At 42.0% G+C, this 67,567-nt stretch overlaps 10 protein-coding genes across 13 annotated transcripts; 4 read left to right on the top strand and 6 right to left on the bottom strand.

The window, feature by feature from the left end:
- Positions 1–1,474: 1,474 nt before the first annotated feature.
- LOC115693771 (transcription activator of gluconeogenesis HCBG_00867) lies at positions 1,475–5,895 on the bottom strand. Its single transcript, XM_030620829.2, has 5 exons — positions 5,372–5,895; positions 2,776–2,841; positions 2,414–2,476; positions 2,241–2,309; positions 1,475–1,953 (listed from the first exon to the last, which is right to left on the bottom strand). Exons 1-5 carry the CDS (start codon positions 5,741–5,743, stop codon positions 1,732–1,734), a joined length of 792 nt encoding a protein of 263 aa, XP_030476689.2. The 5' UTR covers positions 5,744–5,895; the 3' UTR covers positions 1,475–1,731.
- A 2,588-nt stretch (positions 5,896–8,483) lies between these two features.
- On the top strand, positions 8,484–12,920 carry LOC115693775 (uncharacterized). Its single transcript, XM_030620833.2, has 5 exons — positions 8,484–9,561; positions 10,143–10,225; positions 10,757–10,868; positions 11,855–11,907; positions 12,403–12,920. Exons 1-5 carry the CDS (start codon positions 8,553–8,555, stop codon positions 12,547–12,549), a joined length of 1,404 nt encoding a protein of 467 aa, XP_030476693.1. The 5' UTR covers positions 8,484–8,552; the 3' UTR covers positions 12,550–12,920.
- A 636-nt stretch (positions 12,921–13,556) lies between these two features.
- On the bottom strand, positions 13,557–16,347 carry LOC115693774 (uncharacterized). The gene is made up of 2 exons (XM_030620832.2): positions 14,533–16,347; positions 13,557–14,207 (listed from the first exon to the last, which is right to left on the bottom strand). Exon 1 carries the CDS (start codon positions 16,269–16,271, stop codon positions 14,559–14,561), a length of 1,713 nt encoding a protein of 570 aa, XP_030476692.1. The 5' UTR covers positions 16,272–16,347; the 3' UTR covers positions 13,557–14,207; positions 14,533–14,558.
- A 4,708-nt stretch (positions 16,348–21,055) lies between these two features.
- On the top strand, positions 21,056–24,523 carry LOC115693773 (probable receptor-like protein kinase At1g80640). The gene is made up of 10 exons (XM_030620831.2): positions 21,056–21,307; positions 21,995–22,168; positions 22,266–22,516; positions 22,629–22,761; positions 22,886–22,949; positions 23,046–23,142; positions 23,237–23,333; positions 23,618–23,736; positions 23,857–23,946; positions 24,039–24,523. Exons 1-10 carry the CDS (start codon positions 21,127–21,129, stop codon positions 24,198–24,200), a joined length of 1,368 nt encoding a protein of 455 aa, XP_030476691.1. The 5' UTR covers positions 21,056–21,126; the 3' UTR covers positions 24,201–24,523.
- A 53-nt stretch (positions 24,524–24,576) lies between these two features.
- On the bottom strand, positions 24,577–26,306 carry LOC130138317 (uncharacterized). The gene is made up of 2 exons (XM_056312032.1): positions 26,200–26,306; positions 24,577–26,120 (listed from the first exon to the last, which is right to left on the bottom strand). The coding sequence occupies exon 2, from the start codon at positions 25,544–25,546 to the stop codon at positions 24,911–24,913; it is 636 nt and encodes a 211-aa protein (XP_056168007.1). The 5' UTR covers positions 25,547–26,120; positions 26,200–26,306; the 3' UTR covers positions 24,577–24,910.
- A 4,318-nt stretch (positions 26,307–30,624) lies between these two features.
- Positions 30,625–31,637, bottom strand: LOC115693779 (ethylene-responsive transcription factor ERF003-like). Its single transcript, XM_030620835.2, has 2 exons — positions 31,473–31,637; positions 30,625–31,373 (listed from the first exon to the last, which is right to left on the bottom strand). The coding sequence occupies exons 1-2, from the start codon at positions 31,553–31,555 to the stop codon at positions 30,881–30,883; spliced, it is 576 nt and encodes a 191-aa protein (XP_030476695.1). The 5' UTR covers positions 31,556–31,637; the 3' UTR covers positions 30,625–30,880.
- Positions 31,638–41,651: 10,014 nt separating this feature from the next.
- Positions 41,652–48,706, top strand: LOC115693777 (nuclear pore complex protein NUP96). Of its 3 annotated transcripts, none has more exons than XM_030620834.2 (6): positions 41,652–41,867; positions 43,205–45,801; positions 45,907–46,030; positions 46,567–46,715; positions 47,729–47,826; positions 48,236–48,706. In XM_030620834.2, exons 1-6 carry the CDS (start codon positions 41,837–41,839, stop codon positions 48,429–48,431), a joined length of 3,195 nt encoding a protein of 1,064 aa, XP_030476694.1. In that variant the 5' UTR covers positions 41,652–41,836; the 3' UTR covers positions 48,432–48,706. The 3 variants fall into 3 exon arrangements, with proteins under 3 accessions (XP_030476694.1, XP_056167387.1, XP_056167386.1); XM_056311412.1 differs by lacking the exon at positions 48,236–48,706 and adding an exon at positions 47,202–47,298 and having other exon boundaries at positions 41,653–41,867; XM_056311411.1 differs by lacking the exon at positions 41,652–41,867 and adding an exon at positions 42,070–42,375.
- Positions 48,707–49,471: 765 nt separating this feature from the next.
- On the top strand, positions 49,472–54,142 carry LOC115693781 (uncharacterized). Of its 2 annotated transcripts, XM_056311962.1 has the most exons (11): positions 49,472–49,652; positions 50,031–50,115; positions 51,151–51,225; positions 51,302–51,338; positions 52,210–52,293; positions 52,417–52,477; positions 52,554–52,660; positions 53,314–53,379; positions 53,571–53,611; positions 53,703–53,791; positions 53,884–54,142. In XM_056311962.1, the coding sequence occupies exons 1-9, from the start codon at positions 49,568–49,570 to the stop codon at positions 53,589–53,591; spliced, it is 621 nt and encodes a 206-aa protein (XP_056167937.1). In that variant the 5' UTR covers positions 49,472–49,567; the 3' UTR covers positions 53,592–53,611; positions 53,703–53,791; positions 53,884–54,142. The 2 variants fall into 2 exon arrangements, with proteins under 2 accessions (XP_056167937.1, XP_030476698.1); XM_030620838.2 differs by lacking the exon at positions 53,571–53,611 and having other exon boundaries at positions 49,473–49,652; positions 53,645–53,791.
- A 1,503-nt stretch (positions 54,143–55,645) lies between these two features.
- On the bottom strand, positions 55,646–57,687 carry LOC115693783 (deSI-like protein At4g17486). The gene is made up of 3 exons (XM_030620841.2): positions 57,209–57,687; positions 56,412–56,699; positions 55,646–56,149 (listed from the first exon to the last, which is right to left on the bottom strand). The coding sequence occupies exons 1-3, from the start codon at positions 57,342–57,344 to the stop codon at positions 55,905–55,907; spliced, it is 669 nt and encodes a 222-aa protein (XP_030476701.1). The 5' UTR covers positions 57,345–57,687; the 3' UTR covers positions 55,646–55,904.
- Positions 57,688–62,019: 4,332 nt separating this feature from the next.
- On the bottom strand, positions 62,020–63,356 carry LOC115693772 (zinc finger protein 1). The gene has a single exon (XM_030620830.2). The coding sequence runs from the start codon at positions 63,011–63,013 to the stop codon at positions 62,285–62,287; it is 729 nt and encodes a 242-aa protein (XP_030476690.1). The 5' UTR covers positions 63,014–63,356; the 3' UTR covers positions 62,020–62,284.
- Between the last annotated feature and the right edge of the window lie 4,211 nt (positions 63,357–67,567).

The raw sequence follows: 67,567 nt of genomic DNA, 5'->3' as shown, positions 1-67,567 counted from the left end.
CTAAAAATTCATAAGGTGAGTCCTGCATAATTTTATCAAAAGGAAAATTGTAGGGTATTAAATCAACCATTAATTGTTATTTTTGCAACTTCTGAAAAGATCTAACTCCTCGATCTCGACAGGGAGGGGGGGTTTGATGGTGAGAAATCCATCCCTCTTCTGGAGTTTTTTTACTTAGATAAAAAGTTTGAAAAGAAGGTACTTGATTAGTAATTACTGTTAATGGGGGTGGTGGGTACTTTCAAGTTCTGAGTTCTGACCAATGTGCTCCCAGTTTTCTTGACACTGATTGAAGTGTACTCTGTCTCTCACTCTGTCACGACTAGCAGTACTACTGGGATCTTCCGCAGCTGGAACTCGTAGACCCCCACTACGCCACCTCCTGTCTCCCCACCCCTCCTCCTCCTCCTCCTCTCCTCAACGATCGACGTGCCGAAGGGAAAAGTAAAAAATGTTCGCGGTTCGAAACCCAAAGAACGCATCATTTCGGTCTTATTACCGCTGACGACTGGATGACCCAGCACTGCAAAAGCAGTAATTACTGCGACTGATGGCGATCTTCTTCTCTGCTGCCACGCTCAGGCCTGGCCCATGACAAATGGCTGTGGATTTGGAATGTTGAGACATCTCCTGCTCCTTTTCCATCATTTTTTTTTTTATATTTTCGATTCGAGTTTCATTCTCCATAGGATTACGTAGTTTTTATGTATTTGAAAGTTGGGTTTTCCTCTTTCAATTTGGTCTTTTGATTGGTAGATTTTCAATAGAGCTAGTCTCTCTCTAGTGTTTTTTGGTAAATGATTCGAACCCAAATGTCATTCCAGATTTATCACTCTTACCATTCTCGAACAATTGTTATGTCTTCTCTCGTTTCTCGGCTAGGCTAGCTAGTGGTAGTGGGTATCATCTCTTTGTGCCATGCCGATGATGTTACTTATTGCAAAGATATCTGCAAACGATGTTAGCCTTTTCAACAAAACTATAAATGATTACTTAATTAGGATGCAAATCCGCCGTCACTCATTGATGTCCTAAAAAAAATGAAATGACGACACGTGGCGCCCCCACTTTAGTTTCGCCCACATCATATCAAAACACCGAAATCTCTCTCCTCTCTGTCGCCCTCTATGCAGAAAGAGAGCCCCATCCGTGCATCTCAATTGCCCGAGCCACGGCAACCTCCATCCACTCCTACGGCAGTGAGAGCGAGTCGAGGTGCAGCAATTGGGCATGGACGTTATTTAGAGAGAGAGAGAGTTAGGTTAGGTGGGACTTGAATTGGATGCGGTAAAATTTCGAATTGAGTGGACACATGCGATATCAAAATGGAAACAGATGGGTTCAATATAGGGAATAGTCGATCCGCATCTACTTAATTAAGAAGACACGTGCAATACAACCTCGACGTGTCACGTAACATATGCATGACATTAAAGACTCTCGGTTCATACAAAGGCATTGAGAGAGAGAGAGATGCATACAAATCTAAGGATGTAACCTTGAAAAGATATGTGAAAATGCGGTAAGGCTAACTAGCTCGGTAAGTGCTATTGGTAATTACAGCAACTAATTCACTCATGATCCATCCTACCCTTGCTACTCCACAGCTAAAGCTACGAAATATTAAAAAAAAATCATCAGCCTTGATTATAGCTACTTGATCAAAAGAACTTAATCAGTCAGTTCACTCCAGTAAGAATGCAACATCATGCCGTGGCTTGATGAGCTCTCTCAAGCCACGGCACACGAAATGTCCGGGCCACCATCTTCTAGTGGCAGATTCAGGTCAGGCAGCTCGAGCATCTCGCGACTCTCGACCTTCTTCACTTCCGGAATGTCACTAAAACGCTGCTGTAGTTGCGTTGCTACTTCGGCGTGCTCCAAAGGAATACAAGAAGGTGCTTGTACTTGCTCATGCTGCTTGGGAATCGCAGCTTGAGATTGCATGCCGATCTGCTAATTCAAGAAAAAGAAAGAAGGGTTTCAAAAAACGCGCACCATTTTGTTCTTCTGTCCAAATTTGAGGTAACTTAAGATGAAACTTGCTGATCTAACACTGCTAATAGTCATGCCTAGAATCACATGCTTTATGGAACTGTCAATTTTGTCCAAGCACTGTCATGAGAACAGATGGTTATTCAGAGACTGAAAGGAAGTATAAATTCACGGCAATAGATATAATGCATATACAAAGGAGATGCTATAGGTTTATGTGTCAGATCAAGGGACATGCTTATTACCTTTATTCTCTTCAAGCTTTGGTTTATGGATCTTTCTTTCTCAAAGTTGAGCCGTAAAGTCGACAATTCCTGGACAAGAAAAAGAAAAAAACACAAATCGCCACATTCTTTGTTAAAACCAAGCATCTCTTTAAAAGGATGTACATAAAGAGATAAAGTATGATGAATCATACATGTCTCAGATTTCTCCTTTCCTTCAACAGCAAGCTTTCCTCTTCTCTGAGTTCAGCCAAGGTCTACAAGCATCAAAAACTGTTCAACTTAGTAAAGGTTGTCCCAAAATTAATCGCAAATTGTGCACACATGAACTACGCATCAAGTACATTCTTGAACACATGCGATGCTTCAGGCATACAAAATATAACGCGTACACCCTCGAAAACGACTAGCTAGCTTTTCAAAAGGCTACACTATTTTCATGAACATTGTTTATCGTATCCTAGCTTTTCAAAAGCCTAAGAATTTTACTTGATCAACATGTTCTGGTGACGGTAGAGGATTTCCACGGTCCCACGCGAATTTAATGAAATCATACCTTTTTCTTCCTCGGCCTTTTGCCGGCGATGGTAGCGGACATGGTACTTGCACTCGCTATAGAGACCTGAACATGATAAAAACAAAAATTTGAATACGCTACCGTGGCGGATTAATTAAAGGGCGGCTCCAACAAATATCGAAAGAAAATTAATCCGATATACGGGGTGTACGCATATCGCTTTTCTTTTTTTTCGCAGCAACTCAACTCCGCATTGCACAAAACGAAGACAACGAAGACAGCTTTTCGAGGAGGACTCTTTATTCAAATTAAAGTCTGTTCACCCAATAGCTCCCACAACTAAGTCTCCGTGTTCATGAGAGAATGCCAAAGTTCTCAGTACTGCGTTTACGTGGTTTCTTTCTTCCTTCTCAGTATGCAAAAGACAAGGAAAGGACCAAAAAAGAAAGAAAGAACGTGCGAACTACTTAGAAATTTCTCACGAGGTTCTTCATCACTCGGTCACGGTCCAAGTAGAGACCGTGTGGAAGTCAGAACCTGGTCCACGCACGGCACTTGTGGCGACACTCCCACGTCGTATTTTCACACGTTCAATCGTATTTTCACACGTTCAATGCTTCTAGTTTCGAACTACTTGTCCTTTTGTTCTGCGCTTTCTAGATTCAGAAGCCCGAACTCCTCGCTAGTCTACACATCTTAGAGCCCAAATAAGGGTTCTAAGAAAAGGCAAAGATGGAGCCTAAGTTGCAGCAGCCTATAAAGATAAGGTTATGGTGCGAGGTCGAGTTGGTAATTCGAATCACGAAAGAAGTCAGCCTATGCCATTAATATGGAGACAAAGTGGTGCCCACCTCCACAGCTAACTCCCCACTGGCCAAATACTGTCCACTTCCCCCAAACCCCACCTGTCTACATTCATCCTAGTGCCCCATATTTCAAAACCCCATCACCAAAGATTCATCCTTTATACTGTTCATGCGATGAAGCCTCAACTTACATAGCACAGGAGCACAGATCGATGGGTGACGAGATGAACATCTGGTCGACCAGAACTCAAACCTTCTCTGACCCACAAAACCAAACAACCAGGGCTGTGGTTTGTGAGGTGAGAATGTTGCTCAGCAGCAGCCCGAAATTCACTCAAAAAAGGTGATCGTTTCTCATTTTTCCTCCTTGTCGCGACAATTCCTCTGTGGATGACAGAGCGTAATATAGAGTCATCGGTGGCCACTGTTGCGAAAACGACAAGAGGTCAATGACGTATCGGGCACTCGTGAGTCCACATGAAAACCTTAAGCTGCAATCCACCGCAACAAGCCATTTCCCCCCACCGCGACCAAGCGCTTGCACGATATCTTGTCGATTCATATCTCTTAGAAGCGTAATATAATCATACAAGTGCACTTTTTCGTCATTAAAAATAAACTGCTAAAAAGAACAATACAAAAATTCGACTCGAGAAAGAATGTGACAAGACTCGTAATTTTAGCCGCACCCGCCACACACTTTATGTTAGCTTTCGTTGTAATTATTAATTAGCATCTAGCATCATCACGAGAGAAACAAAAAAACAAAATAAAATTATGTTGAAAACACAACATAGAGAGCCTACACAAACCACCAACGATGACGCAACCAACCCACCAAACTGCCGGCAGACCCAAGACACTTCACCGGCCGAACCGGTGGACCGCGCTGCCGTTTGACCAAACTACCCTCGCGAGGGACGATGGGGTTGACCAAAAGGAGGGGCGGTTTCCGTCCAGAGTGGGGGGGGGGGGGACGAGCCTAATCCGCGACCCGCAAGAGTTGACCGACACCCGCGACCTAGAGATTGACAACGTCACGTGTAGCGCGCGACGCGCAATGACGAGACTGCCCTTCTCAAAGGGATGTGTGGTGGGAGTGGGTGTTCTTGGAGTTTTCTTTATAGGGGCGGAGCCGGAGCGTGACAGGTGGGCGAGTAAGTTAAATGGGGTTTGGGTATGAAAAGCGGCGATGACGAAACGTGGAGATTTTGACTCTTTTCCTCCTTCCGAAATCATAAATTTATATAAATAGCACAATTTCTTCTTTTTCCGAAAATATTTTCTGGGGAAAATAGTGGGGTTTTTGCGTGTGAGAAGGGAAGGTCCATCGATGGAGGATTTAAGAAAGGAATGGCTTTTTTTAACTTTGGAAACCTTCTTTTCGTTCTTTGGCAAAAGGGGAGGCGAATCTGACAGGCTACGGCCCGACACGTCATTTATACGTGACTTCTCCTAGTCCCAATCCCCGAAATAATTTATATAAATCTTTGGCTTATGAAAAAGATGAAGAGGGTGAAGAGATTTAATCACCAAAGAAAGCAAAAAAGCGAGAGAAACGGAGCCGAAGATCCACGCGCTTCGTCGATTTTAGGATGATGTTTTTCTGCTGCGAAAATCGACGAGGATATGCAACCTTCTCCCGGGGGCGGGGAGGGGCATTTCCGTCAGGAAAATAGCCATATTATTCAACGGGCCATGCGGAAACGCAAAAAATAGGAAGGGAAAAAGAAAGGGAACGAAAGAAGAAGATGAACGACACGGTCTTTGGGAAAAGAAAAGTAGGCGAAGGTAGAGAGAGAGAGGGAGAGGGCGTCGCGTTCACAGACCTTAGATCTCGTGGCGGTGTCCAAGGGCGGCGACTCCTCGGACCCATCGGCGCCGCCGCAGCCGCTGGAGGTGGCGCCGCCGCTCCACGAGAGGGGCGTGGTGGGGCTCGCCCGGCTCGGCTGCTGGCCGCCGCCGCCGCCCTTCTCCTCCTCCTCCCCCTCCTCCTCCTGCTTCTTCTCGGCCGGGTTCCGGGGCGGCGGCTTGGACCGGCGCTGGCGGACGCTCCAGGCGAGCTCCAGGGGGGGCGGCGCGGGGGGCCGGGAGTGGCCGAGGCGGACGAGGAGCTCGGCGACCAGGGAGGCGTCGCTCATGGCGAGGTCGACCCACCCGGGTCCGTCGCCGCCGCCGCCGCCGCCGCCGCCGCCAGACATGCGTGTTCCTTGCAGGTCGTCCCTTCCCTCTTCTGGTCGTGCGTGTCGGAAGACAGAGAGGGACAGAGAGGGGCAGAGAAGAGAGGAGAGAGAGAGAGTTAGAGAGTTATGGGTGGAAGTTGTTATGAGAGAGTGTGGGAGGAGGGAGGAGGAGGGAGGGGGGGGTGGGGGTTAATGAGGGAAATGATGGTAATAAATGAGAGAGGAATGGGAGGTTTATATGTACGTGACTATGTGGTGGTGGAGTTGATGTCGTTTGTTGACAAAACTCGAGAAGAAAAAAGGGACCATTTTCTCAAGTGTGTTTTCTCTCCCTTTTCTTTTCCTGTACCTCTGAAGTTTCTCCGTGCTCGTGCTGTGTGGGTCGTGTGTGTCCAGCATGGGAATGGATCTCTTTCTTCTTGCGTTGTTGTTTTTCGCTACACGCGGCTTATGTATCGTATCGTTGTCGCTCGTGGGACGGAAGTCGGAACCCACCGGTCAACCAATGCAGTACCCCTCCCCTCCCCTCCCCTACCCCCCAACACCTTCCTTTCGGCCCTCTTTCTTTTTCTTCTCCTGCTTGCATTTTGCTGAATGTCCCCGCTTGCCTATCTAGGGTTTGCCATGCAAGCCGGTTCTCCCCTGAAGCCCTTTTTAGGCCTATCCAAGGTTGGGAATGGATCGGGTCCAACAGGCTGGGCCTTTCCATCGTTAGGGTGCGAAGTTTCGGGCTCCTGGAGTCGCCCGTTGATTTGATCGTACGCGTCGGGTAAAGATAAGGCATCGATCGAAATTTGGATTGGAAACCCGGTTCGCGCCTAGTGTCCAATGACACTGAGCACTATATGCCCGAGTTCTTCGACCACCGATTTGATGAGATACGGTTTCATCGTTGCGTACCGAAACACGTGTTGTCAATCTAAAAGGACCCCGATTCTTGGAGAAATCCTTTGGCGGGGCGGACTCAGATTAATTGAGTCGGCACTGGTGCTGATTATATGCCTTCATTTACTGTTGATATGCATCTTTGGTAGCTTAACATCAGATCAATGATCAATCAATGGGTGGACGATTTTATACGTGAAAAAAAAAATATCGATTCCCTATGTAAGATGGGTCGGGCTTGAGCGGGCTAGGCCAGAGAAGGAAATTGCTAGTTGAAACTAATTCATTTATACTTATAGCCGAACAGGGCGCCAACTCATGATCACCTAAACTCGATGCATATCAGCTATCTAGTTTTAGATTTTAAGAGTTCAAGTTCAGTCAAGTTCTCGAAAGTATCACGATGCTTGATTTATTTATCTTGTCAATACCAAATTAAAGGGCAAAACAAAAACCAACCTTTTTAATCGGACTCGAATTGGGTGGTTGTCACAACTCAGTGTTTCGCATGGCGACAATGATCCCTTTTGCGGGCCTCTCTACGATGTCATGGGCTAAAAACCATGGCAAAATTGTTGGGCCCTCGATAAATAGTCAGATCAATGAGATGGCCGTCGGCCGTTGATTGACAAAATCATCGTCGGTCATTGGAACCATCCGGTCTCGATCGACAACCATCCGGTCCCGATCGACAATCTCACCGTGGTTTTAGGCCACGGGAGAGGATAGAAATGCCCCTCGTTCATTCATCCATGGCTTTGTGTTGGTAGGGCCTTAATGGAGGTTCTCTGCTTCACAACCAACACCAGCACGTTTTCAGGAGCCCCAAAAGCCAATTCCTTCATGAATTGCCCCCATCTCCTCCATTCATTCTTTAGAGACTCGTATGGGGAACTATGTAAAGCAACATGACTTGAGAATGGAAGTCCCTCGCGGTTCCGGCAAATTTGGCAAATCTCGTTTCAGCAAATCGCTCGGATGTTTCGAAATCAAAGACCCGATCTAGCCCGAAAGCAGAGCAAACATGGAAAATTGCCGAGCGCGGCGGCCTGCATAGATCTCGCGACTGAGTTCACTTCGCCCAATTCACCCGTAAAAAGAGAGAGAGAGAGAGAGGAGGAAACCCGAGGAGGAGGAAAATAACTTAGATTTGGATTTTTCGAAATTGCCATGTTTTTCCTCCTCCATCCGATCTCCAATTAATAGGTCAGGATGCGATTCACGCGAAAGCAAATTAGCGGCGAAGATCGGACGTGCCAAGGTATGTGTTGACAAGAAAAAATGAAAATGCGCCAGGACAATTTGAATTTGAGAAGATTAAAGCGCAATCCAAAACAAAAATCGAGCACAAAGCAAGCACGATAGGGTTTGGATGGAGCAATGAATTTTTCGAGTAAGGAAATGTGAAGTGCATTGGGAAATAGAGTTACATGGAATTGAAACTAGACCAAAATGAAATCACATGAAAATGTAAACTGCAGGAATTATAGAAAAAAGTTATAGAAAGGTACGATACGATATTTATCAAAAGAAAGGGCTGAACGAAAAGAACTAAACCTTTATAAAAATTGGGCTAATTTAAAAAAAATATATCAATTTTAGCTTAAATGATAATTCTGACCATAACTCATTTTTATTTCGAAAAAAAGCATCAATTTTTACTCGATTTCCGAATTTAGCTCCCGATATAAAAAGTTTGAGATATAATTGGGATAAAGGTTAAAATTGAGGGTTTTTTAGGGAATTGGGTCAAAAATCATAGAAAAATTTCCAGGACTTTTTAGTTGGCAAAGTAAAAACAAAAAATTGAAAGACATTTTCAGAAAAAAAAAAAAACCAAAAACCAGACCCTTAAACCTCGCAGCCTCCCCTTCTTCTTCTTCTTCTTCTTCTTCACCCCCTACGTCTAGGGTTCCTCCCCCCCTGCAACGCTCCCGTTCCCATGGCGCTCCAGCTCAGAAGCCGGCGGAGATCCCTCCCCGGCCCTTCCCTCGTCCGCTTCTTCTCCGAGAAGCAAGACCCAGATGCCGAATCGCCTCCGCCGCCCAACTCCTCTCCCGACGAAACCGACTCGAAGCCGCAGTCTTCAACCCCACGCTTCTCTCTCTCTAACTACTTGAGCGACGTCAAAGCCAGGCTTCGACAGCAGCAGCAGCAGCAGCAGCAGCAGCAATACAACAGACCCACTTTCTCGTCTTCGTTTCCGGCCTCGGGTGCGCCGGAGCAGCGGCCTTCGGGGATCGCTTACGCCGAGAGAATCCGGCAGAACCTCTCCGAGTTTCGCCGCCGGTCTGAGCCGCCGGGCCCCGTGGACTCCAATGCCCGGCCCGTCACTTTCCAGGAGCTGTACAACCGCAATGTGGTGGCGAGGAGCGGGGAGGCTGGCCCGGGTGGTCCCGAGCGGGGCGTCGCGAGGCCGGGCGCGAAGGTCTCCTGGGATGGGATTCGCGAGAGCCTGAAGAAGGTGGGGTCCAGTCAGAACGCCGCTTCCGACGCCCTTCCGAAGAGCGGGGACTCGATGTCGCACTCGCGGTTTAGGGATGCTCTGAAGATGAGGCTGGGGCAGGGGGGCTCAGGGTCGGGCCCGGGCTTTGTGGCTATCGGAGGCGGCGAGAATTTGCCGCTGTCGGTGTTTGGGAAGGAGATGAGGGAGAGAAAGGAAGGGGAAGGGAAAGGGAGCGATGGCAGGTTGAATACGGAGTTGTTGAGGACGTATAGTTATGCAGATTTGGGAGGGAAGTTGAAGATGTTGAGGTCAGAGAGCGTGGCCAAAGGTAGAGATGGGAAGGGGTGGTTTTCACTGGAGGAGTTGAATGAGAGGTTGGTGAAGCTGAGGGAGATGGAGGAGAAGGAGTCCGAGTCACGGATCGGAGGGGCTTCTTTCAGGGATTTGAGGTTCAGTCTGTCCCAAATGAATGTGTCTGAGGATGAGAAGACGAAGAGGACGACGCGTGAGTGTTTGTATACATATGAACTTTGAAATGCTAGGAAGAGTCTTCGAATTAGTTATATATGAAGATTGATTTTGGGGTGATATTTTGTCATCATAGTCTCTTAGTCTCTTTTTAATGTTTACCCTTATAGTGTTCTTGACCCCAGTCCCAATTCAAGGTTTTGTTGCAAATTAGAGGAAACAAAGCAAAAAAAGAAGAAAAGAAAAGTGAAGGATTTTCTACTCTCTCAGAGAAGAAAGATTGTCCTTAGAATTTTACCTGCTCCTATGGTATTGCTATCTCTATCATTCCTTTTATGCTGTGAGGCTCTCAAATCAGCAGTTTCTTTACAGAATCCGAGGTGTCTAATTCCAGATATCTTCTACCGGGGAAAGCCTGAAGAAGTTCTTCTGTGATTTGTCCAATTTCTGCAATGTCTGGCAATTTGTTTGTCCCATTAGTCTCTTTGTAACATAGCATGGCTTCCAATTTGAAAGCTTGAGGCCTTCTTCAATTATGGAATACCATCATAAAACTACACGACGTATTTTGCTGCACCGAGAGGTGGTGATAATTTGATGATTTGATTTATTTTTCAGTCCAGAGACTAAATGCATTAGTACAGTTAGGGGGAACTCCAGACTTCATGCTGCATCCTCCAAAGGAACATCTAGTTGAAAAGGCAAGTGGCGCTTTCTTGTTTCTTTTTGAGTTTTCTTCTTTCTGGATATTGATGTCCTGCCATGTTTAAGTGTTACATTCCGGAGACCTTTACTGCCTGTAGCGTCACATAAACATAGCATGCACATGCACTAAGGTGCATACCATGCTCTTGACCTAGATTAGTCATCAGTGCACCAAAAAGACTCTGCAGTACCCCGAGATTTATAATGCAAACTCCATATCCCTTCGAAAAGTAACAAAAATTATTTTAAAATTAATATCTCAAACACAATGTGTTGATTGGCCTGTGAATTTGCTGTGATTTTAATAGCTATTTGCATTATGGACCTAGGATCAATGATTAATTGCATGACCAAATGGTGTTGTTTAACTGAAGGCATGGCCTGCTAAATGTTGGATGGTTTGTCAGCAACTACTCAAATGTGTTGCTATCTGCTTCTTTATACTTGTTTTTGAATCAAATTGTTGTTTAAACTTTTAAGTTTTTTGTGAATGATGTCAAAAGCCCTAAGATGTGCTGTTATTGCAGTACTTCCATCCAGATAACATGTCTTCAGCAGAAAAACTGAAGATTCAGCTTGCAGAAGTGAGGAACGAGTTTAAAATGTCAGAGTCAGACTGTGGATCTGCACGTGTGCAAGGTTTGCTCTCGAGCAGTAGGCTTTATTAGAATCTATATCTTTCTTCACAGAGCTTAATCAATGTATGCAGTGTCTATTATTTTGTCACGTCACTCTTCTATCTGGCTTGATAGGATGCTATCTGGACACCGTATTGTTTTGATCACGAGACACTTCATCGAATGCCATATTTCCGTCGTAGATTTGAAGCAGCAGTTAAAAGCTCGTTTTCCTGTTCAGACTATTCTGAAGTATAACCTAGTTTACTGAATGATGTGACAAGTTGTTTAATGAAGTGGGCTTATCTAAATATTCTATACAAGACCAAAACCTTATTTAGTAATCCAAAATTAATAAGCCTTCTTACTATAGTTAGCACTAATCGTTGAGATATTGGACTTTGTATTATTATATGTTGGAAGTTTTCATCATGGAATCAGGTAATTTCTGGTTTTTTTAACAATGTGGTACTTATTGAAAAGGCCATGCACAGAATGAAATCACTCAAAATGAAGTTTGTGCCTGGTGTAATGGCCTAGGAGAGTTCCGAATACCAGAGAAGCCTGATGAGGGAGGTTTTGGAGCTGTCAAGCTTGTGTTTTGTGAATTCTGTACCCTTTTTAACATGTTTGTGCCTAAAACATTTTGAACATGACTAGATTTCTAAAGATTGTCCAGAGTGTCTGACGGACTTGTGAGTGTCATGATTGTTATGTCTTATCTGTGAGGATTTTTTGGTAAAAATGAAGGGGGCATGTTGATTAACAAGTTTGCATTACAAAGTGGATGCCTAAACTTATATGCTTGAACCAATTATCTGTTTCTCTCTCTCTCTCTCTCTCTCTCTCTCTCTCTCTCTCTCTCTCTCTCTCTCTCTCTCTGCATGTGATCTAGTGATTGTGATATGGTTTACTTAAGCATGAGCTTTGCTCTTCTCCCCCTTTGCTTTCCAGTGGATCTTTTGTTCTTCATTTGGTAATAGATGTTTTCTCATTGAACTATTGCAGTGGCGCTGCTGACAACAAAGATAAAGCATTTAGCGAAAGCCTTGCACAAAAAGGTGAGAACAGATCAGTATGGTTGGAACTGTGTCAATCATTCTATAAGATTTCAGTGACAGGTCATGATGGAGTAGTTTGAACATTTCCAGTTTCCCTGAATGTTATCTTGAAATTTATTATTTGACCTCCAGGCGATTCTCTAGTTTTTGTGATTTTGTAGTTTGTCTTATTCAGAAATTTCTGCAGCTTGCTGCAAGAGCTGAGTGCTGCATTTTTTCTTCATTATCATTGCCCGTCAATCGTGTCGCTATTTTTTAATGGCTTTTCCTAGAAGAAAACTTGGATTTATGCTTAAGTGGTCTCCTGTATACTCTTCTCAAAACAAAATTGCACTACTTATCCATGTCACGTTGCTTGAGGAAGAAAAAGAAAATGCATAAATACATCTTTCACTCTTAGTGAACTGAAGGAAGCTAGTGACTGTGGCAAGTGTTATGTTCGGACAAGTTTTAATTGGTGGTGATCTGATGATCTGCGGAACTGTGATTTGGCAGGATAAGCATTCTCGAAAAGGGCTTGAGGCAATGGTGCAGCGAAGGAAGAGGCACTTGAAGTATTTGCGAAGGACAGACTGGGATTCATACAGCCTGGTTCTCTCTAAGCTTGGTCTGCGCGATAACCCGGACTACAAGAACGCATGAATGCAAGGAAGCAAACCAAGTCCCTTTCATCTTTAGCGCATCGAATGAAACTCAGGAATTCTGGTGCATCAGAGGCTTGCGCGTTCTTTTGGGTCGGAGCGATGTAGCCGGCACTCTTGTTTCTTTCGATTTTAAGTTTCCTTTCACTTTATTCTGATTATGATGGTTCTTCCTTGGAATGCATCGTGTTCTTGAACCAGACTTGGCCAAATGGGACATGCATTCTTAACATTGTGCAATAATGTTGCTCAGCCACAGGAAAGATGGCAAAGATGTAGTTTTTAGGGGATTTGCCTCAAAGTTGTTTTGATTTTTGGGGACAATATGTTGCAAAGGGTGATTGTTTGAATTGGTTTTGCAAGTTGAATTTATACCCAGTCTTTTCCATTTGATTGCTTGCTCGCAGCACTGATGAGGTTCAAACCCTTCAAGAATTATAAATCGAAATAGGCCAAATGCCATAAGAAAAATAAGAATGCACAATATTTCAACATTGACACCAACGATATTTCACACCAATTCTAGTCGTGAGCACGTTAACATCATTTGGGATAATAATAATAGTCTCTGAATTTTGGTTCAACGTGCGACGTAGTCTCTAAACTTTAATTTAATGTTTAATGTGGTCCTTCAATTTTTAATTTGTTCAATGTGGTACCTTAAATTTAGGTACATGTTCAATGTAGCTCCTAAACTATATGAAAATGTTCAATTTAGTCTTTCCATTAATTTAAGATTAGGGACAACATTGAATATTTTCATATAGTTTAGGGGCTAAATTGAACGTGTACTAAAATTCAGGGATTACATTAAACAAGTTAAAAATTCATGGACCTTATTGAACAAATAAAAAGTTCAGGGATTGCATTATATGATGGACTAAAATTTTGGGGACCATTTTGTGTCATTTTGCCATATCGTTTAGGTCTGGGGAGAATGTTCGGCCTTACAACCTTGCAATTTAACATAGAACTTCTTTTATGGGACGATTTTTCCAAGAAGTCATAAATAAATATGTTACATACATCACCTTACATTCCTCACAAGATGTGCTAATCATCATTTTAAACAACCTTAGAAATACATCGAAGCCACTCTAAAGGACTATGGAACGGTTATCTTGTTTGACATGATATTTTTATGAGACGACATCGACCTTTCTAAAAGAAGTAGAGATCATCCGAAGGAAAAGAGGGATGAATTTGAATTTAGACAAGATAGCACGGGTACCACCGATGCGATTGTCCATTCTTTCATCAGACTGGTTTTACTGAAGTATGAGATGCCTCTGCTCTTATCCCCATGATGATTTATCAATTTGTGTCCATGGCAGCGCGGCAGGCCATCCGCATGCCGTCTTGCAAACATGGCAGTCGTCGGCTCATTTGGGGGGGCGCCACTTTGCAGACTTGCAGTCGTGATCAAGCCCTTCAATCCGAATCGTGCAAACACAATCCGAATCGTGCAGACAGGCACGCTCACTTCATTTGGCGCTAGAGACTCGCATGATCATTGTGAAGAGTATCGCCTCTTTTAGAATGAATGGGAACTGCCACGCTATTATCGAAGTAGCGTGTAGAAATCAAGAAACTCTTAGCCTCATTCCGTCGAATGTAAACCTGTATATCTTGATCCGGTTTCAGCTCCAAATCGAAACCCTGGAAGCACATTGAAAAACATATTGTTGATTATGCACAATGTCCTTGCAACCTTGGACTACAATCAGTGTAAATTTCAAGCTCAAAAGCTCGTCAATGAACACAGAAAACATGAACTCGAGCCCAGCTGGAGAGATCAAAGATTGAATATATAGATTATTCACTATGTACAGTTGTCATTGACAAATTATCAAGCAACCACAGCAATCTACAGACAATTTCATTGTCCTATAAAAAAGAGGTCCCAAATTGAAAGAAGCTACAACAGCACGATTCTGCCACAGAAAAGAAACACGGGCATTCTCATTTTCTCAGACGAATTTACCTCCTCCACTGTCTCTTTTGAAGTCCCTAATCACAAACAAGACAACCGTGTCGCAAGAAGAAATCCCTCTGGCTTTTGGATAAGATGGATCCGCGTGGTGGGACTATTCTCCTCAACGACGGCCTCGCGGACACCATCCAAGCTAGAACTGCGATATCGACATTTATATTATTACACCACCTCAGATTTATCTCCCTCAGTGTCCTGCAATGGCTCACCGCCTCCTTCACCCCTACGGCCGACACATTCAAACAGTTTGGTAAGTCAAGGCGCTTGAGATGACAGCATCTCCTTCCGATTGCCGCTAGTTGCTGGTCGTTCAGTCCCGACCCTTCTGCTTGCAAGACCTCCAACTGCGGGAGTTCAAAGTCGAAGCATAGATTTGCCGTGTTCCTGCAATGACTGATCTCCAAATGCTTGATTTCACGGCAGCTCTTCAGCACGCCCATAATGCCATCCCCAGTTATCTCCGCGCAATAGCCCACGTTAAGATACCGCAAGTTGGGGCATGTACGCGCGATCTTCCCAAGGCATTCGTCGGTCATTTTCGCATTATGGGATATGTTAAGAGACCTCACCTGAGAATTCGCCGCCATATCAGTTTCATTAGCACCATACTTCTTTAGGTTGGTCCTCTCCATCTTGATATCCTTCAGCAGGGGACATCGTCTCACGAGGTCATGCAATGTAGTGATCGTGAGCCTCGAGCAGAGACTGACGTTAATGGAGGTCAGGCCGCGAAGCACCTCGCATATCGCGCCCATGTAGTGATCCGTGAGGAAACTTACCGCCTCGAAATCTAAGACCTCGATGCCCCCGTGCTTCAGCACGATCTCCTGAATCCCGTCGAATGTAAACCCCGAAGCATGCGAAAGAACGAGGCTCTTCAACGGTATATTCGCCTCGGCGACAGACATCAGCAGCCCATCCGAGATGAACGAGTGCGAGAAATCCAGGCTCCTCAAACCCCTCGCGTAACCGAACGAATCGCCCAGCTCCTCGTACAAAATCGCCAACCCGATGTCGTTCGCGGCCAGGGAGACCAACTCAGGCCTGTTCTTTATCAACGAAGCAATGCCGCTCTGAGTGATAAAGCTACAATCCCTAAAACCAATTTCCCTCAGGGACGGGCAATTCACGGACAGCGCGATCAGGGACTGATCGGAGACGAACTGATTCCCCGATACGTCGATCCGCGACAGCCTCCTCAGCTTCCGCGACAGGGCCGAGACGCCGCGATCCGTGACCCGAGCCGAAGGGCTCAGCTCCGGGTAGCTAACGTCGAGCTCCTCCAGCATGGGGAAGCACCCGGCGACGGAGACCAGGTCGCTGTCCTGCAGAAGCGCGACCCTGGACAGCACCAGCACCCTCAGGGCCCCGAACTTGGACCCCATCTCCCGCAGCCCGTCGAGGCGGAGGTACTGGTGGTTGGAGAGGTCGAGGCGCTCGAGGAGGGGCAGCCGGGAGCGGGCGATCTGGAGGAGGACGCCGGAGGGGTCGCCGCGGAAGGGGCTGAGGTCGATGGACCTGAGGGAAGGGAGGCGGGAGAGGAGGGAGGGGAGGTGAGGGGCGAGGTGGTCGGGGACGGAGAGGGAGGCGCGGAGGGCGTCGGCGATGGCGAGGAACTGCTTGCACACGGTGGAGAGGGGCTCGAGGTCCGCCTCGGAGTCCAGGGACGCGAAGACGGTCTCCCAGACCTCCCGCGGCAGCTCCCTGCTGCGCTCCGATGCGTCCGACATCGTCAGGGTTTCCGAGCTCAGTTCCGACGGAATCCAATCGAAGCGAAGCGAGCGCGACACGCAGTAAAAGGACGACGACGGTGGATTCCTCCCTCATACGAGGTTGGGGGATGCCACGTGGGCTAGGCTGGTGGCGCCCCCCACGTGGCGCCCTTGTGGGCCCGCGGGTGTTTTTGGCTCCCTTTTTTCCGTGTCGTGTCTTTTTTCGAATTTTGAATCCGTGACGTCTCTTGGGCCACACGCGAAAATGGGCCGTTTGGGTCGGGCCGAGGAGATAACGGGCCGAGAAATTCCGATTGCGGGCCCAAAGTTTCAATTGGCCCTTTCCGGATCGAAAAGGTTAACCCGTGAAATCCGAAACGTAGAACACCAAGCTTTCGCTTTCGCTTCCCAAAGCACGGCGAGAGGTTCCAGCATCGGGGATGCCGTCGCGTCCCGATCGGATCGGTCGAGTGCTTCGAGAGGCTCGAGTCATGTCTTTCGTGAGGTGCCTCGCAACGGCATCTTGCGGTTATCCTTTTTTGCGGTAGCAGAACAAATAGCCGACGAAATGGTCTGGTTTCATATCATGTGCGACGTGATACTTCATTATTGTTTTTATGTGTGATGTAGTTTGGTCGCCTCGAAAATGCTCTCTTATTGTCTTCTCGAAGCCAAAGTTGGTAATATGTGAACGTGAGAATCAATGTGGACACAAGTGCATGTTCGGGCATTTCTAAGTGCCTTTGTCGAAATTTAATGCTGGAGTACGACCGATACGGGAAGTTTAATGCTGTCTTAACAATAGAGACCCCTCTTTACCTTCATTGTTATAGGAACAAGTGAGAAGTTATGCTTGAGGACAAGGGGCTCTTTGACGCCCTTTTTTTTTTTTTATGTAGTAATTGGAGCGAAAATTATAAAAAAAAAAGTCATAAACCTATTGCACTCGTACCAATTCAATCTTAAATCATTCAATTATATTTCGATAATTTGCTAATATAGTCATTCCGGCCAATTTTCACACGAGAACGCTGGCATGGCGGTTTAGTCAGTGTCGATTATCCTGTGTGGCTAACTAGTGCTGACATGGATAATTTTAAAGAAAATTCTATTTTTTTCTGAAGTTTTTCATTTTTCTGTTTTTTTTCTTTCTATTTCGCCGATGACCGGTCTCAGGCGATGGCTAGCCACCGGCAATGCCTGGAGAAGGCTACGAAGACCTCGCCCTAGCCTCGCCTGGGTAGGGCGAGGGTCACCTTGTCCAAGTGAGGCCATACCTCACCTGTGGTCGGCGAGGGTGCCCTTACTCAACCCTCTCAAGGCATCGCAGGTGGCCAACCATCGCTTGAGATCGGCTACCGACGAAAAGGAAAGAAAAAAAATAGATAAATGAAAAAAGAAAGAAAAAAAGGAACAAAACTTTTAAAAAATTATTCACGTCAGCGCCGGTATGCTACACAGGAGGGCCGGTACTAATTGGACAGTCGCGTTAGTGTTTTTTTGATGAAAATTGGCCGGAATGACTATATTAACAAATTATCAAAATGTTTAGAATTGAATTAGCATAATTATAATATGCTTATGACCTTTTTTTGGTAATTTTCTCAGTGATTGGGTTATGTTCGGAGCTAATATCCGCAACGAACCGAGAACATTACAAAAGAAAATCAATAATGCGTAGGTGTAAAACGAAGACAACCCTATACAAAGAGGCGTGAACACGACAAAATTACGTACTTAAATAGGACAATTAATCATGGAGATCACGTGGGAACTAAAAAACTATGATTTCTTCCGAAAACTAAATCAATTCCCTTTGGAAGAACAAAGAGAAACATGTCCCATATCATATTTGTCTTTTTATGCCATTTTTGGGGGCAATCCTTGTAGTACAGTTACCAAAATTCGTTTTGTTTTGATTCGGCTGGTGCTGCAGATCCTTTCCCAGTCGCGCGATTTCACATGACCAAATATCAGCTCCAAGATATCTCACCTCCTACGCATCAAAAACTTTGGAAGCTAGCCGATTAACCCGAAAATTTTTGATTGAAGCAATAAAATATTTTCACTTGTTTGTGTTGGTACCAAATCGACGACTTTCACATTTTTTACTGGTCGCCAAGGATGCGTTTGATAATATCTATGTCTTCGGGACGAGTTTCTGAGCAGAAGGACGCGTTTGGTAACTGCACAAAATTTCTATTCTTGGGATAGAAAAAGAATATAAAAGCTTTTGTACGACCTTAAAATTTTTTTGTGATGTGGATTATCTTTAGTTTTTAAATAATTTTCTTAGATTTTTCTAATTTTTCTTTTCCTTTTCCTCCCTTCTTTTTTCTTGTCTAGCCAATCGCCATCGTTGGTCAGAGACAAGGGCCGGTGACCTCGCCCAGCCACAGCGATTGGCTAGCAAGGTCCATCGCCGAGGCCCGGCAACTGGCTAGAGGAGGAAGAAGAAGGAAGGAGAAAAAGAAAATGACGTGTTTTAGAAATTGTTCCAAGGAGAAAAAAAAATAGTTTTTGCTTATTTCTTGTTTTTGTTCCGAATTTATTCCCTGTCCACCTTTTTATTCTAGGAACAGAAAAATTAATTGACGTTACCAAACGGATTTATGTTCTTTTTTACTGTTTCGAGGAATAAAAAAATAGGAAAATACAGAATATGAGTTTTACCAAACACTCCCCCAAATCCGTCAGTACAGGTTTCTCGCATTGATACGGACCTACCCAGTAAGTTGGTTTGTCAATTAGTAGCCGCATATCGTGTCCCACTCACGCCTGGAAATCTCATGCGAGCAAGACCTTATATTAAACAAACCCCGAGGGGGAAAATAAACAAAGATGTATAAGGTACAACTGCTGACGAGGACCTTCCAGGAATCAAGGTGGTTCTTTTGCCAATGAAGACAAAGATGGAAGAACGGCAGGAACAAGAAGTAGTACACGCATGACCCGGATTTGTTCATACATTTCAACAGGGTCACATGTGCAACATTGCCACCGAAATCATACCTCTGGACAGCTCCAGCTATTTTATAGTTTTGGTTAGCTGCAGGGCACATCGCCCCAACTGATATGTGTTGAACTTGAGATGGAAATGGGTTGACAAAATGGTATTTAGCTGTGTATTTATTTGACCTCGAACCATAACGAAAGCGACGCGTCGAGTGAATCGTATGCCCACTGTTTGGCTCGATCTGTGTTTTCTCATCAGTGTTAAGGATGGGCTCCCAACTTGCCAAGCTTGCAGATTTACCGCTCTCTGTTTTTTTTTTCCTGGGTTGGATTCTGGTTGGAACCGAAACCAGATGCAATGAAATCCTGGAAATGGGCTCACCCCTTGCAAATAGTTTTGCTGCTTCCACTTACTAGCTGCATGCATAAATAATTGAATGTCATCTTTTTTTTTTCCCGTACATCAAACAGGAAAGATACTGATCAAATGAAAAGTTCACATGATTGCTGTGAGAGAGAGAGAGAGAGAGAGAGAGAGAGAGAGAGAGAGAGTTGTCAGCTGTGAATGGGTATGGTGATTACAGAACAATGCCTTTTACAACAGCTGTGTGTTCAAAAGACAGAAAGACTGAAGACTGTTAATGAAAATCACAGGTGAGTAGGTCATGATTTTGAGTTTCAGACTCTCTCACTCTCTCTCTCTCTCTCTCTCTCAGCGGTAACGCTATATATAAATAAAAATATTTGGAAAACAAATAAATAGGCATATAATTAAACATGGTAAAATGCCACCACATTCCCATTTGATGAAGCTTTGATCTGTGCTATCATATATGATTAAAGATGGTCTCCTCCTTTTTATGGACATATCGAAATGCACTTGTTTTTTTTTTCTTATTCCTTTTTTTTTTGGTAGCTATTGTGTTCACTAGCATTGCTCAATATTTGTAGTTGCCTCAGGCACTTTGTGGGAAGAGCTTCCTTTGCACAGGAAATTTCTTGGTGTTACATTTTGCACATATATCTGTTGGCATGTGAAAGCCGAATGGTGGTACATAGTGAACTTAAAGAGAAATTTAGTGTACAAAAATAGAAAAAAACCGGAGGGGAAACCCCACTAGCGCAATCAAGGGCGAGCAGAGATTTCGAGACTTTTGGTGCATGACTATAATTGGAAAAATTTAATCACAGAATCAGCTTAACGTGATTCATTAAATGTTTCTCTAAAGATATTGTAGGTATAAATCATCATATTCCATAGTCACTTCGAATTCAGAAGAAGAGGAAAAAGAAGGTTTTCAATTCCATTTCCCTTAGACAAATCCAGCCAAAAAAAGGAGTATGCGAAGGAGAAGAATGTTAGAGAAGCTAATGTACATTGGCCATACACCAAAAATGTGAAAAGAACAGAAGTGTACATAGTATGGCTTTACTTCTGATTTCCTATTCACTCTTTCTTTCTTCTTATTTGTGATTTATTTTAATCCTCAGTCCACTTTTTTAATAAATGTCCAAAGCCCAGTTGCCACCGCGGCACCGCCATCCTTAACATCTGCACTCTCTCACGTTTGGCTTTCTTCCTGCCACATGATTCGGTGTCCACTTGCCCCACTTCTTCAAACACTCTCACCCACAGTTATGAAGGGATGGAACAGATGGATGTTTTTTTAATGGTTATGAAGAGAATAAATCTTTTGAAGGAAAGAAAAAGAAAAAGTGGTTTCTTGGTTTCCCTGCGACAGTCTTTTGTCCCATCTGCTTTTGGAAACCAAAAGACAAATTCAAAGTGAAACAAACAAAGGAGCAAATGAAGTTTTTTTTTTTGCTAGAAAAGGAGCAAATGAAGTTTCAATAGAGCTCACACAACAATCTCTCTCTCTCTCTCTCTCTCTCTCTGAAGGAGAAAAAAAAAAAGGACATGAATGTTCCTAGTCTTTTGCTTCTGCCCATGTGGGTAATAAGCACATCTTTTTTCTCAGCCATTGTCATCACTGATGCCAGACCAGACCCTGCTGTTTCCACTATACTAGTCCCCCTTTCGCGTTCTCAGGAGGCACCCGTTTCCCAGTTTTCTTCAGAAATGAATGCTCAGTCTCCAGGTGAACTTGTCAGCCTCTCCATTTTGTGGATGTTATCTTAATTTCATGTGCATCAGCGAATTATTTTGAGTTCTTTTTGTTCACTGTGCAATTGAGTAAACTGGGTCACTTGGATTTTTGCACTTGGAACTGGAAAGTTTCGACCAAATGCATTTAGATATGAAAAGGTGGAATTTTGCAACTTGGTGCTATGTCTTCCTCGGTTCTTCTGTTTCGTGAAATTTGAAATTTTTGTTCTGTGTGGCTGTATTGATGTTGGAAAAGATAATGAATTGGAATTTGGATATTTAAGTTCGTGATTTGGATTTTGTGATTGTGTTTTGGTGGGAACAGTTCATCTTTTAACAGCAATGGAAGATTTATAGATTTATTTTTTCTGCTGTTCTTTGTCCGGGAGTAATAATGATATGGTCCATCTGATTCTTTTCCTGAGATTCAAACTGAAATAACCCAAATAATCCTCGAAATAATCTCTGCCAATTTTTTCGGAGTGGTGATTTTAGGAATAAAGCATCATGAGAATCCACCGTTGCAAATATTCCACAATCTTTTTCTCCTTAATTGTTGGCCTTCTTTTGTGCTTGTCTCTGATAAGGATGGTGTCTGGGTTTCGAGTACGTTTTTGATATGTACATTCCGACAGTTGGAGTTTTGATACATTGTTAAAGAAGCGTTTTTTTAAAGCAGGAATGCCAGAGGTCAGAGTAGTGCACCACCAGGATTTGAACAAGAAGATTCTGGTGGCACTCATTGTCGCATCTACTCTCCTTGCCGTGGTTTTGATTTTTCTCGTTTGCTTCTGGATATATCTTTCAAAGAATTCGAAGAAGAAATCTAAAAGTAAGAGCTCAGCAAACTCAGGTATGTATCTGGCCAAAAGCATTTGCTCATTTTCCTGATTATGCTTCAGATGACTATGTGGTCTCATTTGCATATCTCTTTGATGTTTCATATGAAGATAATGTTGGGGGACTTCCATTGAACCCAATGGTGGGTAAATTGAATACCTCTGCTGTTGTTGGTAAAAAGGGTTCTGCTGCTGTTTTTGAGTATCAACTCTTGGAAGCTGCGACCAATCATTTTCATGAGAGGAGCATCTTGGGCGAAGGTGGCCGAGGAGTTGTCTATAAAGCTCGTTTTAGTGAAAAGCTCCTTGCTGCTGTGAAGAAGTGGGATGATGCCGATCAGGATGCCCAGAGAGAATTTGAGGTAGTTTTCACCTGATGATGATGTGAAGATTGATTTCTTCTCTCTCTCTCTCTCTCTCTCTCTCTCTCTCATATTTTATAGAGTTTCTCTTTGCATTTCCTTCCTCTGACAGAACGAGGTGAATTGGTTGAGTAAAATCCAACATCAAAATGTAGTCACTCTTTTGGGCTACTGTATTCATGGACAAACACAATATCTCGTATATGAAATGATGCAGAATGGGTCGTTGGAGACTCAATTGCATGGTATGGACTCACTCTCCTCTTACCGGTTTCAGTGAGATAAGAGATACAGAGTTATTGGTTGGTCCTTGAAGTTTTTGAGATTTCTGTCTATCCTTACTTGATTCATGCTTTGATGGTTATCTAGGACCAACACATGGATCAGCTCTAACGTGGCACCTGCGTATGAAGATTGCTGTTGATGTAGCCAGGCAAGTTCGGCGCCAAATTATCGTTGCTTTTATGTCCTACTAATTATCTTCTTCCTTGTCCTGATGTGTATCAAATTCTTAATGGTGTTTATACAGAGGATTAGAATTTCTTCATGAACGGTGCAACCCTCCTATGGTGCATAGAGATCTTAAATCATCGAACATTCTCTTGGATTCAGACTTCAATGCTAAGGTTGACTGACTTCCAGTGCTCCTCTTGTTGCATTTCTTTCTAGAGGAGTCATCTTTTTCCTGCATAAATCTTCTGAATGTTGTTCTTTTAACAGCTTTCTGATTTTGGGCTTGCTGTGAGTGCTCAAAACAAAAATAATGTGAAGATCTCTGGCACAGTGGGTTATTTGGCCCCAGAGTACCTGTTGGATGGTATGTTCTGTTTTTTCTTTGATCTTAGGAAGTCATGATGAATGCCCCGTTCATCAAGTTGTGCTCAGTGCATAGAATTTCTTTTCCAAGTGTTAGTGATGTGACTTGATGTTCTTTTGATGAGCCTGACTAGCATAGCCTGTTGTATTTGCTGTTTACTTCTGCTTTTGTGTCGCCTCTTTTCAAGATTATATCTAAATATTTCCCAGTCTTATTTATATGTGCACCTATCATCGTGATTCAGACTTTGTTTTTTTCTTAAGACTAAAATGATTCTTTATCAGGTAAATTAACAGATAAAAGTGATGTCTACGCTTTTGGAATTGTCCTCCTAGAGCTTCTGATGGGAAAAAAACCTGTGGAGAAGATGGAATCAACTCAATGCCAGTCCCTAGTAACCTGGGTATGTTTTCCTTGAACTTGGCAGGAAAAAGCTCTCATTTAGGGCAATTTTTTCCGAATTTGCTTATTAAATTTTTGTCTTCTTTTTGAAACTTAATTACATGTACTCCCCAACATGCAGGCCATGCCTCAGCTCACTGACAGATCAAAGCTTCCAAACATTGTCAATCCTGTCATCAAAGACACGATGGATTTGAAGCACTTATATCAGGTATTCGGATTGAATACACTTTTTTCTTAGTAATTGGACTTCTCACCCTCTGCTTGTTACTTCATCAATCACCTATGAAAATGATTGAGCAGGTCGCTGCCGTAGCAGTACTATGTATTCAACCAGAACCGAGCTACAGGCCATTGATAACGGATGTTCTGCATTCTCTTATCCCGCTCGTTCCTGTCGAGCTCGGAGGGTCCCTCAGAGTATCAGAACCTGTTCCAACGGTTGGTCTTGACCCTTCTCACTGAACTAAAGATGGTTTTGACTGGCATTTACAATTCGGCTACAGTTTCATCCACGTGCAATTTATGCTTGTCGAGGGGGACGAATTCAGCATGGTTCTTGTTCTTTGATTTCTGACAAGTCATATTTGGATTACTTGGTTCCATTGGAATCAGGATAAAATCGGACCTACAGGCATTTCTCCCGTCTCTCTTCCTGCTGCTGTATATTTTAGTGAACACAATGTCGTATATTCTTCTACCGCTTTGCTAACAAGTTCTTCATGTATTGCCAGACGGAAATTTCAATTTCTGATCAAATTAATAGGATTTAATCCTTTTTCTGTGTATTGCATAGTAGCTTCTGTGTAAATCGCGCGAGAAGCTGATGAGATCTGAGATTCTGAGAGCAAATTCTGTGATCTGATATATTTCACATGAATTGTTCTTCATTCTTACAAGTTGGACTGCCTAAAAATGCACATGAAGTCTTCATATGTGGATATAGTCTTTCCCTTTTTGTTGAAGTTGCTTACAAAATACATATATATATATATTGCACATATTACCAGTAAAAAGAACATATACATTGCACACATTGCATACTATCCGTATCTGGTAAAAAAGAACAAAAGAAGAAGAAGAAGAATATTACTCATGGATCCTGGTGTAATATTTGATTATATGATCCTCCAGAGTGGCCGTGAGCTAAATATCATATCAAATGAAATTTGACTTCACTCTTCAGTGATGCTCTCCAGCCTTGGCTGCCAATTGTCATGAGATGCAAGCCTTTTCGGAGACCCTCTCATTCCCCTTCTTGTAATGTCCTTACTCCTCTTTCGGCCTGTGAGTTCCCTCGTCTCCGAAGACCCGAAGCTACTTGACGATCTCGACTCTTCGCTGGCACTTTCGGGATTGGCTTTGAGCTTTGTTCCTTTAAACAAGCATACAAAGCAGCTATCTTTGGAGAAACACTCGTCCTTCTCCATCTTTGACCAACAAGTCGAGTCCATTTGATCTTCTTCCTTGGTAATTTCTTGCGGCTTGGCCTTGGTGTTGGGACTCTGGAAAGGAGAAGGGAAAGGAGAAGCGGACGGAGAGTACTTGAATGAAAGGCGTTGGAGCTTCCTGATGGTGCTTACGGGCACAACATAGAACTTCTGGCCCAACATTAGCATCGTGTCTGGCGCAACGATCGCCCATGGCTGCTGAAACACATGAGGGTATGCGACGCAGCATCTAGGGTTGCGAAGCATGATCTCGGCTGCAAGAACCGGCCTGTCGTGGAGCTCGACGTGCCCACCAGGGTGGACAATCTTGACCAGCATGTTCCTCGTGCTGTTTGTGCAGAGCCATCTTGAACGGGCCATTATTATTTTTTTCCAAGTCGTGGTGAGCGAAGGGAAATGAGATTGGAAAGTTGTGCCATCTCCTCTGCAAGATAAAGCATCTGCTGTACCAAAGGATTTGCCAGGAATATCCAATGAGATATTGCTTTGATCTTCCTGGGTATTTGTAGCTCATCTTCCTCTTTTCTTGTCTCATTTAATTTCATAGTAAACATCGCAGCTAACTACGACCCCACCAGGCATTATGTGATAAATTAAGCTTGGCAAATTTTGTTGGCACTCATTTTGTCTTTCACGGTTTTTGAGGGCATTGGAATTCAATGCTGTGGATGGTGAAAGGAGGGATCACATCACAAGAGGCAAAAGCGAACATGCGAGCGATGATATCCACTCGAGGTTTTGAACATTTGCCTTTGCACCTTATTGCCTGTCATAATTGGTAAGGAGACATCAGTGACTGCCGTTTCTTGTGTATACCACGGCGTACATGGAGTGTACGTTTTTTCTCTTTTACTCCCAATCTAAGCCTAAAGAAGGCATCCTTAAACATTGTTCCATCCTTCGTTTACGTTTTGAATTTGATCCGCACGATGACCTACACAAAGGGGTCAAATTTGGATCCAAACTCTGGTCTTTAGACTTGTGCCGAGCGTCCGCCAAATCAAGGAAATTACCTTGTGGGCTTCACTGTTAGTGAGGCTAAATTTTGGAAGAGCTGTTGCAGACAAAGTGGAAAAAGACCCTCTTTTGGTATGTACGGCAAGATTCCTACTTTCTCGCTGTCTCTAACACTAAGGCCAAGATTGTTGACTCAGAAGGAAGCCTGAACTGAAGCTGATTTCTGGGTAGTGGAAATTCCTAGAACCCGTCGAAAAGGAACCTGAAACTGAACTGATGGCTGCTGTAAAGTCCTAAATGCAAATATTTTTATGCCTTTCTTTGCACATGGAAGTAATGTCCAGGAGATGGCATACCTTGTCATTTCTTCTTCACTTGGCATGTCATTACTGTTCATGCTTCGCCTTTCTCCATTGTCAGTTATCTCAGGTTGCAAAAGCCGAGTGATTTGTTGGGGGAAGTGGTTCGGTGTTGCTTCCTTCCCCTCCACGTTACTAGATCCAAAGATGCAATGAGGTCCAAATCTCAAAAATATGCCAATTCCGTAGTTCTGGCTCAGTAGATGTGTATTCTTCCCTGAAAGTGTATAGAGAATTTCAAACATTATTCTTAAAGCAGCAGCAGTTGCAGCAAGCTGTGAATTCTGTTGCAATTATATAATGACATAGGCTTCCTGTAGGTCGAGCATGGTAATAACTTACTCTAACGCTATTTGTTGGATTGAATTCAGCAGGATCCTGTTGAAAGCTGTGTCAATGTCTTTCGGGTGCTTGCCTTCCACTTGGCTGTGTTACAGAAGAAAAGCCGAAGGACAAGATAAATTAAGAGGGACTGAGTGTGAAGTGTTTATCTTGGGGACAATTGCATCAGTTCATGTGCTCATAGTGATAGAAATACCTTCAGAATGGCACTACTTTCCTTCAGAATTCTGTAAAACTCGGCCTTATTAACAGGAATTGGAAGGAATTGATAAACTCGTCCTAATTTTCAAATCATTTAATTTATTTCTTTGGCGAAGGCCAGCACTTGCACTGGCACTTTTGTGCTCAAGGAGCTCCAAATGGCGATGACAGAGAAATTTAGTGCTTCTTGGATTTCACTAGCACTCTTATATTCAGTTGTGAACAAGGGTCACCTTCATTCATATCTCAATTTTACCCACCTCAGACTGTCTAAATATTTTCTACAGAACTCCTTTCCCTCTCTACCAGTTTCCCCCTTGTTTCTATTCTTTGGCAATTCTGTTTGTCGGTCTTGCCTTGCAAATGATAATTTGAAATTTGCCATGTAAACTTGTTTCATGAATGATATGGCGGCTGACTCCTATTACAAAGAAGAAGAGAAAACGTTTCTGGTGTAACAAGTCTGGGTAGTAGTGAAATATGAGAGCTTAGGCCAGCAGTCTTGTCAATTTTGCTAGCAACATTCTTTCAATTACAGCCAGGCCTTTTCTCATTTCAAGGATGGATCTGGGGAAGCTAGGGAATCCAATGATGTCCAACTACTTGAACTGTTCAGGTTGTTGGTTGATCCTCGATACCGCCGAAGGAAGGAAACACATTATTTACTGATGAGTCATCTTACAGCTGCAGTTTCTTGACCTTGTTTCTTCCAACGGAAAAGCACATAAACTATAATTGACTCATCGGCAACGTCTAAGTTCTAATGACCTTATTTGCTTGGAAATGCTTTAGTTTTTCTTCTATGCCAGATTAGAAGTGATTTGAGAAGAGACTAATCTACGCTCGACTAATGTCAATGTCGATGGGATCGAACATAACTCAAGCAGATTAATTGTTAGCTTCTGTAAAAGTTTGCTGTGTAAGAACTTTTCCTTGATTAAACTAGTGATGCCTATAGGACAACCGAGAAAAGGTTTTCTGATCACATGGCTTCTTAAGCTTCTTTGGATGAGCAGACCTAAGTGGAGAAGGTCATGTGAGATTCACACTCTGTTCTTCCTTTTTTATGAATTTTAATGAGACCTAAAACCATGTGCACTGAAACATGCATGGGAACAAACTCCACATGTAGATAAGGTTATGGACCAAGGGAAGGCATGGACCAAGAGTGGAATACTAAAAGACCCATAACATACCATATCCATATAGGCCCTAGACAAAAAAAAAAAAACAGACAGACATTGAGAGAGAGAACAAATTTAGTGCCGAACTCATCTAAAACAAGCCATAGTGATGCATATGCCACAAGACTTCATGCCTTGGCTTCTAGTGAGTTTTGGACATCATCTGCAAGTGCATGAGTAATTTCAAGTCCATAGTATCCAATTCACATGATGAACAAGATCCAAAGTTAAAAACATGGGACTTGCAATCTCTATGTCTGTTTGGGGCTATCATTCAGATGGTCAGCCATATGATTGCCTGTTTGTCTCTCTCATCATGCCAATTCCTCTCCCATCATCTTTAAAATTGCATTTCTTTTGACTGCTTTCTCCTTTTTTTCGTTCATCATCACAATATATTTCATGTGGCAACATGCAATCATGTTTCCAGTTCGGTGCTGTGCATGAGCTGTAACATCACTTCGGTAAAATTAAACTGGTTTAATCATCCCACATGCATCTTTGGGCAAAGAATTTAAACCCTAAGGATGTTAACGTTAATCTTGCTAAATGGTAATTGAGTACCCCAAGAATTAATGTTTGGTGGGAGACAAATTGACATTCATAATCATGAAGCATGAGTTTACAATAGGATTTAGATTCCACCATCTTCTCAATGATTATACAATTAGTAAATCAGCTCAAGCAGCTTTTACCCGAAGGAAGAGAAAAATCAATCAGCACAGAAATAAATTTCATACCACAATAAGGGAAAAAAAAGTTGAGCCGGTGAAAGCGGTACAGTTACGGCGTTTTCGAATTAAGAATTTCTTTCCCGTGAACTTGAAATTTTTTTCTCTTCGCGGAAAAATTGTGTGAGTGTCAATTAAATCTTCCTGGGAGCAGAAGGGAAAATCTTCTTTTAAGGGCAAAACAGAGAAAAGGAAGGGTCCACTACAGTGAGGCCAGAGACATTTCATCTGTAATGTCATCTACAATGTCTAATGAAAACATAATTACTAAGAAATACCTGCCCAAAAAAAAAGAGATGACAGGAAGAAGATTCTTTAGTCATTAAGGAAAACAATAATAACAGGGGCGAGAAAGTATGAAATTTCTTATCAAAAATAAAAAAAAGTCAAAAATTTGGAAATTCTTTTTCTAAAAGCATAGAAAAAGATTTAATTTCATTGTCATCCCACTCTTTCAGGATGATTATAAATCTCTGATATCTACATTTCCAGAGTGATGGGATTTTTAGTTTCTAGTTACTCAGTTTCAACTAATGGGAGTTACCTTAAGTTTTTGAGCAAAAGGATCCGCGTCCATTTGCATGCTAAAATCTTGTTGATCCGAGCAAATCAAGATATAATGATTGATTTCTGCATGCCAAGGAGCCTGAGAAATTGATTTGTGGGTCCAAGGTGTTGGGAGATGCTAGATCTTGTAAAAGAAAACTTGGGTGCTATATTGCTAAATAACCTAAGCACACAAAAGTCGTTTACCATTCTTTAAGCAAACTCCAAAGACAATCCTTTGCTTCCTCGACAATCATACTTCATGATGACAAGGATTATAAACTATATTATCTTGTTGAACATGTTCACTGTGGTGATACTACACTAGAGGAATGAGTGAGGAATATGTAGTTCTTGTGTAGGGTGATCAGGATGAGTGAGTGCATTGGTCAAAAGTGATGTTCCTGGAGATAATAACAAAGTCCCTTGTCAGCTTGTGAAGGCTAGTGAGAGAACAATGAGAATGTATGCCTAGAGATAGACATGGCTCCATCACTGCCAGTGCCACCAACAAAAAAGGGCGATCTTTGTTCGCACGGGAAGAGGATGTTGGCAAGATTTGTTTGGGAACTCAGAGAAAAATGGAGGACTCAGAACCAATGGGACAACATTCTCTGTTCAATGGCCCCAAGGAAATGACACTCTTTCTGCAGCAACACTGCGCATGAACTTTTTTGACTTGTCCTCTTTCATCTGGGTATTACTATTTACCAAGATTTGAGCTGTGTTTTGTGTGGTAGGGTCAAGAACTGTTCACGATTGCATAACATGGGCCCTCTAAATCTCTCTGTTGTTGGGTGTCCAATAAGATAAAAATCAATCCATTCTTCTAAATCATGAACGTGCCAATTAGTCCTACGGTTTTACCTTCCTTGTAGCCTCATCATCCACTTCTCAATTCCACCGATATTGTCATGTCATTTAGCAAACAGTTCCCAGTTAACCTTTAGTATATTTAGTGTTGCTCTCGATTAGGATCGTTGTCACTTTAACCACGGAAAAAAATAAAAAAGATAGAGGTTGCGGGACCGTGTCTCCATGCAAAGGAGGTAGGACTAAGAGAGTTTTCACACTTCTTTTGAGCTTTGGGATCTCTGGATCAGCTTCATGATAGGCACTTCAGATAATAAGGATTTTTCCACTTCTCCTCATCCATTCCTTCTTGCTTGCTTCTGACTGATTATTGGAAAAACAAAAGGAGCTTACATAAGGAAACAGTCAAATTACGCTACACTTGAAAGATCCACCTTGACCTAACTTAACGGGGCGAAGTCTTTGGCATTTCATACCAATGGCCTAGGATTGAATCGTACGATTTCTTCGGGAAATGGAAAGAAACTACCTAGAGAAATAAGAGAGCTAACAGGTTAGAAGCTATGTTTGAATCGCAGAGCAGAGCTCAATTGACCCATAATCAAGTAATTCCTCTATCATCTGCTCTATATGGTCATCCTCAAGTGGCCTAAATTGCTGAACACTGTTATCTCCTTGGCCTTCATCACTATCCCAGTTCATCTCATGCCACTGGACAACAGTTGGTCTTTCCTCTGACCACCCACCCGCTCTTTGATCTCCATTTCTTTCGCTGCTAGTTCGATCACCTTCCCACCTGAAATGCCCAGGATGTGAGTCTTTGATCTCTTTTTTCACGCTTTTCTTGGCCAGCTGTAGAGATGCCAAGTGACATTTGTGTAACTTGGCAGCTAAAGTCGCCGAGAGAAGCTTTGACGAGGACGTCTGAGGCTCGTTCGGATTGTAGGGAAAGTTGGTACGTGCTTTCGGCCCGCACATGAGTCTAGCAGCCTCGTCGTACGCCCTTGCTGCGTCCTCTGCCGTTTCGAACGTGCCTAACCATATCCTAGTCTTACTGCATTAACAAACAAGGAACAAGTGCGGAACTTTCAGGTTAAGCAAAATGTACAACATATTCATCAATTAAAGAACCGGTCGTTGAGAGTGAAATTACAGTAAAGGGTGGCGGATTTCGGAGACCCAAGAGCCCCAGTGGCGTTGCCGGACACCTCGATATCGCTGCTGAGTTCGAGTCATCGGCGATGTGCAGTAGAGAGAAGGAAACGTGTGAAGGTGTTTGTGATATGTCTGAATGAAAAATGTGCTATTGCCTTTGTTTGAGAGGTGAGGATTTATATAAAGTGTTAAGGCCAGAGAGTGAGTTTATATAGCAGCTGTTTTTGCGGCCTTCTAGCAATCAGGTCACTCATGGGACCCGCCATGGCTTTATTTTCTCTTCCCCTTTTTCTTTTCTATAACGAGAGATCAGAGTTGTCTTGGCAAGAGAAATTTGAAAAGATGCTGATCATGCCATCGTTGTTTACTAATTACCATATGGTTTTTCACTCTGGTATGTTAATTTTAGGAATCTCTTGCTGGTAGGTAATTTTCGTTTTACTGTTTGTTTTATACCAAGCAAGAGAATCATCACACAAGTAATTCTTCATGTTTGATCCACCAAAGAGCTAGATTATGCTGGATACAATCGATCAATAATCACTCAATTAACATGAAATCATTAATGGGGGCACAGAGAAATGCGTACAGATTGCATTTCTTTGCACTTCACATTAGGCGAATTTCATCGTGTTGTGGTAAAACATGACGTAATTCTACCTAAACTCATAAGGAGCCGGATGATGTTTTCTAACTCCTGCGCTGAGTATTACCAAGGAAGAGAATGGTACCTGACATGCAAGTTTATTCTTGATCTGTGCATCTAATTTCTGCTGTTCAACATATAGAACTACCGATGCTTATCTGGTATTGATGTGTTTTTGTACTTGTTATAGGATTTGATGGCAATTTATGTGGTGTAGTGATGTTTGTCTTTATTATGAGGTTCCGAACATGGTTCTTGGCTCACATCAGAAATACTATACATAGAAAACCAAACCCATATGCCTCTGTTCAGGTGAGGACAGATGCCATGCCTCGGCGTAATTTTCTGCCCATGCCTCTCTCTCTCTCTCCTAATGCTATTATCATATGGCATGCTGATATGATATTACGGATCATTCTGGTGATCTAATATATTGAAATTACAAAATGTTCACTAATAAAAAGCGACATCATATAATTAAAAAGTATATTAGGTTGGTGTTATCACGTGGACGTAACACAAAATGCTTCTCTCTCTGTGTGGAAGTGTTTGTAGACTAGCAGCTGCTTTGTTTGACCATTAAATGATCTTGCAGCCCGCGTTAGCCCATCAAAAGCATGCAAGAAAAGCAAGATGCTTGACATCAATTGTGGAACACCCTGGTTTCTCTCATGCAGTGTTAGCTGATTAGGTTGCTACATGCCCACATGCCATGCTATTTTTTTGATGTATTGCAAGCCAACCAATCACTTGCACTACGCAGCATGGACAATGACATATCGTAACGTGCGGTGTTGAGGTAAAGAAAGGGACACGTTACATCACTGGGTCTTGGAAAATGTTGTTTGTGTATTTGAGATTTAGAGACTTTTATTTACACCAACTTGGCCCTTTGATAAGGTCATATCAGCACCCTTCTGGGAATAGCAGCAGGTGAAATTTTGGGCTCTGCATTCAAATCACATAGCTGCAGTCTAGTCTAGAATTCTGGGTACCGAAACATTCTATTAAAGACATGGCATCTTCTTCACTTACTTTATAATTTTAGGTGAGATCATGACGAACTCAATCCTCCTCCGCGAGATTCTTCTTTTTCCTTCCAAAAAATGTCTTGGATAGTTATCGCTGCCCTGGTTTTGCGCACATCTACTAGTCACTTCGAGATTTATCCAAGTATTTATGCACTGTATAGTTATATAGCAGAGCACAAGGATGACACAATATCTGCTACTATTGAATGCTTCTTTGTTTTCTCATCATTACAACTTCCTCTGTAGCTCTACTTTCTCCCTTTGAACGAGCAATAAACGGAAAAGAAATGCTAAAATGGCTATAGAAGCATCAGCTAAAAGTATCCGAGGCTCTTCGAATACCGAAACGGGTCCAAAACAGGATTCAGATTGAAAGTAGCCATTTTGCGAATCAACGATCCTAAAGGTATGGTAAAACTAAAGACTCTCTTGACTTTGCAGAATTTAACACAACACATTCACTAGACTTTGGCTGCAATCTATGAAGACTCATACGAGAGGACATTCAAGTGACAGAGAGCCAAAACAGTGTTGAATCTGGCACAACCGGTTCAACACTTTAGGGGACATCTCTTCCTAAAGGGCCTCAATGTTGGGATTTGTTCACAAGCACTGCAAAGAAAAGTGGTTCGTTTTGTGACTTTGAAGGAGGGGGGAAAAGGTATATTCAGGCGTGCTTTCATGGTCATGCATACATCCAAAAGACACGATGTACGTCAGTCTTCTTTCTTTTTCTCCAATCTATAGTTAAAAAAAATCTCTTTTTATAGATTTCTACAGCCTTTGCCCAATACTTTTCTTGAAATTTACTCATTGGAAGAGTCTAAAGTTGCCTCTGTAACGCACTCGAAGAATGAAATTTTTTCTAAAGCTGTGTACGATGCGTCACAATCCGAAATCTGAATCCTTGACTTGGTGCTTCCAGCCTTGTTTCAAGATCTGAAAAGTACATAAATACTTAGTATTTTAAAATATGACAGCGATCGCCGAGGTAATATATTGTTGAATCGGTCCTTTTTGCCATTTTCCGCGGATTTCTAGTGTTGATAAATCTTTACTAGCATTGGTAACTTTCAAAATGTGTTGGTAATCTAATTTCAACCCGTAAGTAAGTAACCAACGTGTTTTCAAAACTACCGATATTAATATATGTACTTTCAAAGTTACCGATGTGATTTAGTAATCTTCCAACATTTGGTGGTGTAGTTTGCTAACCTATTAGACATACTTAGGGCCTGTTTGGTTCGGCTTTGGGAGATTGCTTTTGGCAAAATGCAAAGGTCTTTAAGCTAAAAGGGTTTTTCAAAATGTAAATAGTGTTTGGTAATATGTATTTTAAAATCACATTTGAAAGCAACTTTGGTCTAAATATCGGTTGGTAAAAATTATTTGTAAAAGACTTTTGTTGATATTTAAAAAAAAAAAAATCGGCCAATCGACCACCACCGCCGGCCAGACCTGGTCGCCGGCGACCTCAGGCGGCGTCGTTCGACCTTGGCAACTGCCGCCTGAGGCCGCGCGACCCCAGGCGGCGGTCGCCTGGGGGTCACGCAACCCCGGTGACCGCCGCCTAAGGTCGCCGAACCTCAGGCGTCGCCTAGGTCGCGCGACCTCAGGCGGCGGTCGTCGAGGTCCCGCGACCTCAAGCGGCGGTTGCCTAGGGGTCGCGCGACCCGGCAACGCCGCCCGAGGTCGCCGAACCTCAGAGCGGCGTCGCCGGGTCGCGCATACCCAAGCGACACCCGAGGTTCGGCGACCCCAAGCGGCGGTCGCTAGGGTTGCGCGACCCCCAGGCGGCAGTCGTCGGGGCGCTAGCCCTCAGGTGGCGGTGGCCGGCCGCCGGATTAGCTGCTTGGAAGACGATGAACAGTGCGCGATGAATAGTACCCAATTGCATTCTGAAAATGCAACTTCCCAAAACTCCTCATGGGCTCCATTCAGCCAAAGGCCCTTGGAAAGCTTTAGAGATGCAATTGCATCTCCTCAAAGCTTCCCAAAAAATTTGCCAAACAACTTCGCATTTGCACAAGGGACTTTGGGTGCGTTTGGTTCAGCTTTGGGAAGGGGCTTTCGGCCTCGAAAGCCCCTTCCCAAAATGCTGAACCGTTTGGTTCAGCTTTCGGCCTAGCATTGGCCAAATGCTAGCATTTGGAATGCCGAAAGGCTGGTCTTTGGGCTTTCGGCATTCCACAAATGCTGAACCCAAATTTTTTGTCCCCAAACTATCCTCACTTATTTTGGTTTATTTCGGTTTTACCCCTCTTGTTACCGTTCATCTTCTTCGTGAGGCGGCCGGCGAGGGCGGCCAACATCGGATTGGGCCGGCGAGGTCGCATGACCCAGGTGACGGCCGCTTGAGGTCGTGCGACAGCCCAGGCGCCGCCGGCCTGGGTCGCGCAAGGCCGTCGCCCGCTTGGGTCGCTCGACCTCAGGCAGCCGGCACCCGGGTCGCGCGACCCAGGCGGCCGGCGCCTGGGTCGCGCAACCCAGGCACCAGCCGTCGACGGCAGATCTAGCTCGCCGAGGGTCGCCCGACCTCGGGCGACGGCCGCCGACGCCAGATCTAGCTCACCGGCGGCCGTAGGCCTTCACTAGTCGCCAGCTTCGGCGAAGGGTAGGGTAGGTTTTTTTGTTTTTTAATAAAAAAGATAATTCCCAAAGCCCTTTTTGCAAAATTTTTTTACCAAACACTACTTGGGCCAAAGTAACTTTACAAATGATGTTTTACCAAACGCCACTTGTATTTCCCCAAAAGGCTTTAACGTAAAGGTATTTGCATTCCCCAAGTAGCATTTTGAAAGTTGAACCTAGTCATGGCCACGGGCCGGTTTTGGCCCGGAACCGGCCCGGTCAAACCCGGGCCCGGCCCGTTGACTGGGCCCGCGGTTCGGAACCGGAACTGACCCGTGGCCTACGGGCCCGGTTCTGGTTCCGGTTCCAAATTATTTAAAAAATAATAATAATGAAATTTAAAATAAAAATTCATTATTTAATTTTTTTTTATAAAACAATTTGAACTCTAATTGTCATGTATTGTAAGTGCATTGATCTCTAATTATAATGCTTGGCTTGGGTGTATTGAACTCTAATTACAAGGCTTAGCTTGGGTTTTATACACAATGATTCTAATGCATCTTCGTTCCCATTCGATGTAAAACTCTTGGCTTGCCTTGAACACCTTCAATGTGAGACTCTTGGCTTGTCTTCATACAAATGCCAAGAGTCCCACATCGAATGGGAATGAAGAGACCATCAAAGGGGTTGTGTATAAAACCCAAGCCAAGCCGTGAGCATGTGAAGTTGTATGCCTTTTGTGGCTACGATCATTTGCTAGTTAAGAGCAAAAGGTTCCATTGGACCACCTAGAACCGGACCGGGCCAATGGTCCGGTTCCCGGTTCTATGATTTGCCGGTCCAGTTCCTAGTTCTAAAATTAAGGGACTGATCTTACCGGTTCGGTTTCCGGTTCCGAGCGGAACCGGACCGAACCGGAAACCAATCACCCCTACAATTTACATTTTGATTACAATTTATATTGAATAATTCATTATTTCATAATTTTATAAAATCATTATTTTTTTATTTCATAATTTATTTTTAAAATTTTTAAATTACGAATCGGAACCGGAACCGGAACCGGAACCGACCGGTTCCGGTTCCGGTTCACACATGGCCACGAACCGGAACCGGAACCGCCGGTTCCGAACCGGAACCGGCCGGTTCCGAACTGTAGCCATGCCTAGTTGAACCAAATGCACCCTTTAGACCCCCAAAGCAACTTTCAAATGCTGAACCAAACATGCCCTTATTTTTTATATGAAATTACCAACTTTAATTTGATTGATTTACCAACTTTTCTCCCATTTAGTCACTGACTAATTTTAGCTTAACACACATATTATTCGAATCCTAACTTTTATTTGGTTGTTTTTAAATTACTAGCTATTGCAATAGTTTACAGAGATTTATTTTCAGGACTTGCCAACATGTATCGACTCTTGTACAAAATTTCCAACTCCAATGTTCATGACTTACCAAACTTGTTTCCGTTTGAGTTGCAGACTAAGTTTAGCAATACCAACTCTTATTTGACTCACTTACCAGTTTGAAATTTGTTGTTTTGAACACTATTGCGATCGCTTACCAATTTTTATTTGTATAGATTACCAATTTTTCCAAGTTTACTAGCTCTTATCAGAAGACTGTGAAGCGAGGTTCAGATGTGTAGCTAAAGCATCCAATTCAATGAATAGGTCATGCCAGTTCCTAGCTTTGGGGCAGTATCAAACGGTCTCTAATAGCACTTTGTTGACACATAAATTTTGCTCAATCATTTAGGGTTTTATCGCATAAAAAATTTAGGGTTTAAACCACTAAACAAAAAATATTTTCATTAAATTACATGGCATATAGACATTAGGCACATTTGCATTAATAGGGCCTATTAGGACACAAGAAAAAAAAAGATTTCCGGGCCAGGTTCGTCGGCCCATTCTTTTTTCCCTCTTCTTTTTATTTTTGTGCGGCCCATTTTTATTTTAATCTTCTCCTCCCTTTTTATTTTCCCACGAGGGCCGGCCCTCTTTCCCTCGGCCTGGCCCGCATCTGTTCATCTCCCCCCTCCCCAGTCAACGTTTCAGAACGTACGGGGGAGGAAGAACAGAAGCCGGAACAGAAGCCAGAAGCCGGAACAGAGGCAGAGCGGTGTAGGGGCCGGCGTGATCTGTGGGTCGGGCGATCGGCCGGCCGCGGCGGGCTGGCGGTGGCAGGGCCATGCACGCCTGCCCGCTGGCCGGCCTTAAATCGGGGCACAGAGAGAGAAATCGGAGAGAACAGAGAGGGAGAGAGAGGGTTCCGAGAGAGAGAGAGATCCGAGGAAGTGAGACCGAGAGCATTCGAGAGTGAGATCAGTGGTTGAGGGGTCTCCCACCGGTGATCGCCACACCCCAGCTATGGCTGGCGAAGCCCCCAGTGAACCCCGTTCCTCACGGTAGGTCTCGGCTTGAGTCCTCGTCGGACTTTACTCGGTCTGTTTTTGTTTGATTCGGGGTGTTTTCCCGAGGATTTCGGCTCGGAGGCGCGCGAGACGACCAGATCTGGTCCGACCTCTCACGGTCGCCCCCGTTCGCCGCCGCCGAGCCGGATAGGGAGTGCCGCAAACGGCCGCCCCCTCCTTCCCCTGTTTCTGTTGTGTTCCTCTGTCTCGGGCTCACTGGCCGGAGCTCGCGGCCGTCCGGTTGGCGCGAGTTCCAGCCCGTCACGCCTCGTGCTCGCTTCTGCTTCTTCATGTGTCTGGTGTTGATGATTTCAGTCCGTCTTGAGCCTCAATCGAACCAAAAATCTCTCATTTTTGTCGCGCACTCCAACCGTTTGATGTTATGCATATGTGAAATCCGGTTACTCTCCCTTTGTGTATGATGCGTTCCAGAGTTGTAGAGTCTCTATCTTCGTTTGTGGTGTCTCGGGTGCGTTGCTGAGCGTGGGGTGGAAGCTTAGTCGTCGGCTGGTGTCTCGGGTGGCTGTGGAGGCTCGCGGTTTGGGCGGCGGTCCGGGCGTGACCGTGGGAGGAAATGGAAAGTCGATCCCTTGCCGGGATTTGGCTGGTCCGTGACCGGCTAGTCCCTCGTCGGGGCTTGGACGGTCTCGGTCGGTCGCCGGTCGCAATGGTGGTGACGCGGCTGGTCGGGTTGGCAGGCAGCGGTCGGGCCCGGGCCCGGTCGAGGGGCTGAGTTTCCCGGCCACGAAGGCCGGGGCTCGGCGGGTGGCGGCCGAGCATGGGCTCGGCCGCTAGACCGGAAACCCTGACCGCGGAGGCCAGGGTCCGGCGGGCGGTGGCCAGACACGATCTCAGCCATGAAGGCCGAGCACGCGCTCCACGTCGGAGCGGCGGCCAGCGTTCGGGCGAGTCGGGTCGGACAAGCGGGTCACGGCCATTAGGGTTTCCAGTGAGTCGGGTCAGCGGCTCATGGTCGGGTTGGGTTCGCAGGTTGCAACCGGGTAAGGTTTTTGTTTAGTGTGTGGGCCGATTTTAGGGTTTTGTTTGGTGTTGGACTTGGTTTTAGATTTATTATGTTTTTATTAGGTTTTGGGCTTTTTAGTTCAGAATTAGAATAGTTTTTTTAGGTCTTTGGTCATTTCGCGAATGGGCCGAAGTTGGGAATTGGGCTAGATTATCATTTGAGCTTTATTTCTTGTTGGGCTGGGCTTTTGTTTTTTTTTTTAAATAAAAATTTCGGACCGGACCCTTTTTCTTTTTTTTAATTTGCCAGACTGGGCTCAATAAATGAATCCGGTCCGGTCGTGGACTCGGGTCGGCGCGCCCGGGTCAGTTCCGATCCAGGTCGAATGTGGAGATCCGACCCAGATCCGATTTTATATTATATTATTATTTTAATATTAAAAAAATATTATTTTAAAAAAAAACATTAAAAAATTTAAAAAATTTTAGAAAAATTTAGAAAATCAAAAATTGGAAATTGGGTTTTAGAATTGCTTTTCTCTCCCTTTTTGTGTGATTAACGTATATTTGATTGCTCCTCGCTTGATTCGCACGCTTTGAATTGCGCGTTTAATTTAACCTCGTATGTGGTTGATTATGCAAGTTAGGTTCATGTAGTGATTGTTGCTTCCCTTAGCTTGGTTAGGAATGAATTTTTGAGACTCCCAGTTAGTGTGAACATGTTAGGTGGTGAATTGAGCAAGATTAGGTACCGAAAGGGCACTAGTTGGTCAATTAGTGTAATCAAGTCCCCGTACCCATTGAATCTCTAGTTCGTAGAAATAAAACATTTCTCCCGTGCTTTGCTTGGGTGTCTAATCGACCCATAAAAAAACTGATTAGTGGTGACTCTTAGGTGAAATTGATTTCCATGTTAAAAACTTTAACTTAAGTCGCGAATTGGTATGAGCTTGGGAGAGCTCGAGCTAGGTTTAACTTAGTAATCCATTAGCCAAACCACCTAGGCGGCGGGGCCGGTTCGGGGAGATCGCGACACACTTGTCTCTGCCGTCTCAGCATCCAGGGCAACAATTCTTCTCCTATTCCCTCCCAGAAAACTTCCCTCATTGTCCATTGCTACGACGCCTTCAGCAGCTTTGTGCATATTTTCCTCAAAATCACAATCACAGTTCATTTTGACGACTGCATGAGAAGACTTCTGCCAGTAATTTGGTCTATCAACCGATGGGGAAACATTTGTGGGTGCTGGAACATCTTTTTTCCTTTTTGGCTAGAACATCTTCTGGAGAAAATTATTCAAACTCCTGGAAGGATGAAAACGCACGAGAAAGCACATGGAGCAATCGTTTCCATAGTAATAACCACTTTGGAACCGAACCGAACCGTTCTAGGATCGACCCTGGAATAGGGCCTAACTTTAAGTAATATAGACGTTATTTCAAGCAAAACAACACGTGTAAACGATTTGTGGCGTTTGTGGTTAAGATACCAATGGATTTCTTAGTCTTCTTCTCAATTTTTGTACCTGGAAAACAACTTTCCAACCGCTCCTACTACCTAAAATTAGAGCTGAGCAAAGATGTGATGTGGTCCGAAAGCCCGGACCGCTTGAAATTTCCAGTATTTGATATCCCAGGCTGGGCCACCTGGCCCAAACTTAAAATTTCATTTCGGGCCCGGCTAATCTTTCGGATTTTACATCCTTGAAGCCCAAATGGCCCAGCCTGGCCCGAGAACATATATAAAAAATATATTAAAGTTGTAAAAACAAAGGGTTGATATCATTGAAAATCACAAATTGGTACACTCATGTCACATATACTCTAAACTAATTTTCGTATCACAAAAAATCCCGAATCGATTCATCAGTATCACATTTGTGCCAGACTGATTTTCGCGTTGTGAAAAAAAATTACAAATCGTTACACTTTTGACAAATCTACTATTCTATTATCTTTCGTTTAATATTCCTAGCAATGAACGTATGGCGTCCATTCGAAGTGGAAATTCCACATAATTTTTTTTTAAAATGACCTCGCTATGTGGAAGCCAGAATTGAAAAAAATGAACTGAGATTGAAAAATCTATTAATTTTGCCTCAGGAGCTAGTGTATCAATTTAGATTTTTTTCGTACCACTGGTATGAAGTAAATGCGACACAAATGGTACACATTTGAGATTTTTATAACTCGAAAATTAGTGCGGAAGATTATTGCGCGATTATGACCGTTCGACATTTTTTACGACAAGAAAAATTGATGGACGGTTTGGAATTTTTAGTGTATTGAGAAAAAAGAAAAAACAAAATGCCCTAAACCTCATTTGTTCTCCTACGCCCCGCCGGCCTCCTCCCCTCTCTCGCTCCTCTCGCTCGACGGTCGACAGTCGCGGGCGCTGCTTCTCTCTCTTTCCTCTCGGCCGCTGCGCTTCCTCTCTCCGTCGCCTCGGCGTTCGTCGGCCGGCCGCCGGCCGCCGAGATCCGCCGCCGCCGCGGACGGCGCGGCCCGCTGCGACGGCGCGTCCGCTCGCGGGTCGCAACCCTCCGCAAGCTTCGGCGCGACCCACTAGCAAGTCCCTCCCTCCCTCTCTCTCTCTCTCTCTCTCTCTCGTTGTGCCGGCAACGCCACCTCCGGTCCACGAGCTCCGGTGCCAGCCAAAATATTGATGTGAAACACAGGATTCGCTATTCCCCCAAGGCGACACGAGACGACCGGCACCGAGTTGGAATGGCGTCCACCTCGCTCCTTCCTTCTCCCGGTAAGTTATCTCTCTCTCTCTCTCTCTCTCTACTGCAACTAATTGGAGCATTTGATGATTCTCAGATTCTAGTAGTCACTTCGGTGCTCTAGTGTTTTGTCATGTCATCTATCGGATCTTACTGTCGATGCAAGGATGGATGCTTCACTGGGCCGTCTTACCTAATTGATGAAGTGCGTGAATTAACGATGTAATTGCTGGTTCATGGCTTGCGTTCGATACACTATGGCAATGAAGCCTACAGCAAAAACCAAATGTGTGGTTTTTCCGTCCCAAAAACCAAAGTTCAGGAAAAATTTGGAAACGTTGATTACTAAATGTAATTGTACAGAAGAAAGAGACGAGGGCGTGGGTGATTCATGTATATTGCGTTGTATAAGTTTTTTTTTTCTACTATACTTAATTCACATATAGCTTTGGATTTTCATAATTCTGCTGTGCAAAAATTGGATATACATTTGAAGTGGATGCTGAGTCATGATATATATCATCGGCAATCGGGATATAGGTCGAATAGTCTTATTCTTTATCGAAGAAAAATGTGTTTTTAGTTTGCATGGTCCAATCATTGTCGCATCTATAAATTATATGTCCTCTCGTTGATTCATAACGGCTTACTTCAATTTTGCCGCACTCCCCTGATGGTATACATATGAAACTCCGTCGGATCCTTCATGGAACACGGGGTTATCACTTGGTGTTGGTTGTCTTGTGTTACCTCGGGGAATAGTGAATCCTGTGTTTCCTGGCTAGATACGCCCTTTATATACAAATGATAAAAGCCTCATTTCGCATTAATAATTGTGACTGTATACTGAAGTTGGTTAGTAAGATAGTTGTGACTTGTCCTCAAAGAGTTCTTGAACTTCAAGTATCAACAGCACCTGTGAAAGGACAATTAAGTTTTGAAGGATGAGTTTCTTAAGGACTTGGAGATTTTCTCCTTTGAAGAAGTCTGTTTACATTTGAGCAAACAATTTTGAGGATCCTTCTATTGTTTCCTCTTCTGTTTGTCTAGTAATCTATGCCTAAAAATACATGGAAGGAGACTTGAATTCGCATGAGGCAGAGCGCATTGGAGGGAGCGGTTTTGTTATTGTTTAGAGATGGTCATTAGGGACTCTTTGATGGACGTCATTAGTCTGTGGCATGTTAATTACAAAGGCATGAATCTTTGATCACTTTTGATATTCTTAACTCATATTTTGCCTTTGCTGGCCATGGCTTTCAATGGACAATCATCCTTTCCAATTTGTTGTTATGCTACGAAAATCTTCAAGTTCGACATAGTGTTAAGTCCTGATAATTGGCTCTCGTGTTCTCATCTGGTGTTTCAGATGAAATTTGCCATACTAGACACGGCGTCTCCTCTGCTTCAAGCTGTGTGGTATACAGTGATGTGGGGCCATCGGACTCTGATGTTTCTATAAAACTAAAGAAAAGGAGGATATCTTATTGTCCAAGTTCTTTGTCAAATTGGCTTTTGGGTGAGAGAGAAATTCCTTTGCCTACTTTAAAGTTTTCCGATTATTTTATAGAACCTTGCCTGGAAGAACTAGCCACTTGGGAGTTTGGAGATCCTGGCTATTTGAGTCGAGTTCAGAATTTTACAGTGGGGAGGTTCGGTTATGGGTTCGTTAAGTTTTTAGGAGAGACAGATGTTAGAGGGTTGGATTTAAATGAACTTGTTAAGTTTGGAAGGCATGAGCTAGTTGTATATGGAGATGAAAGCTTGAAGCCTTCGGTTGGCCAAGGACTCAACAAAGCTGCTGAGGTTACCTTGGTTCTACAAATTGGATCACTTGATGAGGGCCAACTGGATGATATGGTCACAAGATTAAGACGGAGCACAGAAAGACAAGGAGCCAGCTTCATTTCGTTTAATTCTACAAAATGTGAATGGAAATTCTTAGTTCAACATTTTAGTAGATTTGGTCTGAGTGAAGATGACGAGGAAGATATCACTATGGATGATGCCCCGGCAGTTCAAGATCCCACAATGGAAAATGTTGGGGAGGTTTCTGACGTTGATGAAGAACCTCGAGTTAATCCAATTGGGCCTGACCTTTCTCATTCTCTTCCTGCCCATCTTGGCCTTGACCCGGCAAAGATGAATGAAATGAGAATGTTGATGTTTCCTAATGACGAAGAGGAGCTCGAGTATGTCAATGAGATACCTCCTGGAAAGTCATCCTTAAGCAAAGATTATGCAAGATCATCCTTTCAGAGCTCTACCCAGAGAATGACTCATAAAGTGAGTCCTCCGGTTGCACGGAGGACACCGTTACCTTTGCTCGAGTACAAACCTCGTACTGCTGACTCTAGCTCTGCAGGAGCCATTTTTTTGACGCAACAAAATAAGGATATGCCTTTGAAGGCAACAAGAGTGGATGGGTTTAAGCTGGACACAACGCGTGAGACCCCTTTAACTGGACACTATTCGAGGAATATTGTTGATGCTGGCCTTTTTATGGGTAGGTCATTCCGAGTTGGTTGGGGTCCAAATGGTGTCCTTGTCCACTCAGGTACACCTGTGGGTAGCAAGGACTCACGGAGGGTTTTATCTTCTGCAATTCACATAGAAAAGGTTGCGATTGATAAAGCTGTTAGAGATGAGAGCAACAAAGTCAGGAAGGAGTTGGTTGAGTTGGCTTTTGATTCCACATTGAATTTGCATGAGACATTAAATCACAAAACAAAAGAAGTTGAGGTTGGGTCTTTCAAACTGAAGCTTCAAAACTTGGTTTGCGACCGCTTAACACTTTCAGGAGTTTGCCGAAACTACATAGATATTGTGGAGAGACAGTTGGAGGTTTCTGGGTTGTCTTCATCTGCCAAAGTGATTTTGATGCACCAGGTGATGGTCTGGGAGTTGATAAAAGTTCTTTTTTCTGAAAGAGAGAATAGTGGACAGTCAAAATCAGTAGGTGCTGACAATGAGGAAGATGTGATGGAGGATATCAAAGATGGTTCACCTGAAGTTGACCCTGAAGCACTTCCTCTTATTCGAAGAGCAGAGTTCAGTTACTGGTTGCAAGAGTGTGTTTGCCACCGTGTACAGGCAGAAATAAGCTCAATAAGTGAGTCGAGTTATCTAGAGCATCTGTTCTTACTTTTGACTGGCCGACAGCTGGATGCTGCTGTGGAGCTGGCTGCTTCTAAAGGAGATGTAAGGTTGGCTTGTTTGATCAGCCAAGCAGGTGGTTCCCTAGTAAACCGTTCTGACATCTCTCGACAGCTTGATCTTTGGAGAACTAATGGATTGGACTTCAGTTTTATCGAGAAAGATAGAGTAAGAATTTTGGAATTGCTTGCTGGCAACATTGGAGGTGCTCTGCGTGATATTGGAATAGACTGGAAGAGATTTTTGGGGTTATTGATGTGGTACCAACTGCCACCGGACTCCTCGTTGCCCATTATATTTCAAACTTACAAGCAACTCCTTAATAATGGAAGAGCTCCTTATCCTGTCCCCGTGTATATTGACGAAGGAGTGGCAGGAGAGTCGGTGACTCAGACTAAGGAGGAACGGTTCGACTTCTCATATTATCTTATGCTTCTGCATTGTAATCAAGATAATGAATTTGGCTTGCTGAAGAGAATGTTTAGCACGTTATCTTCGACAAATGATCCGCTCGACTACCATATGATCTGGCATCAGCGTGCTTTACTTCAAGCAGTTGGAGCTTTCAGTGTAAATGATCTTTATGTTCTTGACATGGGACTTGTTTCACAATTGCTCTCTCTGGGCCAATGTCACTGGGCCATCTATGTAGTCCTTCACATGCCTTATCAAGAGGACTATCCATATCTACAGGCCACTGTAATTCGTGAAATTTTGTTTCAATACTGTGAAACATGGAGTTCAGAAAAGTCGCAGGAGCAATTTATTGAAAAGTTGGGTGTCCCATTGGCTTGGTTGCATGAGGCAAAGGTATCTCTTGGTTCCTTGGTACTGTTTTTTACAATCTATCAATCTTAAATCATATGCTGAAACATTGTCTGACCTTAAGTGTTGATGTTACACTGTGATTTGCAGGCAGTTTATTTTAACTACCATGGAGACATCTTGAAATCTTTGGAGCATTTTCTTCAGTGTTCGAATTGGCCAAAAGCACACTCTATCTTTGTGACTTCAGTTGCACATTCGTTATTCTTATCAGGTATGATTCCGCAAAATGGAGCATTCTCGATCCATGCTCTTATATGAGAACCTTAATCCTGGGCCAATAAAATGGTGCGGAATGGATGGTCTATAGAATACTCTAAAGAAGCTCCAAAATTTCGAAAAGAGTGTCATCTGTGATTGTCACACGGAACCCAATATAGTTGCTGCTCAGTATGCTATTATCTTTATAGCATTGAATTTTACAGGGGATGATGATGACAGCCTTCTGATGGTTTCCAGGAGTTGCATGTCTATATATCTATGGATCAGTCATGTTGGATTGAAATGCTTCAACTTTGTTTCCTTGGAAGTTCATGTTTTTAGAGATTCAAAGTATATTTATTGATGAGCTTATTTAGTGCTCATCTAAGACCATCTTGTACACCTCAAAGAAATAGCTCATGTTTGATCTGTCTAGAGTTTTTGACAAGTTATATTAGTTTTTTTTTTTGGTCGGAGACAAGTCTGATTAGTTAATCAGCATGGACGGATAGGTCTTCCTGACATAGTTGCATGACTTTATTTATGCAGCAAAGCATTCAGAAATATGGAGGTTGGCATCTTTGATGGAGGAACACAAGTCAGAAATTGAAAACTGGGACTTAGGCGCGGGGATTTACATATCATTTTATTCAATAAAAAGTGCTTTGCTGGAAGATGATGATAGTATGAATGGATTGGTGAGTTTGAGTAAATTTATATAGTTATATAAATCTGCCAGTGTAATTGGATATCATTTTCTCATAAATTGGTTTTGGACTGCATCATAATAAAAATCTGATTATATTTCAGTTTAAGCTAAAAACATTTGAATGCAGTTGAGGCTCCTAATGGGAAGCAGGGTGCTTGGTTTGAGCTCTGTAGAACGTCCCTTCTTATATTGTGCAAATAAATTGATGTAGCAAATCATGTCTTGTGGTGTTTTTAGTTGTTGTGTACTCTTTGTGAAAACTGTTGCTAATTTAGTATGGTCATTGTGCATAGGTTAGTAGTTGCTTCAATTGGAAAGAGCTCAATTGGATAGGTATGCAAGATGAATGAGTATTGTATAGATGTCAATTTTGGATGGTGTGATATTCCTTTTAAAGAAGAATGTTTCTTTCCCAAGAGGTGAAAGAAAATGTTTGTTGATCCCTCTTCCTATTTGTTAGTGAAATCTGGTTTAGTGGAACTCTTATGGGGAACAAAACTTTTTGGGCCGTCACATTACCATGCTGAGAACAGAATGTTAGTGGTGAAAGGTGGCTGCTCTGGCAAGATGAGGTGACATAACTGGGAACTGGATTTAGTTGTTATTTTGTTTCCGTCCTATATCAGATTTGGACGAGAATTGCTAGCTTTTAATTTAGGTTTATTATCTTTAAATTTGAGTGGGATATCTCTAAGATACGCTTGATCATGTTTCTCTAGTTTTATTGTTCACTTAGTTTAGGCTCTACTTAGATAGCCCCATTCTCTTCACTTGTGATTCAGCTCTGGAATCAATAAACTTTCAAATTGAACAAAATTTTTCTTGTACACTATATTTTATATTCCTTGAGGGTTTAAGATTATTTTGTTAGATTGAATACGTCTCACATTTATTTCTGCTTCTAGGAGTGGTGAAATAACTTGCCACATCATGAATGTTCACTAATTGTTACTTTTCCTTTTTGTAAGAGGTACTGACAATTTATTTTGCATTCTCTTACAGGACTCGCTTGTGAGCAAAAATGCTGCCTGTAAGAATTTCCTTGATCAATTAAATGAGTCATTGGCGGTTTGGGCAGGCAGATTACCTCTAGAAGCTAGGTAATTCTGCTAGTTGATTCTATTTTTATACAAGCAAATTTTGATTGGTAAATATTAATGCAAGGTAGTATTTATAAGCTTTCGTGGATTACTTAATGTCTGGGAAACAACATTCATTCTTTGGCTGCAACTTGCAAACAGTTCCCAACTTCAGTAAATCTAGTAATTGTTATTCTATTCAGGTTTTATTTTAGGTATACCTTTGCATGCAGAAAATGCTGTGGCAAAAGTTCCCTATCAAGAACTAATACTACATTAAAAATTTTTTGATGTATGATCTGACCCAGGAATTCTCGCAGAGTCAAGTGCTACTAGACGAAAGCTTACTTTAAATTCACGTACAAATAAGAAATGGTCTATGTTGAAAATTTCTTGTGTCCTCAAGACTTCCATTGTTGTAACATTGCAGAGTTGCATACTCAAAGATGGCCGAGGAGATCTCGAGTCTGCTTATATCAGACATATCCGAGGATCCAACAAGGGATCTTCAGCTAAGCTGCTTTAGAAATGTTTGCAGTGCTCCGGTTCCCGAAGATCTTCAGGCGAATCATTTGCAAGATGCAGTGGCCCTGTACGCTTGTTATCTGTCGGAGTTGGCTTCTTGAAGTTGTTCTCTCGTTCTGGGTATGGACTTTCTAGCTTAGCTGAGTGTTGTACATGTAAACAGGGTCTTGGCTTTTAGTCATCTTCCAGTGTAAAAATATTTGGAGAGAATTGGAGCGGATTCGGAAGCAACTTGTTTTTTATGTCGAGTGTGCGTCGCGGTGGCAACTTGCTGTGTCATTTAGATTTGATTGCTGATGGATCAATCCCATTTGTACGGAAGAATGGACTTTCCTGGTTGATTTACATGGCATTGGCATTTGGTGCCTCTGATTAATTGTAGAAGAAACACGACATGCAAGGGAACTATGCAATTTCCCATTCAAGGAGATCCATTCGATAGCACACCCGACAGAAACAAGCTATCTTCGATTTCATTACGTATGTGTTTCAGTCGGACGGGCGGTATCGAGAGACCACTTTGCTCCTGGTTTTGCGATTCGAGAAGCGGATCGGTGCCTGAAGCATCCTCACGCTCATGAGCAAAATCTGGCCGTGCTCGTGGATCTGCCATTTGGTTTCCATAGGAATTGACCTCATGTTAACATCGACTCACACAGATCTGGTGTCCGATTGATTCTCTATTTCTATTTATTGTGTTTTGATCTTCTAGGTTTCGCTAAACTAAACTCCTAGTAGAAGATTTAATGCACAACATTTCATAGTGGAGTCAGTTCAGTATCATTACGGAGAAAATATCGGCAATAGCTCGGTCTTATTCCAGTCTCATGAGTTCGACTCTATGTAATGATTTTGCCAAACGAAATCAAAAGCAGTAATTTCATTTTTTGAAAAAAAAAGAAAATATTTTATTACCCATCTATCTTACGGTCATTTATTTAATATGAGTAGTATTCTTATTTTTCTTAGATATTTGTTGGCTAAAGATATTTTAATCAAAGTCCGCAGACAAAACGGGGCGCACAAGCAAGGGGTGGTCAAGTAAACCGAATGACCGAGCGCCAGTTCTAGACCCGAGACCCGACCCGACGTCCGTACCCGTTACCCACTTCCCCACCGTCATCAACCCATTCATCTCCTCCCTTCTCCGACTCCAAGCAACATCGAAATCCTCTCTCTCTCTCTCTCTCTCTCTCTCTCTCTCGCTTTTCTTCTCCTCGGCTGCGAAGCGGAAAGGATGCGTCGCTCATCAACGAAGAAAACGGGTCAACCCGCGTCAGCCGCGTCCCTGAATTCCTCCGCCGCCGATCTCTTCCGCTCCGGTACGCCCCCATCCCTCCCGTCCACGGCGAACGATTCTTGGCTTTTCGACTTCTCCTCTTGAACCCGGTTCGCGCGACGTGTTCTTCGATCGATGTTCGGTCGTCCGGCGATTTTGATCGGGGCAATCCTCCTCCTCGTCGTCCCGAACGTTCGTAGGAGCGGTCGTGATTCGAATTCCCGTGATCGGAGTCGAAAAATTCCAGACCTTTTTCTCGTAACGATGCTACCGCAGCTACCGGCTATTGTTGAAGAAACCGTTCCGCTTTCTTTTTTTTTTTTCTGGTTTTAAGCTCGCGGTGGATTCCCCCGCCGATGTTGAATCGGTGATGCGATTGATTAGCGGGCGGGTAAAGTAATGTGAAATCTGATGTTTTCAGCTTCGAGTAAGGCGAGTTCGAAAGAGCTGGAGCGGATCGATCAGCTGTTCTCCGCGTACGCGGATGGCTCCTCTGGTTTGATCGAGTAAGTGGCTTTAGTTCCCGTGTCCTTTCGATCTTGGAAAGATAGTTGAATTATCGCGGTCAGTGGATAGCGCGCTCCAAATGGGTATATTGATGATATCGCGTTTGAACCGAGCGTTGGAGAGATTGTGTAGAATTATCTAGTGTCAAGGTTGCATTTTTCATCATGTTGCAGCACTCATGCCGCCGCTCGCTTTCCTTGGATTTCATTTTAATCTTCTCATCATGCAAGTTGCAACTTTGATGGACACCATGATGCGATCTTTTAAGTTCTTCTGTGGCTTTTGTTACTTGAGCAGTTTCTTTATCTTTGATTGCCTTTTTTTCATTTACATTTTCGTTTTTGGCATAGATGGAGTGCTTAAGGTTGTTGTAGGTTCATCTGGCGGGCGGTGTAACTAATGTGATGCCTTTGTGTAATTTCCTTTCTCTAGTTTCTTCAACTTCAAATTTGGCTGCTGCTCTTCTCTTTAGGGTTGTAATTCCGCTGCTCCCTTACTTTGTTCCTGCCCTGAGACTCATACAGTCATAGCACATAGAACTTCTCTTGATTCGTGTTGTGAGTTATCTTGTTGCTTGAAATTGTAATTTGTAGTGTCTATGCTTTGTGAACTTTGGCGCTACAATCATGTACCAGTCAGGTACAAGGATCGATATAATGTTTGTGAAATAGTTATTTTGTGGGATTGTAGTGGTGTTAGCATGTATAACTAAGTGCCTATAATTGGTTCTCAAAGTATAGTTGTGGTAATGTCGCAGCTGTATGGGGTATGTCTAAGTGCCTGCATTGCAATTAAGTTTTAATAATTAGCAATTGACTGTATCTATTTTGTAAAAACCAAGAGGCCCTTTTTTTTTTTAGTTTTAATAGGTTTTCGTTGATACCAGAGATTGGAGCTGATTGATGTATGTTTTAAAGTTTTTTTTCTCTTGTGATAGTCTCTCTTGTATTGCTTGGAATTTAACTGTTTCCAATCCCAAGATCATTTTCTCATGTTGGTGTCATATTTCTAAAGTACTTGGCATACTTTAACAGCCCAGAAGGAATCGAGGCTCTTTGTTCGGACATGGAAGTGGATCACACTGATGTGAGAATATTGATGCTCGCTTGGTAAGCTAATTTCCACGACGCTTCTTAACTTCTGTATCAGGCTTTTGTTCGGAAACTGATAAAGCATTTATATTAGGAAAATGCGAGCTGAAAGACAGGGTTACTTCACCTTGGTAAGAACATATTCTGACTGATGCTATGTCTTGTACCAGTTTAGTTGTTTCACTTTTTTTTTTTATGGGTCTTCCTTCTATGTCTAGGAGGACCAACCTATCAATTCTTCTTTGTAATTTCTAGTCTCCTAGCAAGGAGTAGAAGGAAGTTTATTTTGTTGCTTTTTGAGAATATTGTCTAGTTGATAATAGGAAGTTTTCATATTTAAATGAATATAGTATGTTTTTTCAATTGCGTAGGATGCTTTATTTGATTGGGTAAATCATATTACACATGCTTAGCTGCGCCTCAAGTTACAAGAGCACCTGTTTTATTTCTAAAACCTTTAGAGCAACACTCATCAGGCTACTGGGACGATTAAAAAGCAACAAATGTCAAGGTGCCTTAGATTGCTTTTTTAGCCCATGTGCTGATAATTGATGATGCGAACACTAATAATCTCCACGCTTTACATAGTCAAATATTCGACCAATATGGAATCCTACGTGGCAGACTATGTGTACCCCTATCAGTCTCACCTCACTTGGACTGACGGTAATTTAAGCTACTAAGCTTTTGCTAACATTCTTGTGAAGGCACTTATGACTTGCCAGTGTTGTGGAGTGATTTTGGAAATGTAAGGGATGTCCTTTGAATTTAGGCAAAACCAAGAGGTGGAACGCTAATGTGCCTATTTAGTTTGGTATCTTTATCTGAATCAGATGATGCCGGAGTTTGCCATTTTGTTTATAGTACCTTAGTTGATACGTGGGAAAATTTCTCTTTGTTCTTTGTAATGGCATGAGATATGGTGACACTTCTCCTGTTTTCCTTGCATGAATACTTCAAGGAGGAGGTTTGTTTGATAGTTGAATTGATTCCATTTTGCAGGATGAGTGGCGTAGAGGGCTCAAATCATTGAGGGCTGATACTGTCAGTAAGTTGAAAAAGTCTCTTCCGGATTTAGAGAAAGAGGTGAGCTTCTTAGAGCAGCCTCTTTATTACTTCAAAGTGGACACTGAGTGTTGTGTTATAATATATATGTAACATGCAATGGACTGATGATTTGTGGTTTTGTTTTAATTCTAATTGGAAAAGGTGAGAAGGCCATCAAACTTTGTGGATTTCCATTCCTATGCATTCCGCTATTGCCTGACAGGTATGACGAAGGTATTTCTTGGTTTTTGTAATATTTGAACTATTATACGTCCACTCACATTTTCGAAAACTTTCAGAGGAGAAACAGAAGAGTATTGACATAGAGAGCATATGTGAATTACTTGATCTAGTCCTCGGATCCCTGTATCGTGCCCAAGTAGATTACTTCGTCGAGTATTTAAAGGTACAATGTTGTCGGTCATGTCTTCAATTGCTGTTTGCGAAATTTCTCTGAAGCTTTGATTGTCTTTGGATGTATTATCCTATGCAGTGAAGGACATAAATTATTGTAACATCGCCCCCCCTCCCCACAGTATAGTATCAAATCATAGACCTCAAGTAAAGCTAAGCTAGAGATAGGAATTTATTTTTACTTGTGAGGCTGCGTATAAAATCTGTTAACTTAATTTGTCAGATGTCTGTTTTATTCCTTTGAGGTGTTTTTCCCCACAAATACGATGAGACAACTTGAGGGCTTGTTTGTGAGGCCAAGTGCAAAAACTACTTATTGCTCCTCCTTTTTCTTCCAATATTTAAAAACGAAAAAGAATATGATAAGTCTTGGAAAATTATGAAAACGGTAGATATGATTCTACATTTCGATAAGAGCCATCAGATATGTAGAATGCAGAAAGTAGAAGTCAACCCAAACCGACCAGAAGCTTTTAGTACTTTAGGAATTTTTGCTTGCTTTTTGTGTGCAAAGTGTGCTCCATTTGTTCCTGTGGTAATTTTGTCATTTTGATAAGTGACAATGGAAACAGAAACATTTAAATGAGAGAGAATAAATCAATTGATATCTGAGATTATTTACCTGGGTTCTTGCTGGTGATGCAGACTCAGACCGACTACAAGGTCATAAACATGGATCAGTGGATGGGTTTTCTTCGCTTTTGCAATGAGGTACTCCTCTTGTGGGCATTTCCTTTTGTTTTTTATGTTACTCCTCTCACGTTCTTTTTGTATGATGGTCCCTAGTCATGGCAATGGGTGCGAAAAATAACCGATGATGGAATGTAGGCCTAAAAAAGTTCAAGTGCAATAATTGGTTTGTGTCTTTTACTTTGATATAAGGAGTTTCACACTCTTGGCAGGGTTGGACCTTTTCATTGTGACAATTATACGTGCTTGACAGGTTTACGTTCTGTGATCCTCTCTTTTTTGACAGATAAGCTTCCCTGATTTTGGCAATTATAATCCTGAACTTGCTTGGCCATTGATTTTAGACAATTTCGTTGAATGGATGAGAGAAAAGCAGGGCTGAAGCAACATGTTGTCTATTACCTGCTGTAAACGACATTCATTACTGAATTAGGTACACTTCAATTATCATCAATATAATTCTTCATGAATGCCATTTACACTGTGGCTATCATTTGATTGTGAATGTGTTTTGATTGTATGCAGGATTGCTGTGAAAATGGACATTGAATTGCTTTTGTAGTCGGTCTTTTCCTTTGATCTTTGGGTCTACCTTTTACCTGTAAACTATATGGCAACCTCATTCTTCAGAATTCTGCTTTGTAGAATGTGACAGTATCTTCTTTTTTATTTGTCATCAATTGAGTGAATTGCTATTACCAGCCAATTGAGTGCATTCACTGGACTGGAACTGAGGATATAATGGTTGCCCAATCTAGTGTGATGATGAATAATTACTCTGAAACTGAAATTAGCTTATATGAAAGATTTCACGTCTGGCCCGTCACTGGAGAGGATCTGAGTGACGTTTTCTCACCCATGTAATTAGTTTCGACAGGGTAGAGGAATGAAAATGGTGATATTTGCAAGTGCGAGTGACTCGCAGCAAGGTTGTTTTACCTTATGCATGTGTCTTGCGGGAATCAGTTCTGCAAATGGAGCATGTTACTTATTTTGCTAACAAATGGACAACCAGTACGCAAGGAATTTCTTTGTTTGGGGACATTTTTTTCGTCAATGTTTTCCCAGAGTACCGTGATCAGTAGCATAATCGAAGTGGAAACTCTTTAATTATGGTTTGGTTGCACGGGTCCCTTTTTGGTTCGAAAAGCTACCCGTAATCCATTTTCAAGAGTGCTGGGAACTCGCACATTTTCAAGGTTCGTTCACAGGACTGATAAGAGAAGAACTTATGCTGCATAACGTCAGTGTTAGTGGTCATGCGTGCCTGCATAAGTGAAAAACGCGCACGTGGTCTGTAGGCAGTTTAATAGTGTTCCACAGTAACGACGTTCTTTAATTTTCAGTTAGGAAAAGTCGTAGCGTGGTCAAAATCTGTGGTCAAAATCTGGGGAAAAGACGACAATCAACAGACACAACACAATCTGACCCTCCTGTGTGTTCTCTCTCTCTTCTTTAGCTGCACATAATGTTGTTCTCGATTCTATTTTGCCGGACATTTTCTTTGGTTTGAACTCCGTGTAAAACTTGGATTTCCAGTGTCTTTTCCCTCTTTTTTCTTCAAAAACAGACTTGAGGTAAGGTTCTGAAGCTCTGCCATGTTTTATAGCTCGATCCCGTTTTGGGGTTTGCAATTTAGTTTCGGAAGTCCGCATCGGCAGTTTATTTCCCATTTTCGAAGCAATAGGTTTTTAGGTGCGCTGGGTGGAGTGTTGGTAGCGCATAACCTCCTGCTCTTAGATCACGCGATTCTTTCCGTCGGCCTGCCAAATCCAACGATATACCTCTCGGTGACCCACTCCTCCTTGGTTAGCAATGAAACTCGTTTCCTCCACCTTTAAGGAGCAACTCTTCACCATTTTTAGGAAACCCAGGTGGATCTTTTGCTTAAACGGGGTTTGCTTCCCAATGTCAATATGTGAGAAGTAAGGGCACATGGCCATGTGATGGTGGCCCCTTTCTTTTTCTCGAGGCAACGAGTAATTTGGTCAAGGCTTTATGTCAATCACAAGTTTGAATTATCAAGCCAGTTTGGCCCTACTCTTTTCCTAACCCTTGCTCCTACCTTGACAAACTTGTCCCGGGAAATTCATACCCAGCCGATGGCACCAATTGACTCTCAAAATCTCAATTCTGAGTTAAGCAAATTGCCTCGTTGGATTTCTAACTTATTCTTTTCTTGTTAACAACTGATCAACCTTTTCCACAAAGGAGGATCATGCTCTTGTCAAGCTCTCAACCAACCGCTTCATTCTTTCCCGCCATGTAAAATTGGGCTAAAAGAACAGAGGCAACCAAAACGAATCGAAATGAATGCAAATGGCAGCAGCAGCAGCCAATCATCAGCTGATAATTCAGGCATGTACAACTATGAGCTGCTTGCTCTTACAAAAAAGTTGTTAGCGTCGTATGGTATGACACGGAAAGAATTTGACAAAGAAAAAACCATTGAAATGGACTGCCCTCGCATCGTACTCGGCAAGTTCAGTGAAGCTGGCGACTGCTTGTGTTTCAGCATTTCGAGCAAGAAATCAACGAATCTCTTTTTATGAGGGGGAACGAATGATCAACGGGGACGATGGAGGCTGAGTTCGTCTGCTTCGGCTTCTGCCACGAGCTGTACTACTAGGAGACGAGGACGAAGAGTTAGATGAAGAGTTGGACGAACAAATTTTACTCGAACCATTCCTCAGTTTCATCTTCTCTCCGTCTTGAGTTTTGTCTTCCACTTTGTGATGCCGAACCTTGGTTGTATTTAGACTTGCTGGAAGAACACAGTTACAAAGAAACCCTACAGGAAAGAAACATGAATAAGCAAAGACCATGGAAGCAGTACCACGAACTATAGCTGACCATTTTGGCCACAGAATTTCCATCACCAGTACCGAATAGCAAAAGGTTCTTCCAATATGAGTCAGGTTGGTGCAGTTAAAAAAGAAAAAGCAAAGCAACGCATCACTTTCCACTTTTTCTTTGTACCCATCACTGCAGAATTTGACTAGTGCAGGTGTGTTATCCTGAAAAAAAAAAAGTAAGTGAAGGAGAGTTCTCACCAATTCTGGCTAGACGATTGACCCAATTAGGTATAGGATTTCCAGCGAGCTTAATGCAAGCATCATTGCAGAAATGGTTGCAGTTCTTGGTGATGAGATTATACGCATTTCCTCTGTATTCCTGAGCTAGATCCTCCATCATTGCCCTAACTTCTGCAGGACTCATATCCGTCTTCCCAATGAGTATTGTCTTCCTAAACGTGAACCCTTCACACTGTTTTGGCTCGCCTTCAAAGATCCCAGTCGATGGGTACTCATGAGCTCCAAATGCATACTCAACCCCATGAACTGCAGGCTCAAAATTGCCAGAAAATTGAGCAAAATTGGCACTTTCCAATTCCAGCAAGAGAAAATAAAAAAAAAACCCATTCGAAAGCAAATACAATGGGTGAATAAAGTTCGATGACTTTGAAAGGATGACGACTGATGAAATCACGAATCAGTAAACCCTTGTAATATCCACAGCTATCACACATGTGGCGCACATTCATTCGTTTTGATTCTTCAATTGGGTGTCCACATCTAGCCTTTTCTTGAAAACCCAGTAGCAGAAACAGCAGGAGATAATCTCATATGATTCCAGAACGATGGCATTTTTGGATGAACTCGCTGTCACCTGTAATGGAGACTCAACACACACAGAGCAAACTCCCCGGCAGATGTCTAAAGAGGTTTTTCCCACAAAGACCAAGTGATCCAAATTCAAAGCACACCAGCTTAGATCTAAGTTTCAACAAAGAGGAAGCACCCTGAACAGAGAGAGAGAGAGAGAGAGATTCAGCTTTGCAGAAACTGACCTTGTACGCCGGAATGATAAACTCCAAGGCCGAGCCAGTAGGCGTAGCCATTGTAGGGCGTCAGATCATACACGTTGAGGTAGACTGGGACAGATCCAGCAACACACTCACTCGTTGAACTTCCTCTGCACAACATCTTCTTATCTCACCCACCATTCAAAAATTCAAAAAACACAATCATAATGACCCGTCCATCCTCTTCAGAAACGAAGCCCAACAACCGTTACTCTTCTCAGTGAATTTAGTGACTGACCCTCCTGAAACGATACCAGATCATCCAATGCACAAATAACAATCCTTGACATGAATCATTAGCTTTCTGTCTGTTCTCTTTTCGGGCTCTTTTTCAAATCTGAGAAGAGAATGAGAATCTTCTTTCCATGGGGTTCCATCGGCGGCAAGTAGTGCCGCACCGGTCTTTCTTTTTTGGACTTTGGCTCATATATAAATCTGGTTTCATAAATAATGGACATCCTCATAAATAAATATTACCTGGAATGGCTTATGATTTTTATATTCGTGTCCACATTCTTAGCTGTGTGGGATCCATCCATACATACACATACATATTTTTTTCAAACCTTCAGATTCGTGATATAAAAAGCAAAGTAAGGTGCATTCATTATGGTATGCAGTGGGGGGTGTCTTAAAAACTATTATTTGCTATGATCTGTGAACATTTTAAAATTAAAAAAAAAAAGGGAGAAAAAGAGAATTTGTAGAGTGAGGTTAGGTGCACACTAAAAAGGAAAGGGACCACTTTGATTTAATTCATATTTTTTTTTTTACATACATTGTGGGGAAGCAAGTTCTGTCATATGATTGAAGCATTCCAGCCTTTATGAGCAAATTTTGGGGGCTTGTGCCAGAGAGAATGGGCTCAGATCAAGCTCAAACTGTACCAGCAAAACCCCTTTTTAAAAGCAAAGGTCATCATTTACTATCAATAGTGTGGTTAAGATTAAGTTAAGGGATGACGAGTCAAAAGGCCGCACTTTATGGTACATGTAAGCTTTTGCTAGTTTTTGACCCATTTTTTTTTTCTGACTGTATAGGGATTCTTCGTCAGACAAGGTTCTTTAATGTGTATAGCAAAAGATAAATGAGCTCTTTTACATTGCTCCTGCTGCATTTCTGTGTTCAAATCATAGGATTGGATGCACGCAAGGTATCTTCTTAGCCTCATGCATCACAAATAAGGTGTACCTACAGCATTTGCAAATTTCCTAAGTTTTCCGGCGGGGGAAAATAATTGAAATTTTACAATATTAATAATGCGAGGCTTCACTCCATAATGATAGGATGGACGTGAACTTGACTATGATACCAAATAATGCGGGGACAATCTTAATGCTGGAGAATGAGATACTAAGGACTGTAGTTAAGAAAACAGAGCAAAAGATGGATGTTGAGAGAGAGGCAACGAAATTCATCGTAATCGATTGTTCGATTTTAGATTTTGACGAGAAAGAGACAACTTCCAAGCATGAACTACCTACTACTCATGACCTATAGGTGGATTCCTATATTGAAATGAGTAAAAAAAAAGCAGCCTAATCATGATCATATTATGGTAAAAGATAAACAACATTATCCTAAGAGGACATCATAAATTTATACCTTGCAATCAAACACAATTCCCTTTCTTCAGTGACTCGTTGGGCCCAAGGATTTGGGTCGTGCTTCACATGGCCTCTTACTTTAAGAGAGAAATCAGGCCCGATCTAATTGAAATAGCTCAATACTACAGAAAAGCCCATTTCACCACCTCCAGTTTCAAAAGGACCAAAACACGATAGCTTTTACTGTGACTTTGTTTAATTTTTTTTATTTGTTTCCTTCTGAAAATATCAAAATCTGACATGCCTGTGAGGAGTGTGCAAAGAAATCAGGAACTGCTCGGAATTGGACCGGACCGGTCCAAGATCGGTGATTCCCATGAGTATCGGTCCGGTTCCCAGTTTTAGGCATGGACCACCCACTCGGACCGGACCGGACCGGATTGGGGTGTGTGTAAATGGAAGCATTCATCCTAAAATCACACTATCATTTCATGTCAGATGATCAGCAAGAGATTGAACCAAATGTCCAAAGGAAGCATTCATCTTAAAATCACAGTACCATTTTGTGTTTGGGTCTCATGCATGTTTCTTTATTATTCTTACATTTTCTATTGTAAAGAAGTACCCAAATAAAAATTAGGTTCACTATAATATTAATTGATGAATGCAATCTTGTAAGGATTGGGGGACTAGTTCCATAGAACCACCCGGGAATCAGACCGTTGGTTCGGTCCGGTTCTCTAGTGGGTCTATAGAACTAATGGGCGGTTCTCGATTTCAATTTTTCAGAACCAATTCTTAGTGAGTAGCTCCCAGTTCCAAGGTAAGAATCGCTTACCCTGACTATGCTCACCCCTAATGCTTGTAGTTATCTATAAACATACAAATTTACTGTTGTAAGTAGTCGGCTATCTGGAACGGAATTACCAAAACAATAAATCGTCGTGAAACCTACTTAAATATGAATTTCCTAGGACAGCAATCAAATCTATACCTATCGGTTTCTAAGTCAAAAGTATGGGAATGCCCTTATACACGGATCCTATTTTGTGAAAATATTAAGGTATTCTCATCACGCAAATGTATATCGCAATAATATGATATGATATTTTCATAACTTTGTCACATTTAAGAATAGGCATACTAATTCGAATGCGTCTGCATAATTTCATTGTGCCCTGTAATAAGGGGTGAAGTCTTAAATAACACCATTGCTTACATTGGCCTAATTACTAACACATGGCTTATCAAAGAAGATACAAACATATATCAAACAGATAGTTGTGGATTATGTTACAAATAGTGTGCAAAGACCTGAAATAAGATGACTCACATATTGGTGTACGCCCAACTGGGCCTTTCCCCAAACAAATCACCACCATCGTCACGGGAGAGAGAGAGAGCATGTACATGTGACTTATCACTGTTGAGTCATGATTACATCTAACCAAACCTTAGACTGAAATTGGAAGGGGACATACATGCAGTCTATCTTAATCTAAAGTTTTATGAAGATTTTACATCATAGTTTAATGGAATAAGGACAAACTACTTTGCTATAATAATCATAGGATTTTGGGGGAAAGGAGAAGGAAAAGCCTTGCTTTAATTTATCTCACACCTAATCTCAGCAAAATGATAGCTCCATTTTCTGGGCAACAGGTCTTTCTCCAAAATATGGTTTTGGGTGTTTCTTGATCATGGGGCAAAATGAAAGCTTTCCCTAGTTTTTCTATTAGCAAAAGTGAGAAAAGACTAAGGCAGTCCAACACGAAACAATAGACAGCTCAACTTAAAAAGGGGTTACTTTGGTGAAGATTCACCACTTTCTGTAGTCTCTTCCATATCCTCAGACTTGTGTCTCACTCCACTCAATTGAAGTCCTCATCAAAGTGAGATTTTCCGGTGTAATTAACTGTAATGATTAGAGGATTTTTCACTTCATTATGTTTTGATTCTATTAAATCTTGGTGCATTATGACTAATCTAGTGTGCACATCAGGTGGATTTGGCCCCACTATGAAGAGGGCCATGCTTGAAGATTTTCCTGGGTAACAAATCAAAATGATCAAGATTTCAAATCAACATCTTAAGAGCTATTATACCATCCACCGGCTGTGAAATCCAAATTCTACCACCGATTGGATAAATTAGGAAATTCAAACTAATCGATTAGATTGCGGACCGGATCTATCTTATTGTGGTCAATGTTCATGAACATGTATGATATTTTCTCTTAGTATTCACAACATAAATGACTTTCTTGCAACACTGTTTTTTGTAAATGAGCATTCTTTAAAGAAGAACTTCTCGCAATGTGAGTTGTGGCAATATAAATATTTCACAATTCCTCCGCCAAGTTTAGCAAACTGTTAGTCCTTAAGTCAATCATTTGCGAATTTACACATAGATAGATTGATGACTCTTCGAACTTATAGAAAAAAATTTGACACTTCGAAATGTTATTTTTTAAGATGTTGATATATCACATTAGGAAGAAAGAATAAAATCTACATATGTAAAAGCAGATACCATTATTGTTCTTAAATAGAGCTATTAAACCAATTCTAATATGGTGGGACAATTATTCATTTTTCTTTTCAGCAAAAAAGAGTAAAAGTATTGAAATTCATTAGTGAAGTAGTAATTTGGTTATTCCGAAAGTAAAGACAGATGAAAAGAGAGTTATTTTGAAAGGAAGTGAATCTAATTATTTTTGGCAACTCAATCAATTAGATGAAATATCCAAATTTATTCCATCCACTGTGTAATAACTCAAATTTTAAATTGCAAAATGATGTGATAGCATAGCTGAGTATCATTATGTAACCTTTCATTCACATGGCTACTGCACCTAACTCATTGATCCAAAAAGAAAATTATCTATCAGCTTCTTCAACTGCAAGTGGGTCAAGTATCATGATGTTTTGAGACAATCACTGCCATCAAGTTTTTTCATTTCTTTTTCATGACAATATAGTTTTGTGTCGCGTAAGAACATCAAATCACCTCAGCCAAGTGTGCAAGAGTCCAAATTCTGCTTGCTGCAAGTTACACAATTGAATGTGTCATTTGCGTTGAGACTTTCCTCTTCCTTGGCCACCTTCCCATATTGGGACCCTTCATGGTTATTCAAATTCAAAATTTTGAAATAGCATAGAGGAGTAACCTAAGGACAGGCACTAAATCAATTAACTTAAATGCCCTTTCAAAAGTCAAGTGAACTTCAATGCATTCACAAAGAGAAAATTTAGATTTGGAAGTAGTCTGTAACTTTTATTTCTAGTAGCTAATATTCAGAAGATAAAGCCAGCCAGCTCAAACAAGTTCAAGTTCCAGCCTAACCTATTGGATTTGGCAACCCTCTTCCCTCAGAGGCTTTTGCAGAGAGTAAAAGAATTTACAAAAAGATTCATCAAGAATTGATGACAGACTTTAACTAGAGGACTGGAACTTTAAAAAGAAACAAAATCCAAATTGAAGATAATAGAAGCAAAAGGCAATGCTAGCTAGCTTATAGTTTGAGGGACAAGTCAATCTGCTTCATCTCATCTGGCTTGCTCTTCAGATAGCCAACATTACTCCATAGTTCATCAATTCCCTTACTGGCAGAAGAAAACTGAATACCATCCAATCTAGCAGAATCCGAGGATGATCCTAATGCGGCTCCGCCACGTGGATTAGTCCGTGCAAGCCACCCGACTGCAGGTTTCTGATCAATGGCTTGTCCGAACCAGCCACTGTGACCAAAAACATGCGAGGACCCATTGTTCGATGAGAGATAAGGCGATTTTCGGATCATTGAGTGAACCTGATTGCCAAGCGATCTACTGAAGTATGATCCGTGCAGAGGTAGGGAAGCCATGCTGGAATAATGGTTCAAGTGCGAATAAGGATAGCCGAAATTAGCGGTGGCGGCAGAACCAATCCGTTGTCCTCTTTTTGCAAGTGTCCGCTCCCGCTTGTGTGCATTCTGGTGTCCTCCAAGTGCTTGTGAGCTATAGAATTTCCTCTGGCAGTAGTTGCAAGAGAACACTCGAGCCTCGGTTTCATTGTCTTGGGGGCCGTCATTGGGAGGCGAATGCGCTTCGAAACAATGGATGGAGGTCACTTCCCTCTTTGGCGCATGATCTGAAGCCTTGTTGGAGAGGCTAAGATCCAGCACGAGATCAGGATTCGTGAGCGGTTTGTTGGGATTCCTGTGATCATCTTGGGATTGATTCCCCACCTTTTGGAACTCCATCGGAGTTGTTCAGGCCAAGTGGAATAGCAAAAAGCAGGGAAGTGACAATATGATATGCTTCACCGATCAGAGAGACCCCCTCTGCATATGAGGAAGTGAAGTGAGGATGGCGGAGTGGATTTAAGTAGCAAGAGAGACAGAATGCAAGATTGCTGAGAGATGAATGCTCTGGGCTTTGTATGGAAGGATATGCCCCTGCATTGCAGTTACAATGTCTTAATATGCAACGAGCAGGATTGGGAAATTTCGATATATGATTGTGGGTGGGGAAGAGAGGGAAAGACAAACTTTCCCACGTCTTAAGCTTTTCTAGTTGAACTCGGTATTAGAATCTCGCGCATCTCTCTTTCTTTCGCGTACCATATGAACGTAATGTTATACTACTTGTACCACGTCTTAAGCTTTTCTTTCGTTTTTGTCCTTTTTATATTACTTGCTTTAAAGGCTTGACATCTAAATATCTTAATAGGTCTATTCATGCCTCATGGTCACTTCTAAATTTCGACGAATGATAATTATACAAGGTATGGATTGCTTTCTGGATCCTCGCCTCATGTGGATTTGGACTTACCTGTAGGAAAGTTGTGGTTCTTGTAATAAAGTATTGCACTCAAAGAAGGCTATACAAAATCTTCACATGAACTCCCTAATCCTTGTCTTGGGCAAATAGTATATTCATGTAGGAACAACGCCTGGTCTATCTATACCGATTAAAATGCTATGCCAGTCCTTTTACCAATTAAATCTACTTGTTATCCGGGCATTATCCGACTATTGAATAGTTTATTATCTCGTGATTCATGATTTTGGCAGTACCACTTGCTTTCTTAGTTTAAATTAGTTTGACAGCAGATGTAGGATATGAACAATTTGTTCCCTTTGCAATTAATTTAATGAGCCTTCACAGTAAGGACAATCACTCCTCGGGCAAACCATTTTTCTACTAAAGGGTGTATTCTAATGGACCCGAAGGTTGAAACTTGCCTTCTCATGTAAGATACTTTTTTCTTGGCTGATGATGGATTATTGAAGTCGAGAGCAAACCAATTTGCTGCGGAAAGTAAGGCTTTTCGAAATCGCAACTGATGGGGACATCATAACGGTTGCATCACGAGATTATTATCTGTTTTAGAGTTAATCATGCTAGCTTTGGCTTGTTCCTGCACTACCCCCATTTACTTTTGTTTAGCTTCTGGGGCTTCCCATTGAATACTGAGTTTGATAGTGTCATTGAATCACTTTACTTGATTAAAGGTCCACCCTCATGTAGGAAACCGCCATGATTACCTCTTTAACTCAAGGGTTCATCACGCACTTATGCAGTTCTTCACACTAATTGGCAAACAACAAACTCGGACGACCTTAGCAAAGAAAGGTGCAGCTGGTGGATGGGGTCAGCTATTTACCAACAATCACCCCTCTTTTATGGGCAAACATATGGCTTATTAACTTAAGTTGCATGTTCTTGTGTCCTCACTCTAACCTATGATCCTAATGTTGTAGTACGGATTGATTAGGTGACATAGTGAAAAGAATTGCCATTGTTGCAGTCAGTTTAGATCCAAATAGAGAAGAACAACTACAAGTCAAGGGAATTTTTCTTCCAGCAGCAATCACATCCTCTATGAATCAATGTCTGATCAACCGCAATGACCATCAAGGATGATAGTTTTAGTGCCCACTTTCTTTTCACCTCCCATTTCCTTAAAAGTTAATGCTTTGACATTTGGATGGATAAGTAAGAACTGTCAATTGCTGGTCCCAAATCCTCTCTCTTGTGGTTCATTATTCACTGTTTGATGGGAAAGGACTGTGACAAGAAAAGGGCAACTTGTGTCGGCATAAGATTTGGAAACTCTGACTGAAGAAGCAAGATCAACGAGCATAGACGGGTCTGGACCAATCTAGCCTTCTGTGTTCTGCATGTAATGGATGTGAAACTAGCCAAATTGATGGTGTGCCTTCAGAGATTTGGGGGCAAAAATGCACACTTAAACTAAGGATTGAACAAGGGTAACAAATGGATTCATTCACCCCAACTTTTCTAAAAGAGAAGCAGTTGCAAAGCATTCAAGAATCATTCTCGGAGGTACCGGTGGGCATTTACCACACCATATTAAGGTAGCGAATGATAACCATTTTGTTCCGGAATGAGCTCCTGAAACAGAAATAGATTTTTCTACTTCTGGTTCCAGGATGAGTTTCTGAGAAAAGAAACTTGTTTGATAACGATAAAAAATTTCTATTTCTGGAACAGAAACCCGTTTAATAACAGCACAAAATTTCTATTTCCTAAAACAAAAACCCGTTTGATAAACAGCACAAAATTCTATTTCCAGGAACAAAAATCCATTTTTTTAGAAATGGAATAAAAATAATTAGAAAATCCAAAAAATTCCTAAAAATCTCAAAAAAATTCAAAAAATCCAAAAAAATTGAAAAATTCTAGAAAAAATCATCACAATTTCCAAAAAATAAAAAAAAATTCAGATTTCGGGAAAATAGGAAATTTGTTGAATTTTTTCAAAAAAAAATCAAAAAATAAAAAATTTCAAAACTTCATAGAATGACTTAAAATACCTGTGGCCATCCACTTTTAGTGAAATTTAAATTTTTTTAGGTGCCAAAAAAAATAAAAAAATAAAAAAATTCAAAACTTCACATAATAGTTTAGAATACATGTGGCCACTTTGAGTGAAATTTAAATTTTTTAAGGTGCCCAAAAAAATTCAAAAACTAAAAAATTTCAAAACTTCACAGAATGGCTTAGAATACCTGTGGCCACCCACTTTGAGTGAAATTTTAATTTTTGGAGGTGAAAAAAAAAACAAAAAATCAAAAATTTCAAAACTTCACAGAATGACTTAGAATGTCTCTAGCCACCCACTTTTAGTGAAATTTAATTTTTTTAGGTGCCCAAATGGTATTTTTGATTTTTTTGATTTTTTAATTTTTTTCGGCACCTAAAGAAAATTAAATTTTACTCAAAGTGGATGGCCACATGTATTCTAAGCCATTCTGTGAAGTTTTGAAATTTTTGATTTTTTGCTTTTTTTTATTTTTTTTGGCACCTAAAAAAAATAAAATTTCACTCAAAGTGGGTGGCCACAGGTATTTTAAGCCATTTTATGAAGTTTTGAAATTTTTTCTTTTTTGCTTATTTTTATTTTTTTTCGGCACCTAAAAAAAATTAAATTTCGCTCAAAGTGGGTGGCCACGGGTATTCTAAGCCATTCGGTGAAGTTTTGAAATTTTTTATTTTTTTATTTTTTTTGGCACCTAAAAAAATTTAAATTTCGCTCAAAGTGGATGGCCACAGGTATTCTAAGCCATTCCGTGAAGTTTTGAAATTTTTTATTTTCTGCTTTTTTAAATTTTTTTCGGCACCTAAAAAAAATTAAATTTCGCTCAAAGTGGGTGGCCACAGGTATTCTAAGCCATTCTGTGAAGTTTTTTATTTTTTATTTTTTTATTTTTTTCGGCACCTAAAAAAATTTAAATTTCTCTCAAAGTGAATGGCCACAGGTTTTCTAAGCCATTTTGTGAAGTTTTGAAATTTTTTATTTTTTGCTTTTTTTAATTTTTTCGACATCTAAAAAAAAATTAAATTTCGCTCAAATTGGGTGGCCACATATATTCTAAGACATTCTGTGAAGTTTTTAAATTTTAGATTTTTTGATTATTTTTTATTTTTTTTGGCATCTAAAAAAAATTAAATTTAGCTCAAAGTGGGTGGCCATAGGTATTCTAAGCCATTTTGTGAAATTTTGAAATTTTGAAATTTTTTATTATTTTTATTATTTTTTATTTTTTTCGGCAACTAAAAAATTTTAAATTTCGCTCAAAGTGGGTAGCCACAGATTCTAAACCATTCTGTGAAGTTTTGAATTTTTTGATTTTTTGCTTTTTTTTTCCCACCTCAAAGATCGTGACTTCCAGATAAACATGTGTTTTGAAGAAAGAGTTCTATCATAAATAATTCTCATTTTTTGTCTAGAAATAGAAAACCTACTTTTTTTTTGTTCTGATTTCTGGTTCAGAATCGGTTCTGGAACAAAAAGTTGTCCCAGAAATAGAAAAATGATATTGCGTTACTAAACGGGTTTCTGTTCCAAAACTGTTTCTGGGAACAGAAAACTAGTTCTGGACATAACCAGAACAGTTATTATGCGCTACCTAAGTCTACCTCCAGTCGGATCAAGAGCAGGTCAGAATGTCAGGGTTAGGGGATCGATAAGAATCTACTTTGTTGGCTCGACCCTAAATGATTGGGTCGCGTTTGGGCCGAGTAGGAATCTCACGCTAAATGAGACGGAAGATCCCAGTAGTTTTACAACTCATCATCCATCGGATCCGTTGGTCAAATTTTGTTTAGCAACACCAATATCAAAAACCCATTTCCGATGTGCTATTAGCTTGGGGCTTTATTTGCACGCTTTGTTCAACATATCTTTCCCCCATTTTGACTCCAAACTGTCTAGGAGGAAATCAGTAATCATGGATGATAAAATACTATACTTATTCTAAAAGATGAAACCCATTATTTTAATCCTA

Source organism: Syzygium oleosum, unplaced genomic scaffold, assembly GCF_021117445.2.
Source record: "Syzygium oleosum isolate NSW1041296 unplaced genomic scaffold, Sole_v2.1 Sole_v2.05, whole genome shotgun sequence".
In the NCBI taxonomy this organism is placed as follows: domain Eukaryota; kingdom Viridiplantae; phylum Streptophyta; class Magnoliopsida; order Myrtales; family Myrtaceae; genus Syzygium; species Syzygium oleosum.
This window is presented reverse-complemented; position numbering and strand designations above follow the sequence as displayed.

Coding starts and splice junctions, on each gene's coding strand:
- LOC115693771 (XM_030620829.2), bottom strand. CDS start 5,743: ATGTCTGGCGGCGGCGGCGGCGGCGGCGGCGGCGACGGACCCGGGTGG. Junction 2,477..2,775: donor AAAGGCCGAGGAAGAAAAAG/GTATGATTTCAT, acceptor TGATGCTTGTAG/ACCTTGGCTGAACTCAGAGA. Junction 2,310..2,413: donor AAAGGAGAAATCTGAGACAT/GTATGATTCATC, acceptor TTTCTTGTCCAG/GAATTGTCGACTTTACGGCT.
- LOC115693775 (XM_030620833.2), top strand. CDS start 8,553: ATGGCGCTCCAGCTCAGAAGCCGGCGGAGATCCCTCCCCGGCCCTTCC. Junction 10,869..11,854: donor TGGATCTGCACGTGTGCAAG/GTTTGCTCTCGA, acceptor GAACTATTGCAG/TGGCGCTGCTGACAACAAAG. Junction 11,908..12,402: donor CGAAAGCCTTGCACAAAAAG/GTGAGAACAGAT, acceptor GTGATTTGGCAG/GATAAGCATTCTCGAAAAGG.
- LOC115693774 (XM_030620832.2), bottom strand. CDS start 16,271: ATGTCGGACGCATCGGAGCGCAGCAGGGAGCTGCCGCGGGAGGTCTGG.
- LOC115693773 (XM_030620831.2), top strand. CDS start 21,127: ATGAATGTTCCTAGTCTTTTGCTTCTGCCCATGTGGGTAATAAGCACA. Junction 22,762..22,885: donor GTTGGAGACTCAATTGCATG/GTATGGACTCAC, acceptor ATGGTTATCTAG/GACCAACACATGGATCAGCT. Junction 23,947..24,038: donor ATTTGAAGCACTTATATCAG/GTATTCGGATTG, acceptor ATGATTGAGCAG/GTCGCTGCCGTAGCAGTACT.
- LOC130138317 (XM_056312032.1), bottom strand. CDS start 25,546: ATGGCCCGTTCAAGATGGCTCTGCACAAACAGCACGAGGAACATGCTG.
- LOC115693779 (XM_030620835.2), bottom strand. CDS start 31,555: ATGACTCGAACTCAGCAGCGATATCGAGGTGTCCGGCAACGCCACTGG. Junction 31,374..31,472: donor GAAATCCGCCACCCTTTACT/GTAATTTCACTC, acceptor TTGTTAATGCAG/TAAGACTAGGATATGGTTAG.
- LOC115693777 (XM_030620834.2), top strand. CDS start 41,837: ATGGCGTCCACCTCGCTCCTTCCTTCTCCCG. Junction 41,868..43,204: donor CTCGCTCCTTCCTTCTCCCG/GTAAGTTATCTC, acceptor CTGGTGTTTCAG/ATGAAATTTGCCATACTAGA. Junction 47,827..48,235: donor AGATTACCTCTAGAAGCTAG/GTAATTCTGCTA, acceptor GTAACATTGCAG/AGTTGCATACTCAAAGATGG.
- LOC115693781 (XM_030620838.2), top strand. CDS start 49,568: ATGCGTCGCTCATCAACGAAGAAAACGGGTCAACCCGCGTCAGCCGCG. Junction 50,116..51,150: donor GGCTCCTCTGGTTTGATCGA/GTAAGTGGCTTT, acceptor ATACTTTAACAG/CCCAGAAGGAATCGAGGCTC. Junction 51,339..52,209: donor GACAGGGTTACTTCACCTTG/GTAAGAACATAT, acceptor TCCATTTTGCAG/GATGAGTGGCGTAGAGGGCT.
- LOC115693783 (XM_030620841.2), bottom strand. CDS start 57,344: ATGTTGTGCAGAGGAAGTTCAACGAGTGAGTGTGTTGCTGGATCTGTC. Junction 56,700..57,208: donor TTATCATTCCGGCGTACAAG/GTCAGTTTCTGC, acceptor TTGAGCCTGCAG/TTCATGGGGTTGAGTATGCA. Junction 56,150..56,411: donor CAATCGTCTAGCCAGAATTG/GTGAGAACTCTC, acceptor TCTTTCCTGTAG/GGTTTCTTTGTAACTGTGTT.
- LOC115693772 (XM_030620830.2), bottom strand. CDS start 63,013: ATGGAGTTCCAAAAGGTGGGGAATCAATCCCAAGATGATCACAGGAAT.